This window comes from Magnolia sinica, chromosome 15 (assembly GCF_029962835.1).
Source record: "Magnolia sinica isolate HGM2019 chromosome 15, MsV1, whole genome shotgun sequence".
In the NCBI taxonomy this organism is placed as follows: domain Eukaryota; kingdom Viridiplantae; phylum Streptophyta; class Magnoliopsida; order Magnoliales; family Magnoliaceae; genus Magnolia; species Magnolia sinica.
The window spans coordinates 2409808-2481896 of record NC_080587.1 but is presented as its reverse complement, the minus strand read 5'-3'; the positions used below and the strand labels follow the sequence as shown (position 1 = coordinate 2481896).

At 41.2% G+C, this 72089-nt stretch overlaps 1 protein-coding gene and 1 long non-coding RNA gene across 2 annotated transcripts; both read right to left on the bottom strand.

The window, feature by feature from the left end:
* Positions 1 to 44650: 44650 nt before the first annotated feature.
* Positions 44651 to 50939, bottom strand: LOC131227221 (uncharacterized). Its single transcript, XR_009162115.1, has 2 exons — positions 48912 to 50939; positions 44651 to 45018 (listed from the first exon to the last, which is right to left on the bottom strand). It is a non-coding gene; the product is annotated as an uncharacterized LOC131227221 (long non-coding RNA).
* Positions 50940 to 51454: 515 nt separating this feature from the next.
* Positions 51455 to 54588, bottom strand: LOC131228067 (putative disease resistance protein RGA3). Its single transcript, XM_058223894.1, has 2 exons — positions 54086 to 54588; positions 51455 to 54040 (listed from the first exon to the last, which is right to left on the bottom strand). Exons 1-2 carry the CDS (start codon positions 54527 to 54529, stop codon positions 51455 to 51457), a joined length of 3030 nt encoding a protein of 1009 aa, XP_058079877.1. The 5' UTR covers positions 54530 to 54588.
* Positions 54589 to 72089: the final 17501 nt, after the last annotated feature.

The window sequence follows — 72089 nt, the reverse complement described above, 5'->3', positions numbered from 1 at the left end:
TGGGGTGATGGCTCATCTACCGTTCATGTGGGTACTGATCCAAACAGTCCAAATTATGGACCATCCAATGGAGGTCATGGAATGGAGATGATCAGAGGTACAGATTCAACGATGAATATAAGATGGTTAAGATTCATCCTATCGATGTGATTTCCAGGATATGCTCCACCGACATTAGGACCCACGATTTGGACATCTATAGACACAGATGTATGCCATGTGTATGCCTGATAAGAAGCCACTGTCAATGAAATGGAGTGCCACAGTGCTTACATTGAATTGCATATAAGAAGCACGCTTCGCAAGCCATTGAGCATACATCATCTGAAATGACACACAGCAGAGGTTATCGAATGCCATTTCATCCTCTCCAAGCAGCTCCAGAAGTCGAACACCTGTTAATGAAGTAGTCCTGCCTGCAAGAAAATTCCAACCATATGTTATTTTCTTTTTCAATGGGTCAGGCCAGGTTTGGGTCTCACTTTTTGGATCCAATTAAAAATCGGTCTAGTCAAGTTTTGGGTTGGGTCCAGGCAGTTTTAATAGTAAAACTACGTATTTTTAACATACATTGATTATTCTAGTAAGAAATGAGGTTCCCTGTGCTGCACAAGTGTAAGAGAGACTGTTTATACACATCATTCATCCGCCAAAGCGGCATGCTTGTGTGAGATCTAATCCATCCAGCAGGTAGGCCTAATCATGTAAATGCTCTTAACTGTCCCAAAGCCAACTCCAAATTTAGATCCAAGGACTCAATGGGTATCTAAATCCGATCAGATCCAGGTTTTTAAGAACCACACCCAGACATAAAAGGACCCAAACTTGGCAAGAACAGAGCCTGGTAAGCCCAGGTGCAGGTACTACAAGACCCAACCCTTTGAAAGCCCTACCTGTTTGGGTGCCACTTAAAAATGAGTTCATTGCATTTTACTAAATGGTGATTATGTATTAGAGATCATGATTGCTGGTAATTACGATTACCTTGCTAGAAAAGAAATGGGACGTTCCATAGCATTGACATACATCCAATACCTGTCTCCAAAACAGTCTAGCAATCAATTAGATTTTTTTTAAAAAAAGATTTTCTGGATGTGATCGAGTGAGCTGTGGATGCTATCGACACCTGCTCGATGGAATTGAGTGGACTATTGATGACATTGACAACCCCTATTACAGATAAATTTAAGACATCTGACAACATCACGGAGTGAGCTCAGCTGAAAATGTATTTCTTGCCAAAGCCTGTGGTAGGTTCATGCGCTTGGAAGCTAAGTGAGGCCCATTGTGATGTTTGCGAGAAATCCACCCTGCCAATCCATTTTTCGAACTGATTTTAGGATGGGAGACCAGAAATGAGGAAGATCTGGAACTTAAGGGAGCCACAGGAGAGGAAACAATAGGTAAAGAAATTCCAATCGCTGAAATCTTACAGGGTCCACCTTGATATTTATATACTATCCAAACCGTTCATAAAGTCATACCCATTAGAATGAACTGACAATTCAAAAAAAAAGACAAAAATAAATAAATAAATAAAATCCTAATATGAAACTCTATGACCCCACGAATGTCTCAATTTCCTCTCATGTGGCTCACTTGAGTTCCGGATCCTCCTCATTTTTTGTCTTATTTCTAAAATGAGTTGGAAAATCAGATGGATGGAGTGGATTTTGTTCCTCTAAGTTTGGTCTACTTGATCAACAGATAAATTACAAACAATCAGGTGGGAAGTAGACATTTTGTAAACGGGCTGGGCTGGTGGGGTTGGGTTGGTCTGGGCCTTGGCCTAGCAAACCTTTCGAATTGGGCTTGGCCTCCTGTGCCAGAATGCATGCTTCATTGGACTGGGCCTGGGCTGACCTAGCTCTCTCGAGTTGGACTTCGGCCTCCTGTTCAAGTTGCATGCTTGGCTTGGGCCCGGCGCAGTCCTTGAACCTTAAAGCATCGGATTGAGTGGAGCATCGCTTAACTCGACCCTGACAATGAGGCCCACCGTGATTATATACTTTAATCAATGCCGTTCATCCATTTTGAAAACTCATTTTAGGTCACGATTCCCAAAAAGAAGCAGATCGAAATCTCAGGTGGACCATAATATAGGAAACAGTGGTAATCAACCCTTAAAAACCTCTCGTGGCCACAAAAGTTTTGGATGAATCTAATATTTGTGTAGACTCTTCATCCATGTCCTTGTGACGTTCTCAACAGGTTGGATGACAAATAAACATTCCGGTGGCCCCATGATGTCTTTAATGATGGGAAATTAATGATGAATTTTTTCCGTAGTATGATCCACCTAAGATTTAGATATGCTTCATTTTTTTCATTTTTTGGGAACGTTTTAAAATGAGCTTTCAAGATGGATGGACAACGTGGATGTAAGGGACATACATCACAGCGGGCCCCACAGTTAGGGATCCACCTAGGTCCGTGGATAGGGGGATCATTTGGATGGATGATGGCACAAAAATAGCAGCAACTGAATTATCCAGACTCTTCAATTGGTGGTCATCAACTCTGTGTGTGTGTGTGTGTGTGTGTGTGTGTGTGTGTAAAAGAGAGAGAACCTAATTTGAACCTTGTCCACTTGATGTATCATCTCATCTTTAGCGTCTCATTTGATTATTTTATGGTCAATCCAGATGTTTAGGATGTGTGATGCTTTGCTCCAATACTTCCTTGTGCATTTATCTGCCAGCATTAGATTGCCGGTGATTTTCAAATCTTGGAGACAGGTAAGGCCCCACAACCCTTGAGGCAATGACTGTAACTCCGGGTCGTAGTGGATCCCGGGACTCCTAAGCGACTCGAACTGTCCCAAATCATCAAGAAGAGACTTCAATTTAGAGCAATCGCTGATAAGAAGAGTCTCTAGTGACTCCAATTGTTTCCATCCGTAGGGGAGACACGTGTTTTTTAAATGAGAGATCTGAAACGTCCCGAGGCTTGGGAGGTTTGGTAATGGCCACAAAATCCCACTACTCGAAATCACTTCAAAATAATTAACAATCAGTAGGGAGCACGGCATCCAACTAATTTCATAACAATCCAAGATGTGAAGGGATGTTAAAAGGAAGTGTGTCGGCAGTGCCTTCAATTTTGGGCATTCGCTGAGTATTAATGACCGTAGAGATGGCATTATCTCTTTATCTTCTAATCTCAACTAGCATAATTAATATCGAGCCGGGCAAACATTAAGTTGAGCGGGGGAAATATGAAATTGAGCGGGGGAAACTTGATTTTCAGCGGGGGAACATGAAATTCAGTAGGAAAAATTAAAAATTAAGCGGGGCAAACATGAAATGCAGCGGGGAAAACATAAAATTCAGCGGGGCAAACTAGATAATCAGTAGGGCAAACATAAAATTGAGAGGGGCAAACTAAAAATTTAGCGGAATAAACATGAAATTAAGCGGGACAAAAATGAAATTTATTGGGGCAAACTAAAAATTCAGCGAGGAAACATGAAATTGAGCAAGGCAAACATAAAATTCAATGGGGCAAACATGAAATTCAGTGGAGCAAACATGAAAATTGAGTAGGGCAAACTAGAAATTAAGCGAGGAAATCCGAAAATCAGCGGGGCAAACTAGAAATTGAACGGGGCAAATTGAAAATTAAGCGGGACAAACTATAAATTTAGCTATGCAAGCAAACATTAAATTGAGTGAGCATAGCATGATATTGAGTTGGACAAACAATAAATCGAGCGAGCATATCATGAAATTAAGCTGGACAAACAATATTTCGAGCGAGCATAGCATGATATTGAGCTGGGCAAATATTAAATCGAGTGAGCATTGCATGATATTGAGCGGGGAAAACATTAAATCGAGCGAGCATTGCATGATATTGAGCTGAGCAAACATTAAATCGAGCGAGCATGACATGATATTGAGCGGGCAAATATTAAATCAAGTGAGCCTTGCATGATATTGAGCTGGGCAAACATTAAATCCAGCGAGCATAACATGATATTGAGCTAGGCAAACATTAAATTGATCGAGCCTTGCATAAAATTTATCAAGGCTAACATTAAATTGATCTTATCTACCATGAAATTAAGCTGGACAAACATTAAATTGAGCGATCCTGCATGAAATTTATCGAGGCAAATATTAAATTGACCTTATCTACTATGAACTTAAGCTGGGCAAACATTAAATTAAGCAATCCTAGCATGAAATTGAGCAGGGTAAATATGAAATTCAACGAGCCTAACATGAGATCGAGTGAGCCCTAACATGGAATTGAGTGAACTTCAAATTGAATTGAGCGAGTTTTACATGGATTTGACCGTTCAATGCATAAAATTAGCTAAGCCTAACGCATGAAATTAACTAAGCCTAACAAATGGAATTGACCGAACTTCACATGCAATGCAATTGTATGAGACTAGTGTTTTTTTTTTAAGATCTGTACCTCCAACTGCCGTAGTACCGGTCAAATGCAGGTTGAAGAGAGGTGCTTTGGAGTGAGGGAATATTTTAAACATTTTCAAGGATTGCAGATGCAGCCAGTTCGTGGGATTTCACGTAACCCTAGCTAAGATGAAAAATGGCAAATGTAGAATGATGATATCTAGATGATTCACGGAGATTCCAGTCAGGAAAATGAGAAGAAAAACCTCCATATGTCGGTTTTTCGTTGTAAGGGAATGAAAGATAGTTATTTTGAGAAGGAAGCACCTATTTTTCATTAAGGGAAGCGAAAACAACGCAGAAATGAGGGGTATTTTCGTCCTCAACTTCGATGTCCATACGAGCAGGTCTAAGTTTGTATGTTTAGTTTGTTTTGCTTCATAAAACCAATGGATAAAAGGTGGGGTCCACAGTCGTAAATTTCTCTTAATCTTCCCAACAACTGCGAGTGTACTTCCAACAGAAGCTCCCTCAAATTTCGCCTAACTTTAGGTACGGATTTTCATAAACAAGTGGCCAATATAATTACTTATTCAGCATCGAAACATTCATCTATCTTGTTTATTAAAACAAATTGATACATGTTGCTTGAGAAATTCTTTGCAAATTCGAGCTCTCGCATGCGCACTCAGCACCCGTGTGTAAGATCCTATCCTTTCATCAGGCATGTCCCACCATTCGGACTCATTATCTTGAAAATTTGGGTTGATCCAGTCGGTGGATAGGCCACACATGCAATTTATTTCTATTAACCGTGGAATCTTTTGTACACCTCATGGTGCGGCTGACGATCCGGTCGATTGGAAATTTTTTAGGATAAGGGATTTCCACGGTGGGATCTGCTTGATGAACGGATTGGATTTTGATGCAGGAGCGTGGTGGGTGAGTGAGTTAAAAACGTGCACTCATCATTACTAATGCTGCTTTCTTGTATATTAAGTAAGAATTTCAAGGGCTTTATCTGAGTATGTCTTCTTGTAATCAAGATCAACAGGAATCCCAGATCAAGTGGGCCTCTGTTGGGATTGCCGGCGTCAAGGGGGCCGTGCCACGTGGCGCGCACTGTAAGACTGCAGCGTGCACATGTCGTGACCATCGAGGTCGATGGGGTTATGACACATGTCACTCTCTCTAATTATCAATTTTTTATTATTTATCTATGATTAAAGCATACTTAATTAAGTTCATTACAAGAAAGTAAGTAATGGAGAGTACTGGACTGAGAATGTGTACGGATTTCTCACTTTTTCATTTTATGCAAATGGTTCTATTATTCAATGATCCATACCGTTGATGTGATGAGGCCCATTGTGGATGCCAAACCCAATGAAAATATCCCTGAAAGGAGGATCCTAGCAATCAAATCTTTGAACTTTATCTTTCAGTCCTTGTTCATCATGTGTTATTGCATGCTATTCCAAGAGTCAAGACTTCCAATCGACAGTGGGCCTCATGATATCAACGGTTTGGATCACGAAACTCCAACATAGTGTACACATTCTTGAGTGGACCATTGTTGTGCAATGGTATGTAGAGAAATGTGGGTCTTCCATGATTAGGAAGAAAATCATACATTGAGGAAAGAAATGAAGGCATGTAATGATGGTTATTCCCTTTTCATTGCCCTACATGTCTATGCTTCTGTTGATCTTTTAAAAAAAGTTGTTATTTTTGCAGTTGCGCGGCCAAAAGATGGCTATTTTTTCAGTTGCACAGCCAAATATATGCACTCCACATGTGCTAATGTGGCATACGTGTCTTAGATCCGACACATTGATCTGATCCTTCCCTTGAGAAATATGTCCCAGCCTAAAAATCAGGCTGGTTTACTGATTAAATGGACCACACTTGCAAGTCAAATATGAGCAATCATTTACCGCCTGTGTTTTAGTTCATGTTTGGCCCAGCTTGGAAAATGGGCTGGCCAGATTTTTGTGCTGAGGAATATTAACTATGAGAGATCAACAATGGACGGGTTGGATCTCATATACATGTGCCACATCAGCATGCGTGGGGGCACTTGTATGTGGTGCATGGAGATGCATGGCTACAATTAGAAACCCTGTTGTATGGCAACATTCCCTCCTTCCTAAGCGGGAGAGAATTATATTATTGAGTCTGTATGGAGAATTGTGACATTTGAAACAAAGGCATGAGAAAGTGCAGTAAAAAAATAAAAAGTAAAAAATAATGGAATTTGTATACATGTGATTGCATGTATATATATATATATATATATATATATATATATATATATATATATACAACTTTCCATCTATTCTCAGCTTTCCAATTGAATTTTTTAATTAGGAAATTAGAGAATGAGAGTTGTCATATGGTGTGTTTTTTCAATGGAGAAGTTTCCATTTAATGTCTAATTAATCTGAGTAATCTTTTTATTGAGTTGGACAGTCCATCTAGAACATAATTGTGCACGTGTCACATTTATCCGACATCCAACCGGTCTGAAAGGTTAGCTCCACCATGAAGAATATGAGATGCGAAAATCAGAACGAGCCATTCATCATGTGGCCCACATGTAGAAGGTCATGTGAAGTGATGGGTGTGATTCAAAGCAATTCATGTGGTCCAGATGGTAAGTACTAGAGTGGGTCCAATTTGTGGTAGATTCTTTTTATGGTGGCCAACCTTTTGGACGGGTTGGATGTCATGCAAACATGACACACAGCAGTTATGTGGGTGTTGGACAGTAGCTTAGCTGTCCAACTAATTACATTGCATGATGCTCGATCAAGATAAACTGTCATCAACCCAACAACTCTATAGACCGGACATCTGCACGGTGGGGTTCATCTGATGGACGGCTTGGATCTTGCACGTGGGCTACCTTGTAGAAGGTGTCTCATTATTTCTCTAAAAAATGGCCACATGCTATTTATTTTGGAACCGGAAAGACTATAACACGATGGAGTTTTTTGTATTATAATACGATAGAGCTGTCCTTCCACCATCTCATGTCAGGTAAATGGTGTATCAGGACCGTACATCTAGTCGATCCATTCTCCAGTGGGCCATGCTAAAAAAAATCACTCAAAACAGCGGATCCTATGCATCCAATCAGTGGGCTGCCGATCGGATGGTGAAAGGTGAAGATATTCAGAAGGGGGGAGGGGGATGATGAGAGAATGGTGACAGGTAGGAAAAGGTGGTGTGGTCTTTTATTAATGGGCCCTCAAAGATAAACCCACCTGGATCCGCCACGTGTACAGTGGAAGTTGGAGTACCATCCTATAATAGAGATGACTCTATCCTATCATTTCTCAGACTAAGAAAGGGATATGACCTCAACCAATATATTTTATTTCTGTAGTTGAGATATTGTTTTGATTCCTATGATAAACAAAGATAACTTGAGCTCTATGGGACCCACAATGGTACGCAAGTGCCATCCAACCCGTCCATTAAATGGGTCCCCCGTCGTTAGTTTTCGATTCCAAAATCCAGTCTGATTTATTATTCAAGTGGGCCACAGAAAATGGAAATATTGGATAGGGAAGCCCACCATGGAAATTTTTGATCGAATGTGGGGTCCACCGTGTTGTGTATATGCCATCCAACCCATTGCCCAATCGCAGCCCACCGAGATGAAGGGAAATTTGAAACACAGGCTATTCCAAAAGCTCAGGTGGCCAACAAGAAGTTAATATATAGGATTTAGGCGTGATTGTCCATTGCTGCCTGTGGTGTGGCCGACCTGAGTTTTGGATCGGGATAATTCTTGGAGTGGACGCACCAGATGCACGGTTTAGATTCCACATTCTTATTACCAGTGGGCTCCAAACAGCTCGTCTGGACGTATGTGACATTGAGCTTGTGAGGAGCTTTGCTTAGCCCGCCCACACGCGTGTACAACAAGCCACCCCAAGCTCCAAAGCAGCACACGCGTGAGAGATCCAAGCCATCTATGAAATCGGACCCGCCCAAGGATCTAAGCAATTGTCACCCGTTTGATGAGCAGACTAACCTGATCTTTGGGTGGTGGCATCCATGATATTTTAGGTTTCGGGGACCGAAACCACCACAAATTCACCTGTCCCGTTCATCTCAACCTGTAACTCATTTCATCACCCACTGAAACCAAGTTGTTAGTAAATATCAGGGCCCACCCGATGGAGGGCTTGGATCTCACATAGGTGCCATTTTGTCACATGGGGCAATGTGTAGATGGGCTCTCTTAAACCTAGGACTAAGTAGCATGCATTTTAAAACTTCAAAGCTCCTTGAATGAAAGGGATGTATGTGTGTATGTGTGCATGTGTGATTTATGTTCTTCCACTTTCCATTGATATTGTCTACCCAATGCATAGCATTTTTGAGAAGTACAATGCATAAATACCATTTAACAAAAGAACCCAAAACCCTAGATAGCTAAAGTAATAAAGATTATTAAAGTAGCTAATTAAGCAAAAGATATAGATTTAGCTAACAAAAGTATATTAAAGTAGCTTAATTAAGTAAAATATGGTTGATGAAGGGCATGACTAGAGAGGAAAGGCATGGACAAATGTGTGCACGTGTGGTCCACACTATGGTGTGGTCCATGACTATGTGCGGTCCCGCAAACCGTTAGTGGAAAGACAAATCGCAGATCCGACACATGCAGCGTGGCACAGAAGAGAATGTACGGCGGGCTGGCACATCATGTGGCTGTTAATTGAGTATGGAGGGCGTGGGTGTGGCTGTCACGATCGCTGAGTTTGTAACTATAAGTTGGAGAAGGTAATATTTGGGAACACTTAGAAAATTGGTAAAAAAGTATGAAAACGATAGCTCTAATCGCCACTAAAAAATAGTACACATTCCATTGGTGACAAGATAATTGTATAAAAAAAAATTAATTAGAAAATTAAATTGAAGAAGAAAATAATTAATAAAAACCGTTACGACATCATTGGAAGGATCTAGCCATAGATTGTCATAGAGAGATCTTGATGGATGGCACATGGACTTTACCGAAGAAGGGTCGACATTTCAACATTTGATTGAGGCCACATTGTGGAAATTAAACATCCCTGGAAGCATCAGTGCCGTTGATCGCACAATTGCAACCTGAATCAATGCAAAATGTCCTAAAGATCCAACCGTTTAATCAACAAGCATCACTACTAAACGATACTTTTCTAAAGAACATGTGTCTGATTATTTTTATTAATATAATACTCTATATGTGTATGCACACACACAAGGTTCAGCTAACTTAGAAATTAGGGAGTAATTAATATTAAATTAAAGATTATTTAATGTTAATAAATAATCTATTAACAAGTTCGCATAGACCTAGATTTTACTAGGGCTGTCAATGGGCCGGGCCTAGTGTCGGTCTGGCCAAAATTCTGATTTTACTGACCCGAGCGTGGCCCATCGACACCCCTAGATCTTACCCGAAAAGATGAGAGAGAGAGAGAGAGAGAGAGAGAGAGAGGCTTTGAAACTCTCGGCAGGATGGTGGACGATACTAAAGCATTTAGAAATTACTTGAATATTGTGTATATAATATATTATAGTTCCAATTATTGGACGGCTGAAAATGAAAAATATCATGCCATGTTTCAAGAAACTCAGGTCCATGGACCAGAGGTTACGTGATTGGAGTTCCTCGACTATGCGGCCCACCTCCAAATCAAAGTAAGCAATCATACATTTTATAAGGAAGAAAGATCATCGGCTCACAGCATGTCAATGTGCGTGCAGAAAATGGCTATTCAAAAATCTGCATTTTGAAGTGCCTCTGAGATTCCCGCCAACCATTTAGATGATGGGAGATGTGTGTCCTCAACTTTCTAGGCTTTCCCTGTGCCAGTACTATTCATGATGCCCCACTTTCTAGGGACCCAAGACAAGTAGGCCTTAGATTGCTGAAAAGCAGACCCCACCTGTATCATTTATGGGCCGAACAAAACCTTTCCACCCTCGATCAATCACAACACTTAATTAACAACACACTTTAAGAGTATTTACTCTTCAGACTATTTTTTATACTTGTGAGTTGGATTTCTCAGAAATAGAATTTTGAACACTCGAATTGACATGTTTGGATGGAGAATTTCTATAGCATGCGTATACAGAGAACTACAGAAATCAAGAAGCAAAGAAAATGTAGAAGACCAATGCGGCCCAGCTATTGGTTCAAAAGATTGTAAGCCGGCATATCCGCCCCAAAAGGTATGTGCATGACATCTCACCCATCCAACACATGGAAGCGGATTCGCTGGTGTACCACACACCAGCTATATAACTGGTGTAGATACGTGTCATGTGAAGACGACTGCCGACGCTCCTTGAGCTCTGAGTTGTACGAACGGTTCAAAGGAGATCAAAGTTACACGAGTCCCACAGTGATGTATTTATTATATCCACACCGTTCATCCATTTTTCTATATCATTTTGGAGCATCATCCAAAAAAATGAATCATGTCTAAAATCATCTGGATCACACTAAAAATAACAGTGGGGATAATGATTTTCACCGTTAAAAAATTCTTAGGGCCCACCATAACGTTTATTTTCCATCCAATCTATTCATAAGGTCACAAAGACCTGGATGAAGGGGAAAAACAAATTTCATATTGATCCATTACTTCGGTGACCCCTAAAAGGGTTTCAATGGTCAACGCTCAATCCCCCACCGCCTTTTTCAGTGTGGTCCACTTGATAGTTAGATCTGTCTTATTTTTCGTCTTTGATACGAGCTCTCCAAATGTATAGACAGTTCGGATATAACACATACCTCATGATTAGACCCATAGAACTTGCTTATGTCAATACACCAGCTATGAGGTATTAGACCCATAGAACTTGCTTATGTCAATACACCAGCTATATAGCTGGTGTGTGTTACACCAGCCAATCTGCTTCCCTAACACATGCACCGCACAAGCACTTGAACAGAAGACCTAATTAATCAAATTATCAGATGCACCATACATAAATTTGGACGTTTCTGGACATCTCATGTTATTTTCTGCCGTGTGGCCCACCTTCGGCTTGGATTTGTCAGAATTTCATTCCTTCCATCTCTATGATAGGATTCAATGGGTTAAATGTTATACATGTACGACCCACAATTATCAACTTCAACAAAATTTTAAATAAATAAAAAAAGAAGATAATTTTGTAATTTTAACTTTGAAAAGCCTTATGTGATGAAGTTTAAATATGGAACGTATTTTAGTAATTTTACAAAAAAGTAAGACATATATGTTGGGGAACCGGCAAAGAGAATCCGAACCAAACAATAAGAGGTCAAAGCACATAGAGAACATAAGGTTTTACATTGAAAAATCCTCACGGAAAAAAACCACGATACAAAGTGGCAATGGATCCATTATGACAAACAATATTATAAAAGATGAATGGACTTATTAATCTAAAGAACCTTAAAACCCTTTACAAAATCTTAACTTTTCTTTCCCTTTTGCTCCAAAATAACCCTAGAACGTTCTCAATACCCTAATCCCCAGTTATAAGCCCTTATATAAAGTCATAACCAAATTAGAAAACAAAAACTATAATTATACAAAACTGCTTAAATCGGTCGACAGAACCTTTGATGGGATCGAGTGCCATTGACGCCCCATCGATGGGAGTGAAGATACACTCAAAACTGCTCAGCAAGCAAACTCATAAAATCAGGAATTACTCTATGGGACCGACAGTCACTCGATAGGATCATATGGTTTGTCGATCGAATTGAGCTGTCCTATTCTTGATTGATTTAAGACATCTATCAACAATACATACATTAGGTGTGTCCCTACAAAGTTTACTCAATACACTATATGATGCTAAGTTCATTTTAATTGGTCATTGGTGTCATGCGAAAAGGTATTGCAAGAGGTGTCGTCATACTAGTAATGGATAGAGTTGTACACAAGCTGCGTTGAAAAGAGTTTGACCCAAGTTTGGTTTGGCTTGTTTATGTGACACTCCTTGATCGAGCTTTACACTAGATGAGCTTCGAGCCCATCTCTATTGTTTGAGTTATTTTGTTCAGATTATACAATCATGAGCTGGGTTTAGTTTGGTCAAAATATCAAGTTGAACTAAGCTTTTATCCTCCAACAAATTAGATCATGTGTTATGGTCTACTGGAGGTTTGGATCTTCCTTATTTTTTTTGTCTCATACTATAAAATGAGCTAGAAAATTTGATGGATGGCTGGATATATCACATTTATCATGGTGGGCCCCACAGAGCTTTAACACTAGCTATGTGGCGGGTGTTGAGGTCACCGGCCAATTTGAAAGCCGCTAAGGATACTAAGTAAACGTTAGCCATCTATTTTTACATATCATTTTAGGATATGATCTAAAATTGAGTAGTATCTAAAGCTCAAGTGGACCAAACCAGAGGAAACTGATGGGATTTCCTCCCAGGCTCGACCAGTTGTGAGCCTCACTTGACCGGTCGTGGGTGACGCTCGACCGGTCGAGTGGGGCTCAACTCAGAGTCCAACGATCATTTGATTATTTTCTCTGAGGTGCTCGACCAGTTGAGGGAGGTGCTTAACTGGTCGAGGGAGGTGCTTAATTGGTCGAGTGAGCTGCTTGACCAGTCGAGGTTACGCAGATTCGTTCCGCAATTTTGTGCGGATTGCAGATTTTGGAGGCCCTTTTGCAAGAGGTACGAAAGGGAGTTTCCTAAACTATAAATAAGTGGTACCTAAGGTTTTCTGGTGAATACAATAGGGTTTCCTAAAACTTTACAAGGGTTTGCTAAAGGGTTTAGGGCTATCAAAGGTGTGTGTGTGAGAGAGAGAGAGAAAAAAAAAATAAAGAAAGAGAGAGAGGAAGCTTGTGGAAGAAAGGTTCTTTTTGTAGAGGTGATCTATTGTGCACTTGATATATCAGCACTTCTACGTCCTTGTAATTGGTTAGATCTCTCCATTTTTCTTTTATTCTCTTACTGTTTATCCACTCATGCGTGAGTGAAGAAGGTTGTAACATTCTATTGATGCAAAAATCTGGTCGTCCCTCGGTCTTCCTTCGATACCTGCATAGGAAGAAGACAAAGGAGACCCTGGCTAGAGCAGGAGACCCTCCGATGCCAAAGTCAGGCTGGGAATCTGGGTCTTATATTATTGAGGGAGTTTTGGAGAGAGTGTTTTGCGTACCTTTCATCCTTAGAGTCTCTCCTATTTATAGGAGAAGGGGGATCCCGCCGTATGGGGATTCTTTCCCAATATGTTGGAGATTTGATTTAGATGGTATTTTGTTTATGGATACTTCCCGATCCCGAGATTTTCGGGACTAGGGATCCTTTTACGAGATTCTCGAGACGGTGTTTAAGATTACACCGTCTCTTATTTGCTTGGCTCGACCTCAATAGATTCGTAATCTCGGCTGGCTTACATAGGAGACTTTTTGCCTACTGTCGAACGAAACTAAGTCGGTTCAGGACCGATGTTTTTTTTCTATCCGATAGCCGATACTACAACCAACCATACATAGGTCATTTTCATAATTGGTCAGGTGGCTTTCTGATTTAGAACCTTAACAGGTCTCTTTAGACGTTGCTGCAGCATTAACCGAGTCAACTTGATGTGTCCTTTACTTGCCTAAGGCTCTCGACTCTCCACTTCGGTCGGGATTCATTTTCCACAAATCCGAACAAGTCTCTCCTTTGGCTTTATCTTGTAGGATCCGAACTGTTGGCTCGGATCTTTCGGTCGGTTTTAGTAGAGTTAGTTCACTCCATAACCGAGTCTCCAAACTTATTATAGTTTTCCCCAACAGTAAGCCCCCTACTCCTTGTGTTAGTTACATCGACGCCAAGGAGTATTGTCGTGCAGACTGAGGTTATGGAGTATTAATTGCTTCTTGTGTCGTTCTTGACACGCGACGGATCGTTACTCGAGGTCGCACGAGTGGACAGCCGTCGAGTCGTTTCGTCCGCTTATGAGCGCCAGACGTGTGGCGAAGACGTTACCTGCTTCAGTCGGTGTGCGCCACGTGTCGGGCGAGGGAGTCGAAATAGGCGTCGATTGGACTCCTCCTTAAATGCTGCTGCCACGTGGCTCGGCTATAAAAAGAAGAGCGGGATCGACTTTCGCAATTTCTTCTGCCCAATCCATTTTCCTCTCCTATTCTCCTTTGTTTGCTGTGTTTGTGATTTGCCATTCTTCTTCGTCTTTGCCTCCTTCTCTCCTCAACTGTGTGCTTATCATCCTTCCAGTGAGTCTTATCTTTTCCTCCTTTTTTTGGACGTTTAGTGACTATGCATCCTTCAAATCCCTAGGGGGAGATTTCTGGTGATGAGGATGAAATGGAGCATTTCTGGAATGTTTCGGAATTACCTTCTTTATTGGCGAAGATGGCAATGAGTGCGAATGAAGCTTTTCAGCTCTCCGCCGGGATGTCCAGTAGGATCCCAACGAAATGCCCTGCCCCGGAGGACCCCTCTATCTTGAGACATGCCCCGGGCAGGCCCACCCCCTTTTCCCCAAGGGATGACTTAGAGGAAGAGGAGGAAGAGTTAGGAACCTCTGAATCGGCTCTTCTTAGGAAACCAATGAGGGCCGAGTTTGGGGGAACCACTGAGTCGGTCCCCCTACGGAGATCGGTTCGATTCGCTGAGTCAGTGGCTGAAGAAGGAGAGACTGCTGAGAGTGAGGAGGTCGGAGACGAACAAAGGGGGCCGGTTCCCTAGTTTTGACTGAGATGGACTTAATAGGATCCAAATAGGGTATCATGTCCCTGATTCAGTAATTCTTCAACTTCTGCTTCCGAATGAATTGCCCGACCATCCCCCTCCTGGGATGGTCGCAATTTTTTAAGTCGCCATGCAATGTGGCTTGCGTCTACCCTTACAACCCATTGTTCAGGATTTTCTTTCTCGACTAAGGATTGCTCCAGGGCAGATAGTCCCGAATAGGTGGAGGAACTTGTTTGGATGTGCAGTTTTGTGGGCTGAGACTGAGCAGCCCCCACTGACTGTGGACGAGTTCCTCTATCTATACCAAGTTCGGCCAAATACTTCGCAACCCGACTGGTATTTTTTGAGTGCTTGGCAGAACAAGGGTGGTTCTTTGATAACGGACCCTCCTACCTCTAACAAGCACTGGAGAGAGAGGTGGTTCTGGGCATGCGGTCGCTGGGAAACTACCGAACCTGGGCTGTTCTAATCCCTCGTTCCCCGGGTGTTCTCTAAAGTAGGTGACTTGGCACGCCTTTTTCCTCGTTTTGTTTTCCTAACCTCTTCTTGAGTCTAACTGAACATCTTCTGCAGATATCTCCAAGAGAAAGTCGAAGCTAGCAGCCAATGCTTTAGCTCAGATCAAAGACTTGTGGAAGTTGAGCCCAGAAGATAGGTCTTGGAAGTCCATTTTAGCCGGAGCGTCTTCTTCTCTCGGGCCTAGACTCGTCCGTGACAGGTAACTTTGAATTGTTCAGACACATTCTTCTTGAATTTCTCTGATTCTGTGTTTTGTCTGACACTGAAATGGTCGAAGCTCGACCCCTTCTGAGGCCGTCAAAGTTAAAGGCTCCCCCTAGGTCAGTCCTTCTGTCGGAGCCTCGGCCCCTGAAGAAGGCTAAAATCGCTCCCTCGGCCGCGAAGCCTTCTGTCCCTGTCGCCGCTACCTCGGCCGTCCCGCCCGTCATCAATCTTTCTGACCCCGAAGAGAGGGCGGAGGACATTCCTGCCGAGTCCCGAGCGACTCTCGAGCCAACACAGGTCGTTAAACGAGTCTCGGGGAGTAGAGAGAAGAAGAGAGTGGAGAGTTCAAGGGAGGAGTCGGCTCCGCAGGAGCAATCCTCCTTCCGTCGGGCCGTGGCAGATATGGTGCCTTGAGCTGTTTCTGTCGGGAGCGAAAAGGAATTTGCTTCCATCTTCGAAGCTCCTGGAAGTCATATACTCTCTCATGCTGCAAAGGTCTTGCTCTAGGTGGGGTTTTAAATTTTGTTCTCTAGCTCTTTGTCTCTTTCAGCTTTAATCGGACTTGGTAAAAAAAATTTGTGCAGCTCGCTCCCTGCTTACTGAGAGCCAGCATAGACCTGACCGAGGTTGAGAAGGCTCAGAGAAATGTGGCGAAGTCGAAGCGGCTCAGAGACGGGCAGCAGAGGCAGAAGCCCAACTTAAGATAGCCTCCACTAGGGTCGGTCGTTTGACAGGCGAGTTGAGCTTGGCTCAGAAGGCGACTGAAGACGCTAGAGCCGAATGTGTTCAAATGGCTCAGCTGCTGAAAGGGGCTATTGATGAGAGTTAGTAACTTCGCCTGGCTCGTGATGCCTCCGAGGATAAGCTAACCCGGCTGAAGGCCGATGCAAAAACGGCGCTCGAGGTGGCCAAGAAAGAGGCGGGAGAAAAGGCCGTAAAAGACTTCCTTGAATCTCTGGAGTTCGAGGACGAGAGAAACTGCCTATATGCGAGCGGGTACCGAGCTTGCATTGAAGGGGTGAAGCAATTTTTTTCCGACCTTGACCTCTCGAATTTTGAGGATGGACCTCCCGAGGATCCAGCGGCTGAAGCGGCAGAGCCTGACGACGTTGTTGTTCGTGCCGGGGCCGAGCCTGAATCTACTCAGGCTCCGGAGGTCATTCTGAATGACCCTTGAAAGCCCCGGAGCTCAGTTTTTGGTACCATCATCAGCTCCATTTTTGGCACTAACACCAGCTCCACTGGGAACTTGATTTTTGGTACCATCATCAGCTCCATTTGTGGCACTAACACTGGCTCCGGGCAAGCTCAAGAATAGTATTAACTGAAGAAGACATTCGCACATTATGGCCTACCTTCCCTTTACCCCTTTCTAGTCTAACAATGCATTGTCGAAGTAAGATGTAACTCGTTGTAACATGCTGATAAATGAATATAATTAGTTTCATTTTATTCATTTTGACTCAGTTTACATGCCCTTTTTTTAGTCTTTTTCATTGCTTTGTCATGTGGACTTTAGGGGTAATAGGTTTTCAGATGCTCGGCGTTCCACGGGTGAGACAGTAGTCGTCCGGTTAGGTCTTCGAACTGATATGTCCCTGGTCGAATGGTGGTTGAGACGATATAGGGCCCTTCCCCGTTAGGTCCCAGCGTACCTGAGCCGGCTTCCTTAGTATTGGGGAACGTCTTTCGAAGGACCATGTCTCCCACTCGAAAACGTCTAACCTTGACTCAGGTGTTGTAGAACTGAGTAACCTCCTGTTGCCGAGCTCTCGTAAGTTGCCAAGCTCTTTCTCTTTGTTCGTCCATAAGATCGAGTTCGAGTGTTAGGAGTTGTTCATTATCCTCTTCGTCAAATGAACTGACTCGGGCTAAAGGCAACCCAATTTCGACCGGAGTGACGGCTTCCAAGCCATAAGCAAGGGAGAAAGGAGTTTCGCCCGTATCAGTTCGTGCTGTAGTTTGATATGTCCACAATATTTTCGAAAGTTCTTCAGCTCACATTCCCTTGGCTCAGTCGAGCTTGGTCTGGAGGTGGTGTTTGATGATCTTGTTGATTGCCTTAACTTGCCCGTTCGTCTGAGGATGGTGGGGCGATGAGTATACGTTTCCGATTCCGAGGTTGCCACACATTTCTCGAAAGTTGTTATTGTCGAACTGCTTTCCGTTGTCGGTAACAATGGTTCGGGTATTTCAAACCGACAGAGAATTTTCTTCCACACGAAATCAATGATCTTTTATTCGGTTATTCTCGCCAATGGCTCAGCCTCGGCCCATTTCGTGAAGTAATCTATGGCCACGACAGTGAACTTAGTCTGGCCTCATCCCACTGAGAGTAGCCCTATGATGTTGATTCCCCATTGTGCGAAGGGCCAAGGACCGGTCATAGGTGTTAATGCTTCTGGAGGTCGTCTCGAGAAAACTATGAATCTCTAACATCTGTCGCATTTTTGAACGAGCTTACGAGCGTCGTATTGGATGGTCGACCAGTAGTATCCCTGACGTAATACCTTATGCGCGAGTGATCGTCCTCCCGAATGGTTTCCGCGGATCCCTTCATAGATTTTTTGTAGTACACAGTCCGCTTCGTTGGGGTTTAGACATCGCAGCAGTGGAGTATAATACTCTTTCTTATATAATGCCCCGTTGAATATGGTATAACGGGACGTTCGGACTTTTAATTGTCGGGCCTTGTTGCGGTCTTCAGGCAACTCACCCTTATTGAAATATCGGACGATCGGATCAATCCAAGAAGGTTCCGTGTCGATCTTATGTACGATTGAGCTAACTGGTTCCTTGATACTCGGCTTAGCTACGTACTCGACCGGAATAGACCTGGGTATATCGTCTTTGTTGGAGGAGGCGAGTTTTGCTAATAGGTCAGCTTTGGTATTCTCTATCCGAGGGATTCGAGTAACGATACAACATTGAAAGCCTTTGATCAGTTCTTTGGCTTTCTTTATATATGCTTTTAATTGTTCTTTCCGTGTTTAATATGCACCAGTAACTTGGTTGACGACCAGCTGAGAATCGCTGAAAACATTTAGATGCCTAACACCCAGGCTGGTCGTGAGTCAAAGGCTGAGCAACAACGCTTCATATTCTGTTGTATTGTTTGACGCTTGAAATCCGAGTCTTAAAGCATATTGCATGTAGGTCTGATTTGGAGTTTCCAGAACTACTCCTGCCCCGCTTGCCTTAAAATTGGAGGAACCGTCGAAATACAGCTTCCAGGGTTTCGGGTCAGGCGTCGGTACTGGAGAAGTAGTAGTTGATTCTTCAACGGGCTCGGCAGTATGCCCATTTGTCGGGTTTGCCCGCGGTGTTACTTTAGCAATGAAGTCGGCTACAGCTTGCCCTTTGATTTCTACTCTTGGCTTATATTGAATGTCGAATTCGCTGAGTTCGATCGCCCATTTCATGAGTCGGCCGGATGCATCCGGTTTCTGTAGAATCTGACGCAGTAGGAGATCGATCATTACGACGATGGTATGGGCTTGAAAATACGGTCAAAGTCGGTGCGAGGAGACTACTAGAACTAGGGCTACCTTTTCCAAGAGTAGGTATCTCATCTCCACCGGTAATAATGCTTTACTGACGTAATAAACCGGTAGCTGCCTTCCTTCGTGCTCATGTATCAGGGTTGAGCTAACTGCTACCTCGGACACTGCCAGGTACAGCAGCAGAGCTTCTCTTGACTTGGGTTTCGATAAGATTGGGGGAGATCCGAGCTACAACTTTAACTGCTAAAACGCTGATTTGCACTCTTCCGTCCATTTCAACATTTGTCGTCCCTTCAATTGTCTGAAGAACGGGAGACATTTATCCGTGGCTCTGGACAGGAAGCGATTAAGTGTTGCAACTCACCCAGTCAATCTTTGTATATCTTTAATCATTTTTGGAGACTTCATATTAAGCAGGGCTTTTATCTTTTCTGAGTTAGCTTCTATCCCTCGCTGACTGACCAAGAAACCGAGAAACTTTTTCGAGCTTACACCAAAGGCACACTTTCTCGGGTTCAGCTTCATTCGGAACTTACGTAAGATGAGGAACATTTCTTCTAGGTCGGCTATGTGGTCGGTCGCACGTACACTTTTGACGAGCATGTCGTTAATGTACACTTCCATCGTTCAGCCAATCAGCCGAGCAAAGATTCTATTTACCAATCTCTGATAAGTCACACCGGTATTTTTCAAACCAAATGGCATCACACGGTAACAATAAAGGTCTTTTTTAGTGACAAAGGTTATTTTAGATTTATTGGACTGATGCATTACAATTTGATTATACCCTGAATACGCATCCATAAAGCTAAGAAGTTCATGCCCCGCGGTACTATCCACCAACTGGTCTATCCTTGAAAGAGGAAAGCTATCCTTCAGGCAGGCTTTATTTAGGTCGGTATAGTCGATACAGACTCGTCATTTCCCGTTAGCTTTCTTCACCAATACAATATTTGCTGCCCATTCCGGATAGTATATCTCTTCTATGAATTTTTGCTTGATGAGCTTGCAAACCTCTTCTCCTATGACAGCGTACCTTTCGGGGCTAAGAGATTATCACTTTTTTCGGACTGGTCGGTAGGTCGGATCAACATTGAGTCGGTGGGTGATCACTGACGGGTCGATTCCTTGCATGTCTTCACGGATCCAAGCAAATACGTCAGCATATCGTCGGAACAGGGCTATCAAATTATCCCTTAAGGGTGGTCGCAAAGACGAGCCAACCTGCACCGTTTTCGACTCGTCTGCCTTGACCAAGGACACTGAAACAAGATCTTCAACTGGCTGCCCTCATTCATGCGTCTCGACCCGGGGGTCTAGTGACTTGATAATTGATACTTCTGCTGGAGCTTTCTCGGTGGGTCTCTTTACAGCTGTCATGTAGCAACGCCTCGTGTCCTGCTGATCTCCTTTGATGACTCCTACTCCCGACTCAGTCGAAAATTTCATGGAGAGGTGGTACATAAATACGATGGCCTAGAGGATACTCAGAGAGGGTCGACCAAGTATAGCGTTGTACACGGACGATTGGTCGACTATCAGGAAATCTACCATTGTTGTCGCTTAGTGCGGATGATTTCCAGCTATGAGCGGCAGTGAAATGATCCCTTCTGGGAGTATCTGTCCCCCCGAGAATCCTATCAACGGGGTACGAACCGGTCGCAACGCGGATCGTTCAATACCCATCCTGTCGAATGCCTGAGTGAATAACACGTCAGCTGATGACCTTGTGTCGATGAGAATGCGGAACACTCTTCGGTTAGCAATGGTCAGAGTAACAACCAATGCATCATCATGTGGATGATGTATCCCTCAGGCATCTTCATCAGTGAACGAGATACAGTATTTTTCCTTCTTCTTCTCTTTCGAAGGCCGAGCTATGATCAGAATATCAGACTCACAGCTGAGGCTTCGAGAGTGGTTTTTTCAGGCGTTATTTGGGTCGCCGCTGCACAAGGGTCCTCCGACTATTGTCCAGATTTCTTCTATGGCTCGATTGTCACTCGGTCATTCTTCCGTTGTTCCTGTTCTCTCGACATGTTCTTTGAGCCGGCCTTTTCGGATAAGCCCTTCGATCTCCTCCTTCAAATGATAGCAATCACTTGTACTATGACCGTGATCGCGATGATAGTGATAGTACTTGTCTTTATTTTGTCGATTTGGATTACTCCGAAGCTTATTTAGCCAACTCACGAATTCTTCACTTTTGATTTCCATCAGCACCTGTTCCCGAGGTTTGTTAAGCGGGGTGTATGTAGAAAACATTCGGTCAGGTCGCTTGCCTGACTTGCGTTCGTCGCGCGCTCGATCGTCTTTACGCTTTTTTCCTCTAGCCGAGTCAACCTCATTTTTGGCCAACCCTTTGGTCGTGGTTTTTGCATTCTAAACGCCCTCGCGCAAGTTCCGTGTTTCTTTAGCATCTGCTTATTTGTCTGACCTAGTCATGAACTTCGTCAAAGTTTCGGGTGGATTCTTGTCTAAGGACTCCAAAAATGGTTTGTCCCTTATACCTTGCATGATGGAGTTGAGTGTTGTCTCATTCGAATGTTTCCGAACTTGGAGCGAATGGAAGTTGAATCGTTTGATATAGTCTTTCAGCAATTCTCCCTCCTTCTGGACTATGTTGTTCAAGTGTGCTGGAGGTTTCAGCTTCTTCTTCCCGCCAATAAAATTGGTAAGGAAGGCGTCATTAAGTTCTGTGAAGGATCGGATGGACTTTGGTTTCAGCTGTTTGAACCAAAGTCGAGCTACGTCGGCTAATGTGAGGGAGAAGGCTCGGCACATCATGGCATCTGAGGCGTCGTGTAGTTCCATGTATGTTCGGAAGCATTCGATGTGCTCGGTTGGGTCGGTTTTACCTGTGAAAGGCGTAATTTGTAGAAGACGGAAACGCTCTAGTAATCGGGCCTGCATCACTTCCTCCACGAACGGGGACGCTTTTGTCTCGGGCCGATTCTGACGCGAATCACGACCTTGCTTCACGTCTTCGATCTCCTCCCGTACCTCCCTCCTGAAATCTTGGAGGTCGGCTTTCCAAGGTTCGTTACTTTCGGCCATTCCCTCGATCGGAAGTCGACTTCATCTTCGCCGATCAATTTCATGTCGGAGGTCAGTGAGGGGCAGAACGGCGGTAGCGAAATGAGCGGGGGCCGGCTTAGATGAACCTTGGGGTTGATTTTTCTGAGGGATTGTCGGTTGCGAAGCATCAGGCTCGGGATCAACAACTTGCTGTGGGGCGTTAGCCGCCTGAACACCCGTCGGAACTTGTTGCCGGTGTATTTGTTCCAATAGCTGTTTCATGACGTTGATGTCGAATTTGAGTTCTTGTACCTCTTTATCCAGTTGCCCATTACCTCGGTTCCGCTGAGTGTTCCTCATCCCAGCGGAGGTCGCTGGTCGAGCAGCGGAATTCTGGCCTTGAGTCCTTCGAACAGCATTTGCATCCGACAGCTCAACGGCAGCAGCCTCGTTAGGATCTTCTGGGACCGTTCTTCTAGTAATCACCATTAAAGCACGTTTTTCAACCTCTGGATAGAGTGTAGGAAACGACTTTTTGTATCATTTTCCACAGACAGCGCCAAACTGTTGAAGCAAAAATCTGGTCGTCCATCGGTCTTCCTTCGATACCTGTACAGGAAGAAGACAAAGGAGACCCTGACTAGAGCAGGGGACCCTTCGATGCCAAAGTCAGGCTGAGAATCTGGGTCTTATAATGTTGAGGGGGTTTTGGAGAGTGTTTTGCGTACCTTTCATCCTTGGAGTCTCTCCTATTTATAGGAGAAGGGGGATCCCGCCCTATGGGGATTCTTTCCCGATATGTTAGAGATTTGATTTAGATGGTATTTTGTTTATGGATACTTTTCGATCCCGAGATTTTCGGGACCGGGGATCCTTTTACAAGATTCTCGGGACGGTGTTTAAGATTACACTGTCTCTCCTTTACTTGGCTCGGCCTTAATAGATTCGTAATCTTGGCTGGCTTACACAGGAGACTTTTTGCCTACTGTCGGACGAAACTGATTCGGTTCAGGACTGATGTTTTTCTTCTATCCGATAGCCGATACTATAACCAACTATACATAGGTCGTTTTCATAATCGGTCAGTGGCTTTCTGATTTAGAACCTTAACAGGTCTCTTTAGACGTTGCTGCCTCATTAATCGAGTCAACTTGATGTGTCTTATACTTGCCTAAGGCTCTCAACTCTCCACTTCGGTCGGGATTCATTTTCCACAAATCCAAACAAGTCTCTCCTTTGGCTTTATCTTACAGGATCCGAACTGTTGGCTTGGATCTTTTGGTCAGTTTTAGTAGAGTTAATTCACTTCATAACCGAGTCTCCGGACTTATCATATTTTTCCCCAACACATTCTACTTCTAGTGGATTGTTGATCTGGATGAGGTCCCGTGGTTTTTACCTCTTTGAAGGTTTTCCACATAAAAATCTCGTGTGGTGTGGTTGTGTTTTGATTTATTTCATTTCTTTATTATCACATAATTTTAGTTTGTTCTGGGAGGCTAGATCCTAAGGTTTTGTACAAGGCCCCCAACAAAGTGATATCAGAGCTAAGTTCATTGAACGGTTATGATCGGTTTTAAATTATGGAAGGTGGCTTATCAAGGATAATCAGTTCAATGGTTCTAATTAGACCATATGGAAGGCTAACATGGAGGACTTGCTTTATTACAAGGACTTATATTCTCCAATTTTAGGCATATCAATAAAATCCAAGGATATGTTTGATGATGATTGAAAGAATATGGACCGAAAGGCGGTGGGGTTTATTAGACAATGATTGGACGATTTTATGTTCTACCATGTGTCTATGGAGACCTCAACCGCTAGCCTATGACTGTATGAGAGGAAGACAGCCAGTAATAAAATCTTCCTGATAAGACGACTTGTGAATCTCAAGTTCAAAGATGATGATTCTGTGGCTGAGCACATGAATGAGGTCAGCAATATAGTAAACTAGCTCTCCACTATAAAGATGGTCCTGGATGATGAATTATAAGTTTTGTTATTGCTTAGTTCATTGCCTGACAGTTGGGAGACATTGGTTGTGTCTATAAACAATTATGCGCTAGAAGGAAAGATATCCATGTAATAGGTTACTAGCTGTCTCTTCAATGAGGAGATAATGAGGAAGTTGCAGGGGTCTACTCAGCAAGAGACCCTTGTAACACAAGAATGGGCGAGAGGAAAGAATAGAAATGGCGGGAAGACCCGAGATAAATCAAGAGGCAAGTCGAGTACCAGGAAGGATGTTGAATGTTGAAATTGTGGTAAGAAGGGCCACTATAGACATGAATGTCATAAGAATAAGAACAACAAGAAAGGAAAATGAAATGAGAAGGAAGATGAATTAGATTCCACTGCGGTCGCTTCAGATGACAACGTTGTAGTTATTCTTCAGCAGATCATGATATTTGTCTCACGGCTACGAGTCAGGACATCAACTGGGTGATTGACTCGGGAGCTTCTTTTCATGCAATTCCATGCATGGACTTCTTCACAAGCTACAAGTCAGGTGACTTTGGGACTGTGAAGATAAGAAATTCTGGCGTATCGAAGATCATAGGGGTCAATGATATTTATGTGAAGACCGATGTGGGCTGCATATTTTTTCTCAGGGATGTGAGGTATATCTCAGACCTTCACCTCAACTTGATGTCGACGGAAAGGTTGGATGATGATGGTTATGAAAGTCGGTTTGTTGGTGGGCATTGGAATCTTATCAAGAGTTCATTGACCGGGGCTAGAGGAAAGAAGTGTTGCACCCTTTACAAGGCAAATGTCAGTGTGTGCAAAGGTGGGTTGAATGCGGTGGAAGATTCAGCTATTGACTTATGGCACAGGCGTCTAGGCCACATGAGTGAAAAAGGGCTTCACCTACTAGCGAGGAAGCGGCTCCTTCCAGACGTGATAAGTATACCTCTCAAAACCTGTATTGATTGTCTATTAAGGAAACAACATAGAGTTTCATTTATTAAATCTGTCTCTCATGTTAATAAAGTGCATGCATTGGATTTGGTTTATTCTTATGTTTATGGTCCTATGAGGACAAAAACCTTGGGTGGGGCACTGTATTTTGTCACTGTTATAAATGATGCATCTAGGAGGGTTTGGGTTTATGCTTTGAAATCAAAGGACGAGGTCTTTGGCATGTTTAAATTATTTCATGCTATGGTCGAGAGAGAGAAAGGTAGATCATTAAAGTGCATCCGCACTTACAATAGTGGTGAATACATTGGCGACTTTCATGAATATTGTAAGTTCCTGGTTATACGGCATGAACAGACGGTTCCCAAGACCCCCCAGCATAATGGTGTGGCTGAGCGAATGAATCGCACCATTGTAGAGAGAATCAAATGCATGTTATCCCATACGAAGTTGCCCAAGATGTTCTTGGGAGAAGCAATGCACACGACGGTGTATTTGATAAACAAGTCTCCATCAACCCCATAAAATGGAGAAGTGCCTGAGAAGGTGTGGACTGGACAGGATCCATCATACAGTCATCTGAGGGTGTTTGGATGCAGGGCATCCGTTCACGTACTAAAAGACGAGAGGTCCAAACTCGATATGAAGATCAAGTAGTGTGTGTTCTTGGGGTACGATGATGAAAAGTTCAGTTGCAGATTGTGGGATCTGACTGAGAAGAAGCTCGCTAGGAGAAGAAATGTGGTTTTCTTTGAAGATCAGTGTATAGAAGACATTTGTAAGCTAGAGAAGAACCAGCCTAGTTCAAGTGAGCTAGAAAACATGGATCCAGTTATTCCTCCTATGGTGCCTAATAACAGGGGAGTATAGCAAGGTGCAGAGGACGAAGGAGTTCTTACAAAAGATGGACCAGGAGAGCAGCCCCCACTTGATCCACCTGTTGAGTCACAGGTGAGGAGGTTGTCTAGGGACAGACAGTCATCTAAGAGATACTCACCGCATGAGTATATTATGCTGACTGATGGGGGAGAGCCAGAAGATTATTCTAAGACCCTAACTGACGAGCATAAGGGGGAGTGGTTGAAAGCTATGCAAGAGGAGATAAAATCCTTGCATAAGAACAATACCTATGATATGGTGAAATTGCCTAAGGGCAAGAAAGCTTTGAGCAACAATTGGGTATTCGGAAAGAAGGTTGAGCAGAAGAATTCACAAACGATATTCAAGGCTAGACTTGTGGTGAAAGGGTTTGGTCAGAGGAAAGGCATAAACTTCGAGGAGATATTCTCACCAGTGGTGAAGATGACATCCATACGGGTGTTGCTTGGGTTGGCGGCTAGCATGGATCTGGAGGTAGAGCAGTTACATGTTAAAACTGTCTTCCTCCATGGTGACCTGGAAGAAGAGATCTACATGCATCAGCCAGAGGGGTTCGAAGTCAATAGCAAAGAGCATATGATGTGTAGGCTGAGGAAGAGCTTGTATGGTCTGAAACAAACTCCATAGTAATGGTACAAGAAGTTCAACTCATTCATGTAGAAGTATGGATATGACAGAACGGAGTCGGACCACTGTGTGTTCACGCGCAAGTTCTCAGATGGTGATTTCTTAGTTCTGCTGTTATATATTGATGACATGCTCATCATGAAAAAAGACATCAAGAAGATCGACAGGCTGAAACAGGAGTTAGGCAAGTCGTTTGTAATGAAAGACTTGGGCCTGGCTAAACAGATCCTAGGAATGGAGATAACATGTGACAGAAACAACAGGAAGCTCTGGTTGTCACAAGAGCGGTATATTGAGAAAGTCGTAGAGCGATTCAATATGAATGCAGCAAAGCCGGTTAGTACTCCACTGGATGGTCACTTCAGATTGAGCGACAGGGAGTATTCTAAGACGAAGGCAGATGTGAATGAGATGTAAAAGATACCCTACGCATCAGTAGTAGAAAGTTTGATAAATACTATGGTGTGTACACGCCCAGACATAACATATGTAGTTGGTGTTGTCAGCCGGTATCTTGCCAATCCTGAAAAAGAGCATTGGGTAGCGGTGAAGTGGATACTGCGGCATCTAAGAGGTTCATCCAGGTTGAGCTTATGCTATAGTGACGGAAAACGTATGTTAGAGGACTACACAGATGCAGATATGGCAGATGATATAAACTCCAGAAAGTCTACATCGGGGTTCATGTTCACGTTTGTAGGGGGAACGGTATCTTGGCAGTCGTAGCGTTGTTGACGACAGAGGCTGAATACATTGCAGTCACAGAAGCATGTAAGGAGATACTTTGGATGAAGAGGTTCTTACAGGAACTTAGCCTAAAGCAGGAGCAGCACGTGATTTATTGCGATAGTCAAAGTGCTATACACTTGAGCAAGAATCCAAGTCAGCATTCTAAGTCGAAGCACATAGAGATTCAATATCACTGGATCTAGGATACTTTGGAACAGAAGGTGTTACAGCTTGAGAAGATCCACACGGACGATAATGAGTCAGACATGATGACCAAGGCTTTGCTCAAGGGCAAGTTTGAATTTTGTAGAAATCTGGCTGGCTTGAAGAAGGTGAATCCCTCCTGGGTCAGAAAGGGGGAGTTTTGATGGGATTTCCTCCCAGGCTCGGCCGGTCGTGAGCCTTACTCGACTGGTCGTGAGTGGCGCTTGACCGGTCGAGTGGGGCTCTACTCAAAGTCCAGCGACCATCTGATTATTTTCTCCGAGGTGCTCGACCGGTCGAGTGAGCCCGCTCAACCGGTCGAGGACCCTACTCGACCAGTCGAGGTTACGTAGATTCGTTCCGCGATTTTGTGTGGATTGTGGATTTTTGAGGCCTTTTCGCAAAGGGTACGAAAGAGAGTTTCCTAAACCATAAATAGGTGATACTTAGGGTTTTTTAGTGAATACAAGAGGGTTTTCTAAAGCTTTACAAGGGTTTGCTAAAAGGTTTAGGGCTATCAAAGGTGTGTGTGAGAGAGAGAGAGAGAAAGAGAAAGGAATCTTGTGGAAGGGAGGTTCTGCTCGTAGAGGTGATCTATTGTGCACTTGATATCTCAACACTTCTACGTCCTCATAATCGGTTAGATCTCTCTTTTTTTCTTCTATTCTCTTACTGTTTATCCACTCCTGTGTGAGTGAAAAAGGTTGTAACGTTCTACTTTATAGTGGATTGTTGATCTGGACGAGGTCCCGTGGTTTTTACCTCTTTGAGAGTTTTCCACGTAAAAATCTCTTGTGTGGTGTGGTTTGTGCTTTGATCTATTTCATTACTTTATTATCTCATAATTCTAGTTTGTTCTGAGAGACTAGATCCTAAGGTTTTGTGTAAGGCCCCCAACAGAAACAGTGTACATTCATATATATATGTATTATGTATTATCTACGTTGTTGTGTGTGTGTGTGTGTGTGTGTGTGTGTGTATTATCAATATTGTCCATCCATTTTTACATATCATTTTAGGACATGATTCGAAAGATGAATTATATCCAAGTAGAAAGAATATGAGTACCATCTGTGAGGCAGATTAAAGTAGAAAGAATATGCTACAATTTGGGGCCGACCATACTATCCCCATGCACTGGGTCTAGCTAGAGATGAGAGTCCTGGCAAGAGCACTATTGGGCTAACCTTGATATGTGTTTGGTAGATCTTTTTAGGGCTTGGGTCTAAAAATAAGGCAAATTAAAAATTTAAGTATACTACACCACGGGAAATAGTAGATATTAAATGCCTATCATTAAAAGCCTCTTAGGGCTACAAAAGTTTTGGATTAAGTTGATAAATATCATGTTTTCCCTTCATCCAAGCCTGTGTGACCTTGTGGGTGGCAAATAAACATCATGGTGTGTGGTCCACTGAAGCCTTCATTTTGCCTCCGTTATAAGCTCATGCCCCACCCAAATTGATCTGACAAAATAGACGGATGGCATGGATCATAGACATATATCATGGTGGGCCCTATAGAGCCCCTATCCGGACCATTAAGTCTCGAGCTAGCTAGGCCTTGCTATGGATATAACACTGCACCTGATCCGCTCCCTGCAATGTTGGGGTGTTGCCCCAAAAAGAGGTGGACAAGCACACGAAAAATACACTGAACTGAACTTGAAAACACGTAAACAATTGTGATAAAACACATGCATCAAAGTGGGCACCGTAGAAATTACTCGGTTCAGGAACCCTGCCTCTCCTGAGGTCGGGTCAATCCGTGCCTTTGAAAGGTGCAGCGCGCAGGCACGGATTGGGTACAACCCGTGGGTCCCTACCCAGCACATACGAGGATCTAACGGCTACACTGATGTACGGGTTTTATCCACACCGTCCATCCATTTTTACATATCTATTATAATAAATGAGACTGATCTAAAGCTCAAGTGGGCCATACATTGGGGATTAAACACCTAACGTTGAAAACTTCTTAGGGCCAATGAAGTTTCGTATCAAGCTGATATTTGTGTTTTCCCTTCGTCCGGTTCTATAGGACCCTTTAAATAGGTTAGATAGTGTGGTTTGTTGGCAAATAGACGGTGTGGATGAAACCCATACCTCACTTTGGGCTTATGCCCTAAACTAATATGGAAAGATGAATAGACGGTGCGGATGAAACCCATACACCACTGTGCCGCCTCATAGGCCCAGTCGATGCCGAGCCAGGGACAGGCGGTACCCAATCCGCTACCAGCGGAAGTCCAGCGAGGATGGGACCACTGGGGAACGGATTGGCTACACCCCCTGACACCAGCCAATGGCTGGTGGTCAGTGCTATGTGGGCCACACCATGATGTATATGTTTCATCCATGCCATCCACTTGTTTTTAAAGATCATTTTACCATATAAATATAAAAATGAGGTATATCCAATCTCAAGTGGACCACATTACAGGAAACGGTGTTGAATGAGGGTTGACCATTAAAAACATTTTGGGGGCCATAAAAGTTGTGGATCAAGTTGATATTTGTTTTTTCTCTTCATCCGGGCCTCTATGACCTAATCAATAGATTGGATGTCAAATAAAAAGTATCGTGGACCATAGGAGGATTTTAATGGTTGATATCCAATCACTATTGTTTTCATGTAGTGTGGTCCACCTGAGATTTAATCCCTCTAATTTTTGGGATCAAGCAATAAAATGATTTTTAAAAATGGATAAACGGAATGGATGAAACACATAAATCATGTTGGGGCCCACAGAGAACCGAACATCAACCACAGAGCTGGTGTCAGGGGGAGCAGCCAATCCGTTTCCGAACCACTGAGGATATGAAAAATCTGCCGTACATACGGCACTGGGTGGCTTTGAAAACTTCTGCTATTGTAAATATATACAGTACTATGAGGTCCACCTCATGGGAACTTTCCATGAAGTCGAGCAGTGGGGGCCACGTGATGTGTGTCAAACATCAACACCATCAGTTAGATGTACCATTTCATGATGGCCCACGGAATTAAAAATCAAGACAATCTATGACTTGACTGGGTCACAAAATCAAGACAATCTATGACTTGAGTGGGTCACACCACATACAACATTTGAGAGGATCCAGCCCATCCATTGTATGTATACACTTGGATGAGGGGTCAAAACAAGTTTCAACCGCGTCCAAAACTCACGTGGGCCCTACCAAGTGATTTTATATGTTTAAAACATGTCTACACAAGGTTTTAGATGGTATGGCCCATCTGAGCTCCTCATACGGGCCCGTTTGGCCGGGTGGATTGGAAGGGTTTGAATGGTATTAGGGTGGATGGCATGGATTTCTAGGTAATAATGGTGTTGTCGGTGGATTGTCTGGAGATCCATGGGATTGATATATCCCTGGATTGCTATATCCAGTCTGTTTGGCGCGCCCGGCCAATCCCGGTTTTAAACTTTCTCATCCCTTCTAATCCCTCAAACCAAACACGTCCCAGGCAAAGTTGAAGGATTAGGGTGGATTTGATGGGATTTAAATGTAACGATGGTGATGTCAGCGGATTGTCTTGAGATACCTGGGATTGGGATCAGATCACCGACTCTGTTTGGCACGCAGGCCAATCCCAGGATTTGACTTCCAATCCCTTCCAATACCATGCAATCCCTTCCAATCCGACCGGCCAAACGGGCCCTAAAGCGATTGCCCTGGGGGAACGGATTGGCTACTCCCCCTGACACCAGCCAATGGCTGGTGGTCGGTGCTTTGTGGGCCCCACCATGATGTATGTTTTTAATCCATGCTGTCCATATATCTTTACAGATCATTTTACAGTATGAGACCAAAAATTAGTTATATCCCAATCTCAACTGGACCACATTACAGGAAACAGTGTTGATTGGGTGTTGACCATTAAAAACATTTTTGGGGGCCATAAAAGCTTTGGATTAAGCTGATTTTTGTTTTTCCCCTTCATCCGGGCATTTATGATCTAATAAACAGATTGGATATCAAATAAACAGTACAGGGGGCCTTAGGAGGATTTTAATGGTGGATATCCCATCGATATTGTTTTCATGTGGTGTGGACCACTTTAGATTTATATACCTCTAATTTTTGGGATCAAGCCTTAAAATGATCTTTAAAAATGGATGAACAGAGTGGATGAAACAAATACGTCATGGTAGGGCCCACAAAGCATCCACCATCAGCCCATGGCTGGTGGCAGGGGGAGTAGCCAATCCGTTTCCTTCACCTGGCTGATGGTGATCGACACACAACATGTGGGCCCACACTGCTAGACCTCATGGAAAGTTCCACGAGGTCGACCTCGTGTTACCATTTCCTATCTATATATATATAATGGGTAAATTTGCCATTGGAAAAAAAAAAGAAAAAAAACTTTTTATCCGTCATCGTTGAGATTCTGACCCAAAAACGTACGGCTTGAATTGAACTCCTTGGGTTGATAGTGATATTTATATCCCATCCCTATCATTCGTAACCTCATTTATGAATAAGTTAGTACACTTTTATCATATTGGGTAAACTCAATTGTGCCACCCTGAATGTATGGAGTTTATCTACGCCAGCCATACATTTTTTTTAAGCTCATTCAAGAAGTTAGGACCAAAATTGAAGTATATCCATAGCTCCCTACGGATATTTCAACCATGGACATTTTTTTATTATTTTTTTTCCGGTTAGCTTGCTAGTACACACCCATATCAGTACACACTCTCCACGTTAGCCACCCCCGCTAGGGATGCATACCAAGACCTCAAGTGTTGAAACGCCTAACATTTTCGGCTCGTCTCAGCTCATGTTTGAACTAATGTACTAAATGAGCTCACAAAATGGATGAATGCGGTGGTTTTCTCTCAAACATCACCGTGGCCCCAACTTCCTGCGTAAGGCTTTTCTGTCCATCAGCTGGATATCATCATTTTCAACCCATGTACTGTTGGCTCCGGGTAGGAGCTTTGAGTGGCCACCATGATGTATAGATATTATCCACACTGCCTATAAATTTTCTATGACATTTTATAAGATAGGACTAAAATTTTAACTATACACAAGTCAAGCCCGAATGCAGAGATGGTTCAGCTACTCCCCTACTACCAGCCATTCTAATCCTGCCACCAACCAATGGCTGATGGTCGTGCTCTGTGAACTCTACCATGATATATGTGTTTCAACCATGCTATCAGCCTATCTTTCCATATCATTTTATGGTATGAGACCAAAAAGGTGATATATCCCAATCTAAAGTGGACCACATTATAGGAATTAAAAACCTTCTGGGGTCATAAAAGTTTTGGGTCAAACTGTTTTTTATTTTTTACCCTTCATCGTACCCTAATGACCTAGTAAACATATTGGATGTCAAATTAACAGTACAGTGGGCCTTAGGAGGATTTAATGGTAGATATTTAATCACTATTGTTTTCTTGTGGTGTGGTCCACCTGAGATTTATATCCATTTCATTTTTTGTATTAAGCCCTAAAATGATATGTAAAAATGGATTAATGGAATGTATGAAACGCATCCATCATAGTGGGGCCCACAGAACACTGACCACAGCCATCGGGCTGGTGGCAGGGGGAGTAGCCAATTCGTTTCCCCTGAATGCAAGCTCACACGGGCCATATGGACAGGGACGATGTACAATTACACCCAGCATTGCTAAGTTCACACAGTGTGGTCCATCCGAATTTATTACCTGGGCGGGTTTGGTAAAAGACAAAACACATGATGGTGATAAAAAACCCCCTATTAGCATCTCTTCCTACTTTTCCATTTGGTGGGGCCTACGTTGGCTGTGGGTTACTGACTTTTTATCAACCGAATCAAAATCCGGTATAGAAACTGCCGGTTGGAGAGGATTTTATAATTACGACAGGGTGGCCCCATATAATTTGGTGTTCCACAACACGTGTAAAAAATGTATGATGGAGGGTTCCCGTACCTCCTCCTCCTTTCTCTCTTACCACATATAACCGTCCATTTGACGGCCATAGCAAATCAGATAGGATTATTTAACTGGTGTGATTTTCGTGCCAAATTCCGTCTCCAGTCCGGTCGCACTACTTGTAGGGCATGGGTTGGTTTGGACGCCGTTTGGCAAGTGACCTCAACACAAGCCAGCCAGATAGTGTCAAAACTATATGGACTTCACCATGTATATGTTTTATCCCTGCCGTTCATTTATTTTGCTTGCACGTTTTAGGATATGATCCAAAAATTGAGTAAGATACAAATCACAGGTGGACTACACCATAGGAAAATATTCTTGATTGAACATCCACCGTTAAAACTTCTTAAGGCACACTGTAACACCCGGACCTAGACGAAGGGAGAATACAAACATAAATATTATGTATTATCTAGGTGTCATGTATATGTATTTTCTATGCTGTCGGTACCAAAACTGAATCATATCCAAAGCAATTAGATTACACCATAAGGAAACAACGTGCACACAATTTATGAGTCGAATCAAATTGATATTAGCCAAGCTTCCACAGAGCCGACCTTGTTCTGCCCTAGGCTGAGCTTGGTTTGTTTTTCTAAAATCAGCTTGACTCTAAGGCTTGGTTTGGTATGAATTTCTATTTGAATCAATCCATGCCGGGTGTTTTTAAATCAATTCAAGCTGATCTTTTGAGCTACCTGGTTTGGGTCCAGCTCTAGTAAGGGGGTACTGAGCAAATTCCACACAGCCCATCATGATCAATGTATAATTATCCCTGCTATCCATTTGTTTGTCTAGATCATTTTAGAGAAAGAGGCCAAAATTGAAGCATATCCAAATTTCAAGTGGACCACATCTCAGGAAACAATGGGGATGATGGTGTCCATTGTTGGACCCTTTCAATGGCCCATAGTGATGTTTATTTGTCATCCAAGATTATCATAACGTCACACAAACATGGATGAAAAACACTATCTCCTATGGTGAGGTCTGATTGAGCTTTGAAGAGTAAAAATACCTGGATGAAGAGTAAAAACAAATATTATGTGGATCCAAAACTTTCTTGACACCCAAAAGAGTTTCAATGGTAGATGTTCAATCCCCTCCTTCCTTTTGCATTGTAGTCCAGTTGATCTTTAGATCTATGTTAGTTTTCTGCTAAAGCCTTATGAGTAGCTCGTCAAATGAATGGACGGTTTGGATATAACGCATACCTCTTGATAAGATCCATGGAACTTGCTAACCTCAGTACACCAGCAATCTGTGTAGTACACCAGCCAATCCGCTTCCCTTTGAAAAGGTGCAGCACGGTGACACGGATTGGGTACTAACCCGTCCTTCCCCACCGGGGACATGCGGGGATCTTTGGGCCACCGGTATGCATGGGTTTTAACCGTACCCTCCATTCATTTTTTAAATATGATTTTAAGGTATCATTCATAAAATGAGAGGGATCTAAGGCTCAAGCGGACAACACATTGGGTATTAAACACCTAACGTTGAAAACTTCTTAGGGCCGAGGAGGTTTTGTATGGATGTTTCTGTTTTCCCTTCATCCTGACCCTATGAATAGGTTAGATGGGAAATAAAATTCACAATGAACCCTAGGAAAATAAAAATCATTTTAGGGCTTGATTCCAAAAATGAGAGGGATATAAATCTCAGGTGAACCACACCACTGGAAAATAATATTGATTGGATATCCAATATTAAAATCCTCCAAAAGCTCACTGTACTGTTTATTTGACATCCAATCTGTTGATTAGGTCATAAAGATACAGATGAAGGAAAAAGAATAAAGATGATCTTGATCCAAAACTTTTATGGCCCCAAAAAGTTTTTAATGGTCGACATTCATTCCTGTAATGTGGTCCACTTGAGATTAGGATATATCTAATTTTTGGTCTCATACCATAAAATGATCTAGAAAATTATATAAACGGCATAGATGAAACACATACATCATGGTGGAGCCCATAGACAACCGACCACTAGCCATTGGCTGGTGGCAGGGGAGTTGCCAAGCTGCTTCCTACGGAAGCGGATTGCGTAACGAGTGACTCAGTACACCAAGCGTACTTAGTAAACTCTACGAGGCCTACTGTAAGTCATGTATTTTATCTGTTCGGTCCATCCATTTTATAAGATAATTTTAGATCTTGAATCAAAAAATCAAGCATATTGAAATCTTAATTGAACCATACTTCAGAAAACAATATAAATTAAATATCTATTGTTGAAAATTTATTGGAAGCTACAGAAGTTTTAGATCAAGCCCATATATGTTTTTTTTCCTTCATCCATGACTGTGTGATCTCATGAATATGTTGGATGACAAATAAATATCACTGTTGGCTCCATGAAGGTTTCAGCCGTGGAGATTAATATTCCTACATTTTCTATTGTGTGGACCAATTTAGCTTTGGATAGAGTTAAAATTTGGGCTCAATTGTTAAAATGATCAGAAAAATGGATGGATGGTATAGATAAATCATATACATTCATAGTGGGCCCAACAGAATTTACTCGGTACAATAAGAGCATAATGAGTACCTTAACACGCAGTACTTAGTGGCTATGAAAACTTTTGCTCTTACAGATAAATTTGTTATTAATAAAAATAAATAAATAAATACTTCTTATCTAACATCATTGAGATTATGCCCCAAGAAGAGCGGCTTGGACTAAACTGCATTCCAGGCTCTTCTTTTAATGCACCAACGCTACTTTTGTGCAGTCAGCATCAGAGCATTGTGCATGAACCACCGAAGCTCCGTGGGGTCTACGACATCGTATATGTCCAAAATGAACGCGGTTTTGCTGAAAAAGTTTTTGGCAGGAAGTTCACCTAGTGGGGCCCACTATGATGTTTGTGATAAATTTACTCCGTCTATTTATTTTTTGAGAATGTTTTAATATATGTGAAAAAAAATGAGCCAAACCCACGACTAGGTGTGCTGCACTGCAATAAAGGAAGATGTGGATGGGGAAATTACTACCGTTAAAACCTCCTGGGTCCACAGTGATGTTTTTATGCCATCCATACCGTTCATAACCTCATTTCTAATGGGGTGAGCTGAAAACTTAAATATTATCTTGATTCAAAACTTCTATGGCCCCATGCATATTTCAACTGTGAACGTTCAATTCTCACATTTCAGCTCACTTGAGTCTTGGATCCGGCACATTTTTCGTCTAATGTTTTGAAATCAAAACCGATGGACGAAGTGAATTTTCAACACAGGGATGAACATGATGAGGTCGATCACTCTCTTCTTAGAGGATAACTAATTCAAATCCATATAGCATTTCTAGGCTCTAACTGAGACTTCTCGAATTTACGAATAAAAGGCAGAAAATAAATATAAGATTCTAGGTAATTCGTAACTTCAAAAAGCAAGAAAATAAAAATAATATTCTAAAATATTCATCACTTACTCTCTAAATAATAAATTTACAATTTATAGTGTCCTATTTGCCTTAACTACGTTATTCTCCTAATTTCTCTAAGCTCCTTTCATATTGCACACAATTCCTAAAGATTAAAAGATGAAGAGAAACAAACTAAAACTTACTATAAATAGTAAAAACAGAAATAAAATGGATTTTCGACCGTTAATCTAATGGAATCTTGCAAATTCGGTTGGCTAAAGTAGCTTCTCCTACCCCAAAATCATATATGATATATTAGGTAACCTTTCAGTTTGCGAGATATGCCTATTGTAAGGTTCCAACGGTCCGAATCACCTCCGCCTCCGATCGGCCCTTCTTTGCTCCATCTTGGATGAAGTGTATTTACCACGGAAATCTCTGTGGACACCACGCAGCCCCGTGTCACATATAAACCGCTTTCGGTTCAAAGACATGCAAGCTGTTAATGAACGGAAACGGATTGGCTACTCTTAGGGGTGTACATCGAGTCGAGTTGGCCTTAGCTCGAATCGGCTTGGCCACTGGCTGACCTCAGCTCGAACTCGGCTTGGCTTGGTCCTTGAGCCTGACCAGCCAGCTCGGATCAATTCGGTCAGCAGCTTGGGCCAGCTCGGTCAGCAGCTCAGGCCAGCTCAAGCCAAGTTGGAGCCAAGATCGAGCCGAGTTCGCCATTGAGGCATTTCCACAAACACCTGAACTGCAACTTCAAAATTCCACTGTTTTACAAACAGAGCCAATAGTTTTACAGGTATTTTATCAAACACCTTCTAAGTAACATAAAAAATCAAGAAAAACAAAGGGAAAAAAGGTACTTGTTTCATATACATACCTTCCTTGCCACTAGCCACATTTCGTTGAGTCATTTTATCAAGCAGTTGGTGAGCAACATCAATGGCAAAGTAACCGAGTCATTGAACTGGTTCAATCCAAGTTTGATTCGAGCTGGATTCAATGTGAGTTGAGTCGAGCTGGGGCTTGCTCGAACTCGGCTCAAACTCATTTTCGAGCTCAAAAAATCAACTTGACTCGGCTCGAACTCGGCTTCAAATTGAATCGAATCGAGCTTTTTCGAGTCGAGTCGAGTGAGCTAACCAAGATAGCTCGGTTCGTGTATACCCCTACATCTAACTATCCATTCGATAACTTGACCATCACCAATCAGATAGGATTATTGAACTTGTGTGATTTTCATGACAAATTCCATCTCTAGGTTAGTCCCACTATTTGTATGGCCTGGTTTGGCTAGTGAACTCAACACTAGCCAGCCAGGTACTATTCAAGCTCCGTAGACCCACCATAATGTATATGTTTTATCCACACAGTTCATCCATTTTGCTAACACATTTTAGGTATGATCCAAAAAAATAAGGAAAATCCAAATATCAGGTGGACCACAACACAGGAAAATATATGTGATTGAACGTCCACCCTTAAAACTTCCCACACTGTAACTGTAACATTTATTTGCCATCTAACCTCTTGATAAGGTCACACACATGGATGAAAGGAAAACACAAATACAAATATTAGCTTGATCTAAAACCTCTACAGCCCAGCAAAGTTTACAACAGTCCAATCCCTACGGTTTCCTCTTGTGGGGTCCACTTGATATTTAAATCTGCCTCAGTTTTGAACTCTTGCTCACAACACCCAGATCCATAGCTCAATTGGCAGACTGAGTGGAGATGCCTCATTTCAACACTTGAGGTCTTGGTATCGATCCCTAGCGGGGGTGGCCAACATGGAGTGTGTGTACTAACAGGGGTGTGTACTAACAAGCTAACCGCGTGGAAATAGTAAGCAAAAATGTTCACAAAATTTTGACACGTTACCCAATCCGCGTGGGAATAGTAAGCAAGAATGCTAATAAGTCAACCCTGATAAATGCCTCAGGCCCACCATTCAATCATGCAACACGGCTCAAACAATATCTCCATGTGCTGTTAGACATAATGGCCCACAATAAAGCTGTATTCAAGACATTTGAAATGATGGCAGGCATTATTGGAGAGGAATCGATAAGTGAGACCCTGCTTCACGCAAGACGGTTCGCCCCTCACCCTGTGGCCCACCTTGATCTATATATTCTATATCCACGCCATCTAAACTTTTCTTCCAAATCATCTTAGTACATGATTCCAAAAATGAGAAACAGATCCAATTATTAGGTGGACCATATTATTGAGAATAGTGGTGCTTAACTATCAATGGGCCACAAAAGTTTTGGATCTAGCTAATGTTTGTTTTTATACCTTCATTAAGGCTTATGTGACCATATCAACAGCTTAAATGGCAAATAAATACTACGAAAACATTAAGGTGTATCCTAATAAGTTTTTAATGGTAGGGCGTTCAAGCACCACTGTTTTATCAGAGTCTGGTTGGCCTGAGATTTAAATCTTCTTATTTTTTGAATAATGTACTAAAATGATATGGAAAAACATATGAACGGTGAAGATATAAAATAGATACACAAAGGTGGCCCCACAGTAAGCCGTACAGTCCAATTTAACTCTTTAACTCATGTTGTGAAACCAACTTATAATGCTCCAAATTTTAGGGGTTGAACACGTCCTCAATACCCGCGATTTTGAGAGTCACTTTTGCCTTTGAAGGCATAATTTACCCATATGATTCATACTAACCAAGCAAAGCAAAGAACTAAACAGAACTATGTAAAATAATGAAGTACCAACATGTACAAACCACCAACCAAAAAAAATAATTTGCATCCACATGTCCAAAAATCCCTGGGTTCACTTAGCTAAAGACCCAATAAAATTTAAAATGAATACAAAGTGTATTACCCCTGCCTAAAATAATACTACATTACTTTAGCACCCCGAGAAGATAGCTCTATAATTGAACCACCCGAATATACGAGATCTCCTCAACGAGGTCCGCGTACTCCTCGTATGCTGCTTCCTCTAAGATACCTGCATTGATGAAATCTTCTAATTGGTATTTTAAAACACTGTCCTAAGTAGAAGTAAGTGATCAACTCAATGGTACTATTAATCTAAGTTACGCATGTTATCAATCACATCAGGCTTATATAATAATAGCAATACACTTCAAACAATTCCCTAGGCTAGTTGTTTAATGCATAAATGGCATGAGGTGTAAATGCATGGCCCGAGATCAACCACAACATAATATCCTTCCACCTTCACTACACCACCACCACAACAACAACCAAGTTCGGAGACAATGATTCAAATACAACGCAACTCACAATATATGCCTTGGTATGCATGATTTGCCAGGTACTTATTAGTCCAAATTCAAACAATATTTTAGTGAATATAAGATACCTCTATCGTATCACAGACCTGTATCTGAATCACGTGGTTTAAAGCAGCATAAAGCAATTTCTTACCCATGCCCCTTGATCACGAGGAAAGTTCATTGCTCAATAGTCCCCACATGCATGGTTAATCACAGTCGACTCATAGCCCTTAGATAATCTCTCTCTCTCTCTCTCTCTCTCTCTCTCTCTCTCTCTCTCTCTCTCTCTCTCTCTCTCTCTCTCTCTCACACACACACACACACACACACACACACACACACATATATATATGTATATAGTCGACTCATAGCCCATAGATAATCTCATATATATATATATATATATATATATATATATATATATATATATATATAGAGAGAGAGAGAGAGAGAGAGTGTGTGTGTGTGTGTGTGTGTGTGTGGGTCCCGGACACTTTCATGTCCAAGATGGATCAGAGAAGGCTCAATCAGAGGCAGAAGTCATCAAGACTCTCAGAACCGTAAAATAGGCATATCTCGCAAACCGGAATGAGTTACTCAACGTACCATACATGATTTTGAGGTAGGACGAGCTACTTTAGCCAACCAACCTGATTCTTCTGAGTTTCCCACACCAAATTTGTCAGATTCCATCATAACGAACACCAAACATTGCCCACACTAGGAATGTCCACAACCATCTGTGTGGACTATAAGGTTTACATCCATTGAGTGTATAAAGCCAATGTGGGTAAAACATCTAAGCCAATGAAAAGACAGCCCCGCCATGACGATCATCGAAAGAGAAAGAAAAAAAAATGTTGAAAATTATACAGATTAATGTATTTCTGTATAATGTGGAAACCGAAAATTGCAAAATAATCAGAAATCAGGACAGGCTGATGCACGTCTGAAACACTGTCCTTAAAGCATTATTTGCCCCTACTCAAGTGATTTGAGTATCCTGATAGGTTACAGGCAAACGGCTTCTAGGATAGGACGAGCCTGGTGTGGGTCTACATTTAACAAACACGAAGGCCCACCAAATAGAACTCAATTACACACTTTCTGGCAATATTACAGTATAAAGGAAAAATCCCATGAAAAGAAGAGAAAAATAGTTTTGACTTCTACACAGGTCAGTTCAAATCTTCAGCCACTGGTTCAGTTGAACCGTCCTAGACCACATCGCTGGTCTGTTCTTCAAGATAAGGTTTAAGCCTTACTACGTTGCCGGAAACACTAGAATATATGAGTGGAGAGGGGCTGGCTGTGTCAGTTCGTATAGGTTTGCTGGAACGAGTTGAGATGGCTTGGAAACCTATTCAGGTCCTCCTTTTATAAGCTATGGTGGATAGGGGGTTATGGTCCAGAGACTTAAATTCTATTTAAGTCATTTCTAGCTATTGGAAAACTAGCCGTTTTATGGCCGTTTTCTGACTGTTGTGCATGGGCCATTAAGCCGCTGCATGCTGACTGTTGTGAGACAACAGCTAGCCATTTTCTAGCTGTTGGGCTAGCCATGCAGCTGTTATAACTGGATCCTGCACTAATGGCTCAGCTGTTACAGTTTCTGCTGCAACAACTCTTTTTAGTCCCTCTATTTATACTGAGAGATTTTTCTCCTAGTCATTTAGTCTCTCTGCTAACCAGCCACCGGTCATAGCCACTTAGTCGCACTGCGACTCGCACACGTCCCGCTCCGGTTTGCTCAAGGTCACGAAGGAGCGACACGAAGTGCAAAGTGCGCCACTAGCACCTCTACAACCACACTGCCTCATATGCCCACGCCCTCGCACCGTGCCCGAGTCCGAGTCCGAGACCGAGCCCGAACCCGAGCGCAAGCGCGCCCGCGGGTGTTCCAGTGAACATGCAAGGTCCATAGTTGACGGACTAGGTAGGTAAATATTATAATACTCCACATCCTTCATATAAACCACAGTTTTTTCTCTTCTCTTTTCCATATGATATTCTTCCCAAAAACCCATAGAAAAGTGTTTTTCAAAACAACTTTTTATATTATATATTATTTTATTATTGAAATATATTTTATTAAAATCAATATTTTTTGCAACACTAAATAGTCTTCAAGGTGAGACATACTATTTAATTAATTTGTATGTCTTATATATTTGATTTACATAGCAAAATAAAAATAAAATTAAAATTAAAATTATTTCTAAACATGCATGAATTAATACAATACATATTTAAAAACATACTTTAATTGTAACCTGGCTCTTTCTCTCCTTCTCTTTTGCTAGAGCATGATCGACATCATACATGTGAACATATGCAAGATCCAAGCCATCCATCGAGTTGGTCCCACTGTGAAAATGACATCTACTTGTCAAACCCTCCACAGTTTAGGATCGCAGCTAAAACCTTAGTAAAGTTTTCTACGCCATTTGCCTGTTCTTAAAACTGTGCCCCACCTAAATAATGGAGTTGTGACTTTTGCAGAAGATCTTCCAGAAGGTCAAATCAAATCCATCCAATGGACGGACTGGATCTTTGCATTTTGCCTCTGTATTTACACTGGCAATGTATTGTAACTTAAGGTATGTATCCAATGTTAAACGGCCACAGTTGAAGGTTGCTACCACATGACAATCCCATCATGGTAGGGTTGTCAATGGATACCCAAGGGACCCGACCCGATTTAACGGATCTAGGCCTAATATCTCGGACCCATTTAGAAATATAACAGGTTTGGATCCACCACTTTGCATCCGGTTACAAAATCAGCTCTACTCGGTCTGAGTCGGATCCACCATTTTGGACCCGGTTGAGACCGGGCTTAATTAAGTTTGGTCTGATTAATTTTAATAATATAATATGATAATATAATACTCTATGTGTGTATGCTCACACACAAGGTTCAGCTAACTTAGAAATTAGGGAGTAATTAATATTAAATTAAAGATTATTTAATGTTAATAAATAATTTATTAACACAGTTGCATAGACGTAGATGAAGGAAAAACACAAATAGAAGATTGATTGATCTAATACTTTTGTGGCCCCTAAGAAGTTTTAAATGGTGGAAATTTAATCTTCATCGCATGGTCCACCTAAGATTTGTATCTGCTTTATTTTTGGGCCCGTGCCATAAAATGAACGTGGATATACAACACATACATACAATTCGGCTCCAGAGTGAGAGCCACGCCCACCTAGTGGATCCGCACATATAGGCGTTCATTAACCTCGCCATTAGTCTTCACAAGAGTGCTCAAGGGAGGGTACATTTGTCATAATATTTTAGCTTTTTAACTAGCAAATGGTTGAGATCTTACTAGGGCTGTCAATGGGCCGGGCCTAGTGTTGGTCTGGCCCGAATTTTGAACTGTTTCAGGCACGGATGTCGGGCTGACCCGTTTCAAAATTTTGATTTTACTGACCCGAGCGTGGGCCATTGACACCCCTAGATCTTACCCGAAAAGATAAAGAGAGAGAAAAAAAAAACTCTGTTACTCTCGGCAGGATGGTGCAAGATACTCAAGCATTTAGAAATTATAACTTGAATATTGTGTATAAAATAGGTAATAGTTCTAATTAAACTGTCTAGATTATGTATATTAGCGTAATCTTATTATTATCTAAAAATTACTCTTATTTGGTTATCTGGCTATCAGACTAATGGACAGTTATTGGACGGCTAAAAATGAAAAATATCATGCCTTGTTTCAAGAAACTAGGGTCCATGAACCAGAGGTTACGTGATTGGGATTCCTCGGCTATGCGGCCCACCTCCAAATCAAAGTAAGCAATCATACATTTTCTAAGGAAGAAAGATAATCGTTCGGTTACCTCGTATGTAATGTTAAGATGATCTGGACCATTCATCTGCTGTACCACACTTTGATTAACCTAGCTAAAACGTTTGACCAATCCATGGTGGTTCGTATTTTGTGAATTTTCAGATTATATTGTGGTCTAGGGTTGGGTCCAAGTACTTGGTTTGACAACAGGATGGGCTAGACAATAGTGGTTCAAATTCTGGCCTGATTCAGGTGGGCCTAGTTTTCTATAGAGGCCCCTAATTTTGAAGCCTGGCTTTGTAATAGAAGCCTTGGGTCGAGCATAGGCCTGGATGTTCTTAAAAATTGCAAGCCTTTGTAGTATCATCGATGGGAGATACTACAAAATATCACACCCTCTTGACTGTCAGAATGAGCCTGTTATGTACACAATTGGCAAGCCAGCAGTCGGATCGGCTACTATCATCTAACAGGTGTGATATTAGATCATGAGACATCTTATAATATAAGGACCCAAGACATGTACGCCGTAGATTGCTGAAAAGCAGACCCCGCCTGTATCTTTTCTGGGCTGAACAAAACCTTTCCACTCTCGATCAATCACAACATTTAATTAACAACACACTTTAATAGTATTTACTCTTCAGACTATTTCTTATACCTGTGAATTGGATTTCTCAGAAATAGAATTTTGAGCACTTGAATTTACATGTTTGGATGGAGAATTTCTATACTGTACGTATACAGAGAACTACAGAAATCAAGAAGCTAAGAAAATGCATAAGACCAATGCAGCCCAGCTATTGGTTCAAAAGATTGCAAGCCGGCAAATCCTTAATGCTGGAGACGTCTTCCCATGCTAGCTCATGCTCCAGCTGCGTTCGAGTTGATTTCAAAACCTCCTAGAAAGATGAGGAAGACGGACGATCAAAGATTAAAAAACAAAAAAATAATAAAATCAGGTAAACAGATTTTCAAGGGAACCCAATTCCTCTAAAATCAAGAAAATTCATAAAAGGATTGATTCCTGAATAAACAAGTTTGCACCCCTTTAAATAGGGATACTAAGGCCCTGTTTGTTAATCTGAAGTCTAAAGCCTGAATCTGAAATCTAAAGCTGAATCTGAAATCTGAAGTCAAAAAACTTGTTTGGTAATTATGGCTGAAGTCTGAAAATTAAGTACTGAATTTGAAACAATCTGTTTGTTAACAAATATTTGAAATGTCTGAAATATGTTAATTTGACACATTTGCCCCTATTTTTTGTTTGGAAATATTTTACATTATAAAGAAATTATTTTTTATTAAATGAAAATAAAATTATTTTATTTAATTCAAATAAACTACGGTATGGTGCCATAAATCCTCTTGTGTGAGTGTAAACAGCAACAACCGGATAATATTTATCTACATAAAAACAAATGACATTTTAGCAAAATTTCAAGTTATAATTTTACCAAGATATATATATATATATATATATATATATATATATATATATATATATATATATATATATTACCAAAAGGAGGGAATATAAATTTCTTTGTTGGATCAAGCTCAGCATCCATAAGGACCCTTGAATCATGTGTCACCCCTTCCCATCCAGCTATGATATATGTAAAAATCATATTAAAGTTATATATAGCCATAACATTCTAAGCACATTCACCCCTTCCTCTTCCTCTATAAGGTATTTATTTATCTGTCGGGATACATGCAGAAAACAATGTTGAATGAGCTTTATCCATTGAAAACATTTTGGGGGCCATAAAGTTTTGAATGAAGTAGATTTTTGTTTTTTCACTTCATCTGGGCACATGTATGACCTAATCTACATATTGGATGTCAAATAAACAGTACAATAGGCCCTAGGAGGATTTTAACGGTGGATATCCAATCACTATTATTTTCCTGTGGTGGGGTCCACCTGAGATTTATACCCATCTTATTTTTGAGATAGAGAAAAAAAATGATCTGTAAAAATGGATGAAATACATCCATCATGGGGCCACATAGCACTGACCATCACCCACCAGGCTGGGGGGTAGCCAATTCATTTCCGTGTCACACACCAGCTATATCGCTAGTGTAGGTACGTGTCGTGCGCAAGACGCTCCTCGAGGTCTCAGTTTTAGGAATCAAAGGAGATCAAAGTTACATGGGCCCATAATAATGTATTTATATCTACACTGTTTATAAATTTTTCGAGATTATTTTAGAGCATTTTCCAAAAAAATGAATCATATCCAAAACTCAAATGGGCCACACCTAAAACGGCAGCGGGTAATGATTTTCACCGTTAAAAAATTTGCAAGCCCATTGTAACATTTATTTTGCACCTAATTTATTCATAAGGTCAAAAATATCTGAATAAAGAGGAAGAACAAATTTTATATTGATCCGAAACTTTTGTGACCCCAAAAGGGTTTCAATGGTAGACATTCAATCCCCTACTACTTTTTGCAGTGTGGTCCAATTTATCTTTAGATCTATTTTATTTTTTGGCTCAAGTCTTACGACAAGCTCGCAAGATGAATGGACAGTTTGGATATAACAAATACATCATGATGCCACCCATGTAACTTGCTGACGTCAATACACCAGCCAATTCACTTCCAATCCCGTCCCTGACTTGGAGACGGATTGGCTACTCCACCCGACACCAGCCGACTGGTGGGTGGTGCTCTGTGGGCCCCACTATGATATATGTGTTTCATCCATTCCGCTCATCCATTTTTACAGATAATTTTAGGGCTTGTTACAAAAAATGATAGGGATATAAATCTTAGGTGGGCTACACCACAGGAAAAAAAAATGAATGGATATCCACCATTAAAATCCTTCTAAGGCCCACTGTACTGTTTATTTGACATCCAATCTGTTGATTAGTTCATAAAGACCCAGATGAAGGGAAACAATAAATATCAATCTTATCCAAAACTTTTATGGCCCCTAAAACGTTTTTAATGGTCAATGTTCATTCAACACTATTTCTTGTAATGTGGTCCACCTGAGATTGATATATAGTTCATTTTTTCTTTAATACCATAACATGATATATAAAAATAAATGGACGGCATGGATGAAACACATACATCATGGTGGGGCCCACATAGCACCGATTAGCAGCCATTGGCCGGTGGCAGTGGGAGTAACCAACCCGTTCCCGTCTTTTGTCCAGGACGCGGATTGCGTACTGCCCCCACCCGTACCTAGCTCCGAATGGGCAGCTCTGTGGGTGGGCCCACCGTGATGTATCTGTACATCCAAACCATCAATCCATTTTCTCATATTATTTTAAAGCATGAACACAAAAATGATGCAGATCGAATGCTCAAATGGACCACACCAAAAATAGCAGCGGGATAATGATTTTCACCATTAAAAATTTCTTGTATACATCCATTGTTGAAACCTTTCTAAGGGCCACTGAGATGTTTTTTTTACCATCCAACCTATTCATTAGGTCATGTATACATGGATGAAGTGAAAACACAAATATCGGCTTGATCTGAAACTTCTCCAGCTCTCAAGAAATTTTTAACGGTGGACGTTCAATCCCGACCTTATGGTTCAATTAATCATTGGACGTGCTTCTTTTATTAGATCACACCTTAAATTATCTGAAAAAGTTGATGGACGGTGTAGATCAAACACATAAATCATGGTGGGGCATAAAGAAGTTTCACAGGTTAAATGTTGATTTTGTATTGCGCAAACAATTTAAAAGAAAAAATTTTCGCTGTAACTTGAAAAGGGGTACTTTTGGAAGTAAAAAATTTTTGTTCAATGAAAAATCACGAAGCATATTCTGCGTTCACCATTAAGCTAGACGCCTATCACGGAAAGAATTCAGTAAAAAACCACTTAGCGCTTTCCGTCTTCCACGTTAATAATGCGTTAACAAATACCACTAAACACGAAAAATTTTCCCCATTCCATGTTAAGTACAAAAATTCAGCGTTAACAAACACAGCCTAAGCCATGGAATAAGTTTCTGAATTAAACTATGACTAAAACTCCTACAAATTGTGACCTGCTATAAATATATAAATAGTAAACTTACAATTTATAGGCGGTCATGATTCCTACCAGTGCACATGATTTTCAGCTAAAAATAGTAAGCGTTCTATTTGGCTGAACATGATGTTCCCCTAACTATTCTAACCACTTTTCATGTTTGGCGCAACTCCTAAAGCCCAACAATGAAGAATTGTACTGAAACTAAAACTTACTATAAATAGTAAAAATGAAATTAAAACAGAACTTCGACCGTTGATCTGATGCTATTCAGCGTGGGCAAATTAAGTAGCTAGTCCTACCCCAAAGTCATATATGGTATTTCACAGATTCAGGATGGGAATTCCGCCGTTTGCGAGATACGTCATCTAGGCTAGGTTACTCAGGTACATTTTCCGATAGGGCCTTTTCTGATCCATCTTGGCCATGAAACTGTCCATGACCAGCTCTACATCATCTAGGCTAGGTTACTAAAGTACATTTTCTGCCATCTCTTAAATGGGGTCATGGCTCATCTACCGCTCATGTGAGTACAGATCCAAACAGTCCAAATTGTGGACCATCCAATGGAGGTCATGGAATGGAGATGATCAGAGGTACAGATTCAACGATCGATATAAGATGGTTAAGATTCATCCTATCGTTGTGATTTCCAGGATATGCTCCATCTACAATAGGACCCATGATTTGGACATCTATAGACACAGATGTATGCCATTTGTATGCCTGATAAGAAGCCACTGTCAACGAAATGGAGTGTCACAGTGCTTACATTTAATTCCATATAAGAAGCACGCTTCGCAAGCCATCGAGCATCCATCATCTGAAATGCCACACAGTAGAGGTTATCGAATGCCATTTCATCCTCTCCAATCAGCTCCAGAAAGCGAACCCCTGACAATGAAATTGCCTGAAAGAAAGTTCCAACCATACGTTATTTTCGTTTTCAATGAACACAGTCACAAGAAGACATTTTAAATGTGGGTACCCAATCAACCCGGCCCGATTTTAATGGGTCAGGCCGGGTTTGGGTCTCACTTTTTGGATCCGATTAAAAATCGGTCTAGTCAGGTTTTGGGTTGGGTGCAGGCAGTTTTAATGATAAAACTACTTAATTTTAACATGTATTGATTATTCTAGTAAAAAATGAGGTTCCCTATGCCGCACACACGTGTAAGAGAGACTGTTTACACATCATGCATCCACCAAAGCGGCATGCTTGTGTGAGATCTAATCCATCCAGCAAGTAGGCCCAATCATGTAAATGCTCTTAATTGTCCCATAGCCAACTCCAAATTTAGATCCAAAAACTCAATGGGTACCCGAATCCGATCAGATCCAGGTTTTTAAGAACCACACCAGACATAAAAGGACCCAAACCTGGCAAGAACCTAGACTGGTAAGCCCAGGTGCAGGTACTACAAGACCCAACCCTTAGACAGCCCTACCTGTTTGGGTGCCACTTAAAACTGAGTTCATTGCATTTTACTAAATAGTAATTATGTATTAGAGATCATGATTGCTGGTTATTAAGATTACCTTGCTAGAAAAGAAAAGGGACGTTCCATAGCATTGACGTACATCCAATACCCGTGGATGACATTGAGTGCCATCTCCAAAACTGTCTAGCAATCAACTAGAATTTTTTCAAATTTTTTCGATGTGATCGAGTGAGCTGTCGATGCTATCGACAGCTGCTTGATGCAATTGAGTGGACTGTCGATAACATCGACAAACCCTATTATAGATGAATTTAAGATATCTGACAACATAGAGTGAGCTCGGCTGAAAATATATTTCTTACCAAAGCCTGTGGTAGGTTTATGTGCTCAGAAGCTAGGTGAGGCCCATTGTGATGTTTGTTAGAAATCCACCCTGTCCATCCATCTTTTGAGCTCATTTTAGGACAGGAGACCAAAAATGAGAAGGATCTAGAACTCAAGGGAGCCACACGAGAGGAAACAATAGGTAAAGAAATTCCAATGCTGAAATCTTACAAGGTCCACCTTGATATTTATATACTATCCAAACCATTCATAAAGTCATGCCCATTGGAATGAACTGAAAACACAAAAAACAAATTCCTAATATGAAACTCTTATGACCCTACGAATGTCTCAAGTTTCTCTCATGTGGCTAACTTGAGTTCCGGATCCTCCTATTTTTTGTCTTATGTTCTAAAGATGGATGGAGTGGATTTTGTTCCTCTAAGTGTGGTCTACTTGATCAACATCTAAATTACAAACAATCAGGTGGGAAGTAGGCATTTTGTCAATCGGGCTAGGCTAGTGGGGTTGGGTTGGTCTGGACCTCGGCCAAGCATACTTCTCGAGTTGGGCTTGGGCATTTTGTGCCAAAATGCATGCTTGATTGGACTGGGCCTGGGCCGACCTAACTCTCTCGAGTTGGACTTGGGCCTCCTTTGCAAGATGCATGCTTGGCTTGGGCCGGCTCAATCCTTGAACCTTAAAGTGTCAGATTCAGTGGAGCATAGCTTGACTCGACCCTGACTATGAGGCCCACCGTGATTATGTACTTTCATAAACGCCGTTCATACATTTTGAAAACTCATTTTAGGTGATGATTTCAAAAATGAATTAAGCAGATCCAAATATCAGGTGGACCATAATATAGGAAACAGTGGTAATCGACCATTAAAAACCTCTTGTGGCAACAAAAGTTTTGGATGAATCTAATATTTGTGTAGTCTCTTCATCCATGTCCTTGTGACCTTCTGAACAGGTTGGATGACAAATAAACATTCCGGTGGCCCCATGATGTCTTTAATGATTGGAATTCAATGACGACTTTTATATATATATATATATATATAAATATATATATATATATATATATATATATATATATATATATATATATATATATATATCCACCTAACTAAGATTCCTCACCGTACAATAATTTAAAGTGACCCCAATTGCTATCAATTTGAATCAAGATGTATGAACGGTGTGGATGTAAGGGACATACATCACAGTAGGCCCCACGGTTAGGGATCCACCTACATTCGTGGATCGGGGGATCATCTGGATGGATGATAGCACGAAAATAGCAGCAACTGAATCATCCAAACTCTTCAATTGGTGGTCATGAAATGTAGAGAGAGAGAGAGAGAGAGAGAGAGAGAGAGAGAGTACCTAGTTGGAACTTGTCCACTTGATGGATCATCTCATCTTCAGTGCCTCATTCAATTCTGAGGTAGTCAATCCAGATGTTTGGGATGTGTGACGCTTTGCTCCGATACTTCCTTGTGCATTTATCCGCCAGCATTGGATTGCCAGAGATGCTTAAATCTTAGAGACAGGTAAGGCCGCACAACCCTTGAGGCAATGACCGCAACTCGGGGCAGTCGAAGATCTGGAGACTCCTAAGAGACTTGAGCTGTCCCAAATCATCAGGAAGAGACCTCAATTTAGAGCATAAACTGATAATAAGAGTCTCTAGTGACTCCAATTGTTTCCATCCACAGGGGAGGTACGTCGTGTTCTCTAAACTATAGATCTCAAACGTCTTGAGGCTTGGGAGGTTCGGTAATGGCCACAAAATCTCGCCACATCCCGAGATGTTGAGGGACGTTAGACTATTAGGGAGGTGTGTCAGTAGTGCCTTCAATTTTGGGCATTTGCTGAGTCTTACTGACTGTAGAGACGGCATTATCTCTCTGTCTTCTAATCTCAACTCCCACTCCTCCAGTTCATACATGTAATTGAACTCGAGCTCTTCCAGCTTCGGGAATGCCACCCCGTTTATGTCCCCACCACTGCTCTTCCCGTAAAACTCACTTCCCACCCGTTTTACAAGACCTGCCTTTATTTCAAGGTATTTAAGCGAAGGTAGTCTCCCTAGCCCAGGCAACTGTGTACACTTATTGCAATCTATTAATCTCAAGCTGACTAAATTTGAGAAAGATGAATCTCCTATCCAGGTTGGAAACTTGGAACCAATGTATCCCCTAATTTCCAGCTCTTCTAGGTTTGCAAGGGATGGCCGGAGGGCTTCAACTACACTCTCCACCTCTCCATTTCCTGACATTTCAAGAGCATCATCTGGTGACATATTTAGAGACAATAAGCGAAGTTGTGACTTGTTCTCCAGTTGTGCTTCCTTAGCCTCATCCACGCTCCCTACTCTCTCCAAGTGATCTATTTGTAGCTTTCCTTGGAGAGAGTCAAGTCGCTTCAGCTCTCCAATCTTACATCCTCCATGGCCTCCCACGATAAACCTACTCAATGTTCGAAGGGAACTTATTCTCCCCAACCCTTCTGGTAAGTACTTCAGTGCCCGTGTGCCTTCAATTTCCAGATGCCTTAAGTGGACCATTGCACTCATCCCACTTGGCAGTCTTTCGAGGCAGTTACACCAATTCAACTTCAAGGTCTGCAAATTGCGGAGACTACTCACTGATTCCGGCAACTCAACTATCTCTGAATCAGACAAGTCAAGATATCGTAAATGCTTCAGCAACCCAATTGAGCTTGGCAATTCTTTAATACGGAAATCAAATGCCCTAAGGGACCTGGCGCATTGGAATAAATGATCAGGGATGGTATCAATTTCTGAATGTCCAGGCTGGAGGAGTGTTCGCAATTTTTTTGCATGACATAGAGGGGCAGGAATGTGTGACGTTTCCCTGGTGGCAATAAATGATGAATGACGGACTGTAACAGAGCTGGTGTCCATCTTTCCATTCTCAAAGATGCAACATTCATTCTTTGTAATGAATTGGATGAGATCGTGAAGCAGATCATGTATTGTGCATCTGACTGCATAGCTATATCCCACTTCTTGAAACAAAGACTGCGCCAGTAGTTCGTCAAAGTACTCTCCTCCAATTGCTTCCATCTCTCTTTTTCCATCGGGCTTGATGAAACCCTGAGCTAACCACAACTTGACCAATGTATCCTTCTCCATCAGATGATCCTTAGGATATACTGAGCAATATGCAAAACACTGCTTCAAATGGACAGGCAAATTATAATAGCTCAGCAACAAAGCCGGTAAGATACCTTTCGCGATGTCTCGTATTTCCCATGTTTGGCTTTCTAAGATGTCCTTCCAATCTTGTTTGGTCATCTTGGAACGCATGACGCTTCCAATTACCTTTAACGAAAGAGGCACTCCTTTACAGTTCTTCACTATCTCTCTTCCGATCTTTTCCAACGCCCGGCAATCTTCCACTTTCCTCCCAGCGAAAGCTCTGGTTCTGAACAGTAACCAGCTATCATCATAGGATAAACCTTTCAATTCATGCATGTAGGCAGACGGCATGCATGTATTTGCAACCTTCTCGCTGCGAGTGGTGACCAAAATTTTACTTCCAGGAGCACCTCTTTGCAAGGAAAGCATTAATTTCTCCCACCTGTCACTATCATCGTTCCACACATCATCAAGCACAATCAAGAATAGCTTGCCCTGTAATGTTTGGATAAGCTGCTTTTGCAATGAGTCTAGCTGAGAATCCGGTGGACTTGTCCCTCCAGCTGCTTTTATAATTTCTTTTGTAAGATTTATGACATTAAAATCATCAGAAACACAAACCCATAGTACCTTATGGAAATGGCTCTTCACCCTTTCATCATTACAGATCAATTGAGCAAGAGTCGTCTTGCCCAACCCGCCAACGCCTACGATCGAAATGCCATGAATCCGTCCCTCCTCACAACTGCTACCGCTCATCAACTTGCTTATTATGGTACCTCTGTCTTCGTCCCTCCCGTGAATCTGTGATTCATCTACGAGCGAACTCGTTTGAAACTCGGCCTTGTCAGGATGACTACCTCCACGGAAACTGTGAATCTCCGTAAAACTGAACTTACTTTTGTCAGCTGCAATCTGATCCAGCTTCGCACTTACTTCTTTTATCCGTTGCGCAAAATTTCGCTGTGATGCAACTTTGTTGAAAATTGTGGGAAAAAAGGTCCGAACCTTATCTCCAATGCTGCGATTATCAGCATCATCACCGTCAGTCCATGATTCATGGGCCAACCTTATCCAATCTTCTAGACCGCAACATGTAAAGAGTGAAAATAACCACCTCCATGCCTGGTTTTCCATGCGCTGCCGATCGTCACCATCGTCTGTACTTGATTCAGGTTCTGGCCATGGAATCATCTCTTCTAGTAAATCCTCCACATCGTAAGCCACTTCTTTGAGCTTTTTTAACCAAAGTTGCATGCTTTCGTTGTGAAATTGGATAATTTCAGCAACATTAAGAAGTGCTTGAATGGATTCGAACGTAGAAGATATCTTTTCAAGTTCTGCTTGGGCACCGCCAATCGAATAAACCTCTTCTCCGAGTTTATTCATAACCTTTGAAACAAGTGCATCTTGAAGTTTCTTCATAACCATCGAAACAAGCGCATGTGCCATTGTTCCAGAACAGAGAGAGAGAGAGAGAGAGAGAGAGAGAGAGAGCTTTGAAACCCCTGCTAGAGCAGAGACAGAGAACTTTGAAACCCCAGATGAAGCAGAGAGAGAGAGAGCTTTGAAACCACAGATAAAGCAGAGACAGAGAGAAAGCTTTGAAACCCCACAGAGAGAGAGAGAGAGAGAGAGAGAGAGAGAGAGAGAAATGCAGGAAATTGAGAGTAAGAGAGCGATCAGATCTCAGGAAATTGAGAGGGAGAGTGCAATGATGATCGAAGAAATGGTGAGAAATAGAGATGAGAGAGAGAAGATTGCAGGAAATTTAGAGGGAGAGCGATCAGATAGCAGGAAATCGAGAGGGAGAGTGATGATCGAAGAAATGAGAGACAGATGAGAGATGAGATGGCAGGAAATTTAGAGAACGAGATATAAGAAATGAGATGCCAGGAAAATTGAGTGAGAGGGAGAGAGACAGAGAGATTGCAGGAAACTGAGAGGGAGAGAGGGATCAGATCGCAGGAAACGATGATCGTCGAAGAAACGAGAAGAGAGGTGAGAGACAGAGAGTTGTAAGTCAAAGATTCTTTGAATGCTTAAGAGAGTCTTGATGCATCAATCTACACCTTCCAACAAAGCCCTGAGGGACCCGCACAAATCCACGTCATGTTACAATTGTAGCACAAAAATCCACTCTGTCCATCAGTTTCTCCACGTCATGTTACAATTGTAGCACAAAAATCAACCAAATCCAAGATTTAAGTGAGCCGCAACATAAGAAACAGTAGTGGTTGTGCTGCCATCGTTGGAACCTTATATAGTGGGGCCCACATAAGATTTTGAACAGTCTGATCTTTGTGCTGTCCCTTCTTTCTAGTGGGAGTCACCTTTTGAACGGGTTGGATTGTACATAAACATCATAGTGAGCCCATGAAAATTCAATGGTGGACGTTGCCTTTTGAACGGGTTGGATTGTACATAAACATCATAGTGAGCCCATGAAAATTCAACGGTGGACGTTGCTATCCCCACTGTTTCCTGTGATCTGATCCCTCTCTCCCTCTCAGTTTCTTGGGTCCGGGATCTGCCTCATTTCTGGGCTCTCAGCAAATGTAATGAAACTGATTGAGAGAGTAGAGTTTACACGGACATTGATGTGACGTGGACCCATCATGATGTTTTTGTTTCATCCATGCCGTCCATCTAGTTTTCCAGATCATTTTATGGTATTAGACCAAAAATGAGCTATATCCCAATATCAAGTGGACCACATTACAGGAAACAGTGTTGAATGAATTTCGACCATTAAAATTTTGTTGGGGCCATAAAAGTTTTGGATCAAGCTGATATTTGTTTTTACCCTTCATCTGGTTCTGTATGACCTAATCAACGTATTAGATGTCCAATAAACAGTAAATTGGGGCTTCAGAGGATTTTAATGGTGGATATCCAATCAATATTGTTTTTCTGTGGTGTGGTCCACCTGAGATTTATATTCCTCTCATTTTTGTGATCAAGCCTAAAATGATTTTTAAAAATTGATGAACGGAATGGAGAAAGCACATACATCATGGTGGGGCCACAGAGCACCGACCATCAGCCACGGAGCTGGCGGCAGGGGAGTAGCCAATCCGTTCCCTTCGAGCTTCGAGTTGTACGAACATTTTAGAGGAGATCAAAGTTACATGGGCCCCATAGTGATGTATTTATTATATCCACACCATTCATCCATTTTTCTAGATCATTTTATAGCATTATCCAAAAAATGAATCATATATAAAGATCAAATGGACCACACCAAAAATAGCAGCAGGATAATGATTTTCATTGTCAAAAAATTGTTAGGACCCACCATGACGTTTATTTTCCATCCAATCTGTTCATAAGGTCACAAAGACCTGGATGAAGAGCAAAAACAAATTTCATATTGATCCAATACTTCTGTGACCCCTAAAAGGGTTTCAATGGTAGACGTTCAATCCCCCATTGCCTTTTTCAGTGTGGTCCACTTGATAGTTTGATCTGTCTTATTTTTCATCTCAAACCTTGAGAAGAGCTCTCCAAATGGATGGACGGTTTGGATATAACACATACCTCATGATTTAGACTCATGGAACTTGCTTACATAAATACCTCAAATATATAGGTACACCGGCCAATCTGCTTTCCCAACACATGCACCCTACGAGCACTTGAATAAAAGACCTGATTAATCAAATTATCAGATGCACTATACATAAATTTGAACGTTTCTGAACATGTCATGTTATTTTTTGCAGTGTGGCCTACTTTCGGGTTGGATTTGTCAGAATTGCATTCATGATAGGATTCAACAGGTTGGATGTTATACATGTACAACTTGACCTACAATTATCAACTTCATCAAAATTTTAAATAAATAAATAAATAAAAGATAATTTTGTACTTTTAACCTTGAAAAGCATTATTTGATAAAGTTTAAATATGGAAGGTATTTTAGTAATTTTACGAAAAAGTAAGACATATATGTTGGGGGACGGGCGGAAGCGAATCCGAATCAAACAATAGGTGTGTCCCTACAAAGTTTACTCAATACACTATATCATACTAAGTTCCTTGTAATTGGTCATTGGTGTCATGCGAAAAGGTATTGCAAGAGGTGTCGTCATACTGAGTAATGGATAGAGTTGTACATAAGCCACGTTGAAAAGAGTTTGACCCAAGTTTGGTTTGGCTTGTTTATGTGACACTCTTTGATTGAGCTTTACATGAGCTAAGCTTCGAGCCCATCTCTACTGTTTGAGTTAGTTTGGTCCAAATTATACGATCATGAGCTTGGTTTAGTTTGGTCTAAATATCAAGTTGAACCAAGCTTCTGGAGGTTTGGATTTTCCTTATTTTATTTTATTTTTTTGTCTCATACTATAAAATGAGCTAGAAAATTTGATGGATGGATGGATAAATCATATTTATCATGGTGGGCCCCACGAAGCTTTAACACTAGCTATGTGGTGGGTGTTGAGGTCACTGGCCAATTCGAAAGCCGCTTTAGGATACTAAGTAAACGCTAGCCATCTATTTTTACATATCATTTTAGGATATGATCTAAAATTGAATCGTATCCAAAGCTCAAGTGGACCAAACCAGAGGAAACAGTGCACATTCATGTATATGTATTATGTATTATCTACGTCGTCATGTATTGTCCATATCATTTTAAGACATGATTCGAAAGCAGAATTATATCTAAGTAGAAACAATGTGCGTACGTTCCATGAGCCGAATCAAATTGAGCTTAATTAAGCTGAGCTTTGATCTAAAGCCAAACCTGTACTACCCTAGTTTAAGCTTGGTTTGTTTTTTAAAATGAGCTTAACTCTGAGGCTTAGTTTGGTTTGAATTTCTATTTGAATCAATCCATGCTGAGCGTTTTCAAACCAATCCAAGTCGAGCTTTCGAGCTGTCTTGGTTTGTGTCCGGCTCTAGTAATAGGATATTGAGCAAATTTTGTGTATCCCACCATAATGTATGTATAATTATCCATGCCAACCATTTGTTTTTCTAACTCATTTTAAGGCAAGAGCTCAAAATTGAAGCATATCCATATCTCAAGTGGACCACATCACAGGAAACAATGGGGATGATGGTGTCCACTGTTGGAGCCTTCTAATGGCACATAGTGATATTTATTTGTCATCCAAGATCTTCATAAGGTCACGCAGACATGGATGAAGGGAAACGTAATTACCAACTTAATCCAAAACTTCCATCTATTTAAGTTTTAACTTGTGTTTAGTCTCGACTCTCCAGTGGTATGGTTTGATTGAGCTTTGAATAATGAATATGCTACAATTTGGGGCGGACCGTACTATCCCCATGCACCGGGGCTAGCTAGAGATGAGAGTCCTGGCAGGAGCACTATTGGGCTAACCTTGATATGTGTTATATTGACATTATCCATCTATTTTGGTAGATCCTTTTAGGGCTTGGGTCTTAAATTGATGCGGATCAGAAGCTACACAGGAAATAGTAGATATTGAATGCCTATCATTAAAAGCCCTCTTAAGGCCACAAAAGTTTTGGATTAAGTTGATAAATATTATGTTTTCCCTTAATCCAAGCCTCTGTGACCTCATGAACAGGTTTGGTGGCAACTAAACATCATGGTAGGCCTCCACACCATTACCAATGCTTCATGTGGTGTGGTCCACTCAAACCTTCATTCTTGCCTCCTTTATGAGCTCATGCCCCACCTAAAATGATCAGAGAAAATAGATGGATGGCATGGATCAGATACATGTATCATGGTGGGCCCCATAAAGGCCCTGTCAGGAAAATTAAGTCTCCAGCTAGCTATGCCTTGCTATGGATGTAACACTGCACTTGATCCGCACCTTACAATTTTGAGGTGTTACCCTAAAATGAGGTGGAGAAGCACACGAACAATGCACTAAATTGAGCAGGAAAACAACTAAACAATGGTAATAAAACACATACATCACATTGTGCACTGCAGAATTTACTAAATTCAGAAACCTGCCTGTGTCAATAAGCACCTTTGAAAAGTGCAGTCGCCGACATGGATTGGGTACAACCCGTCCATCCCCACCCGCCTCATATTACAGTGATGTACGGGTTTTATCCACACTCTCCATCCATTTTTACATATCTATCGTAATAAATGAGACTGAACCAAAGCTCGAGTGGGCCATACATTGGGGATTAAACACCTCACGTTGAAAACTTCTCTGGGCTAACGAAGTTTCGTATCAAGCTGATTTTTGTGTTTTCCCTTCATCCGGTTCTATATGAACCTTTAAATAAGTTACATGGTGTGGTGTGGCCAACTTGATTGTTAGATCTACCTCATTTTGAGTTTGTACTCTTAAACTAATATGGAAACACGAGTAGACGGTGTGGATGAAACCTATACATCACTGTACCCCCTCATAACCCCAGTCGGTGCCGAGCTAGGAACAGGTGGCACCATTACGCCTGCCAGCGGAAGTCCAGCGAGAATGGGACCACTGACGATATGAAAAATCTGTAGTACATACGGCACTGAGTGGCTTTGAAAACTTACGCTCTTTGCAAATATATACAGCATGCGAGGTCTACCTCATGCTAACTTCCCATGAGGTCGAGCAGTGTGGGCCACGTAATTTGTGTTGAAAATCAACACCATCGGTAAGATGTATACCATTCCATGGTGGTCCACAGGCTTAAAAATAAGATAATCTATGAATTAGGTAAGACACACAACATACAACAGTTGAGAGGGGTCATTTCCTATTAAAAATTTCATAATCATTTATTAAGCTCAATTAGATGTATTTTACAAATCCAGCCCATCCATTGTATATATCACACTTGGATGAGGGGTTAAAAAAAGTTTTAACCACATCCAAAACTCATGTGAGCCCCACCAAGTGATTTTATATATTCAAAGCATGTCTTGACAATGTTTTAGGTTGTATTGTCCATTTGAGCTACTTGTACTGTTTATTTTTGGGATGTCCCAAAACCCAGAGGGATCCATCTGGCTGATGGTGTTGATGTTTGACACACATCATGGTGGGGCCCACACTGCTCGACCTCATGCAAAGTTCGGTAAGGTCGACCTTGTAATACCATTTCCCCGTGTGTGTGTATATATATATATATATATGGAAAAGGTATATGCGTTTGAGCTGACCGTTCCATGAGGTTGAGCTGTGTGGGCCCTACCGTGATGTGTTTCAAAAATCTAACCCATCAGTCAGATGAACCATTTCATCATGGCCCTAGGTATCAAAAATCAAGTCAATCCGTGACTTTTGTGGGCCACACCACATACAGAAGTGAGGAGGGGCCGTGCACCATTAAAACATTCATAATCATTTTTGGGCCCACCAAGATGTGGTTTGCAAATCCAGTCCATCCATTATGTGTGTCCCACTTGGATGAGGGTTTAGACTAAGTTTCAACAGCACTCAAAACTTAGGTGGGCCCCACCAAGTGTTTTTATATGTTTTAACGATGTCTTCACATGATTTTAGATGGTATGGCCCACCTAAGTTTCGTATACGGTTGATTTTTGGGATATCCCATAATTCAGAGGGAACCCATCAAATGCACGATGTTGATGGTTGACACGCATCATGGTGGGGCCCACACAGCTTGACCTCACGAGAGCTTATCACGAGGTGAGGTGAAGACGCATAGTACCTTTTCCATATATATATATAATGAATAAAGTTGTCATTCCGTCTGAAAAACGGACGGCTTGGATTGAACTGCATTTCAGGCGATTCTTTTAATGCAGCAACCCTACTTTTACGTAGTCAGCGTCAAAGCATTGCACGTGAATCACCCAAGTTCCGTGGGGTCCACCACGTTGTATATGTCCAAAAGGGACGCGGTATTTCTGCCAAAGCCTTCGCCAAGAGGTTCACATAGGTGGGTCCCACCGTGATGTCGGTGATAAATTCACCCATTCATCTATTTTCTAAGGTTATGATCGGATATGCGGATAAAAATGAGCCATTCCAAGATCCAGGTGGGCTGCACGATGGAGAAGGTGGACAGGGAAATTACTACCATTGAAATCTCCTTGGGTCACAGTGATATTTATACGCCATCACTATCATTCGTAACCTCATTTATGAATGAGTTACTTAGTACGCTTTTATCACGATGAGTAAACCCAGTTGGGCCACCGTGAATGCACGGAGTTTATCCAGGCTGTCCATACATTGTTTTCAAGCTCATTTAAGGAGTTAGGATCAAAATTGAAGCATATCCATGGCTCCAACGAATATTTCAACTGTGGACATTCAGTCCTTACATTTTCAGCTCACTAGATTCTGAGATTCGGCTCATTTTTAGACTCATGGACTAAATGAGCTCCCAAAACAGATGAACGGAGTAGATTTCTCACAAACATCAGTGTGGCCCCAACTTCATGCCATAGGCTGCATATCATCATTTCCCCGGCTGTCTAATGCTGGGAACAGGCAGGAGCTTTGAGTGGCCACCATGATGTATCGATATCATCTACACCATATATCTATTTTCTGTGGCATTTTATAAGATAGGACTAAAATTTTAACCATATACAAGACAAGTCCGAATGCGGCAACGGATCAGCTACTCCCAAGCCACCCACCAATGGCTGATGGTCGGTGCTCTGTGATCCCTACCATAGTATATGTGTTTCAACCATGCCACCAATCTATTTTTCTGGATTATTTTATGTTATGAGACCAGAAGGGAGGTATATCCCAATCTAAAGTGAACCACGTTATAAGGAGTTAAAAACTTTTTGGGGGCATAAAAGTAGTGGATCAAGCTGATTTTTGGTTTTTCCGTCATTGTGCCTGTATGACTTAATAAACATATTAGATGTCAAATAAATAGTTGAGTAGGCCTTAGGAGGATTTTAATGATCCATATCCAATTACTATTGTTTTCCTGTGGTGTGGTCCACCTGAGATTTATATCCCTCTCATTTTTTGTATCAAGCCCTAAAATGATCTGTAAAAATGGATTAACGGAATGGATGAAACACATACATCATGGTGGGGCCCACAGAACACTGACCACATCCACCATCCTGGTGGCAGGGGGAGTAGCCAATCCGTTTTCCCCTAATGCAAGCTCACATGGGCCATATGGACAGGGACGATGTACAATTGCACCCAGCATTGCTAAGTTCACATGGTGTGGTCTATCCGAGTTTATTACCTGGCTAGGTTTGGTGAAAGACAAAACACATGATGGTGACACAAAAACCAACTATTAGCATCTCTTCCTACTTTTCCATTTGGTGAGGCCTACGTTGGCTGTGGATCACTGACTTTTTATCAACCGAATTAAAATCCGGTATAAAACCCACGGGTTGGAGAGGATTTTATAATTACAACATGGTGGCCCCATATAATTTGGTGCTTCACGCCACGTGTAAAAAACATGTGATGGAGGGTCCTTGTACCTCTCCTCCTCCTACTCTCTCTCTCTCTCTCTCTCTCTCTCTCTCTCTCTCTCTCTCTCTCATCTAACCTTCATTGGATGGCCATTGCCAATCAAACAGGGTTATTTAACTGGTGTGATTTTTGTTGAAAAATTTGTTGAATTACATAGACTATTAAAATCGAGAATCAAAAAAGGAAAATAAAATTTTGAGAAAAAAGAACTTATTGAATTGAGTCGAGGCGTGACTGAGTCACTCGGCTTGAAATCGAATTTGCTCCCCTTGGATAGCGTCCCAAGTGTAACAGGTTTCCAGAGCAATCGACCTCCAGGATACAATGACTATGACCCAGTCCCAGCGGTGCACTCTGTGTACACGGGCTCGAACCACTTGTAGTTTAATCCGAAAGTACTGAGTTGACTCAGCAATGAACTCAGTCAATTTCTTAAAATCGTATCAGAGATAGTTTTATAAGAAAGATAATAATTTCGTATATCAAAACTGGAATCGGAAGTCTTTATATAAACTCCGAAGTGGTGCATAAGCACCTTTTACAAAAGGTTAGGTTCGTTGGGTTTAAACCCAACAGGGGCGACCAACCGAAAGGGATGCATCTCTTTTGTTTAAAACGAAAAGGCGCAAGTGCGAGTATATTCTCGCAAATAAAGTCTCGCGAGTACCTATACACACACCCACGCGAGTACACCCACACCACACCCGCACCCGCACCCGCACTCGCGCCCACGCCCAGCCCAGCCCAGCCCGTCTCGTCCCGTCCCGCATGCGCACGCGCACATGCACACGGACATGGACACGGACTCAGCTCGGCTTGGCACGGCACGTCTTGGCTCGGCGCACGCGCGCGCGTGTGGTCAATTGCATAAATTAGAGTTATTAGCATAGCCCCCCACAGGACCAAATTCACATGCCCTCTGAAAGGGGCTTAAGCCCTAGGCAAAAAGACTATCTTATATACAAGATAGTTTACTTTGTCAAATCCGATGTGGGACAAAACCCACAACAAAAAAGTACCATAACTTTTCAAATATGGAGGAAAATTTTCAAAAATTTGAAAATTCAAATTTTTAATATTATTTTAAAACAAAATATAACAATCCCCCACATGTTTTACATGTTTTAAAATAAAACTTTTTCAGATTAAAGCGTAATAGTTGTGCAATGGTGTCGGTGTCACCATAGACTTGAACCGACATTAGAGTAAGCAAGACAGGTCTATAGGAATTAGGTGACACCATAGTCTTGAACCTGAATCCTTTTAATGTAGATCGCAAGTACATGCCACTCACACAACTCTTCCTCTGCAAGTGATTTTGTGATTCGGTGCGTTTCGACCATACATCATTACCTGAATTTCATGAGTGCTCTAGAAAATTGGCCTAGATTCTCATAGGAAGCGGCCTCCACCTCCACACCCATATAGGTGAATTTCATCAAGTGTATGCAGCAACTGTATACACCACCAAATATATGACTATGAATCCATTAAGAGTTCTAAAAACTCATCCTTCTGTGTTGTTGCTCGCACTGTACACCATAGAAGGGGCTCATATAACTCAGTACAATCGTCTACCTCATGTCATGTTGTTTACCCATTGAACTTATCTCATGGGATCTCCACTTGTATAGGTTGGGTTGCCGATACTGGCAACTCATATATTAGGCTCAGCCTCATTCCCTTCGATGTATCATTGACTAACCTTTTAGATAGTCCTTTGGTTAGAGGATCTGCTAGATTCTTTTCTGACCTCACAAAGTCAATAGATATGAATCTATCATGCAACATATGTTTCACTATATTATGTCTGAGTCTAATATACTTGTTTTTTTCATTATATATTTTACTCTTGGCTTTTACTATAGCTACTTGACAGTCACAATGAATAGACACGGCCGATACAGGCTTTGGCCACAATGGTATATCAGTTAAGAGATTTCTAAGTCACTCGGCTTCTGATCCAGCATTTTCTAAGGCAATAAACTCGGATTTCATAGTTGACCGAGCGATACATGTTTGCTTGGTAGACTTCTAGGAGACTACTCCTCCACCCAAAGTGAAGACATATCCACTTGTAAATTTTGTCTCATCTGAATCACTGATCCAGTTAGCATCATTATATCCTTTTAATACAGCAGAATAACCGGTATAATGTAAACCATAGGTCATACTGCCTTTTAGGTATCTCAAAATCCTAGACAAGGCATTCCAATGCTCTTTTCAAGGGTTATGTGTACATCTACTTAGCCTTCCTACTGCAAAAACTATGTCTGGTCTAGTGCAGTTTGTTAGATACATAAGGCTACCAATTATTCTGGAATATTTCAATTGAGACACACTATTTTCTATATTCTTCATGAGAGTCACACTATAATCATAAGGAGTACTGACAGATAAACAATCAAAATGGTTAAACTTTCTCAATATCTTCTCAATGTAATGAGATTATGATAATATAATAACAACATTTTTCCTGGTTACTTCAATACCTAAGATTACACTAGCCTCTCCTAAGTCTTTCATTTCAAACTTAGATAACAAGAATTTCTTAGTTGTATTAACTAATTTAATATTAGTTCTAAAAATAAGCATTTCATCAATATAAAGGCATATAATAACATAATCATTTCTAGAAATTTTACTATATACACATCTATCTACATCATTTATATGATAACCATTTGATTTTAAAACACCATCAAAATTTTTATGCCATTGTTTAGGAGCCTGTTTTAAACCATATAGTGATTTAATAGTTTACATACTTTATTTTCTTTACCTGATATTTTATAACCCTCAGGTTGCTCCATATATTATTTCTTCTTCTAAGTCTCCATTTAAGAAAGTCGTCTTAACGTCTATCTGGTGTACCACCAGTTTATATATGGAGGTTATCACTATTAAGACTCCAACAGTTGTAATCCTAGTTACAGGGGAATATGTATCAAAGTAATCTATTCCTTCCTTTTGTTTAAAGCCTTTCGCTACCAACCTAGTTTTAAACTTATCAATAGTTCCATCTAGTTTTAGTTTCTTTCTGAACACTCATTTACAGCTTATTGGTTTGTTTCCAAGTGGTAGGTCTACAAGTTCCCAAGTGTTATTAGATATAATAGATTCTAACTCATCATTTATTGCTTCCTTCCAAAAGGTTGCATCTGGAGAGTTAATTACTTCAATATACGTTGTAGGATCATCTTCTACTAAGAAGGTGAAAAAACCATCTCCTAAGTTAGTTTCTCTTCTAATCCTAGTACTTTTTCTTGGTTGTATTTCTTTTACTACTTTCTCGTAAGCATTTTTACTAGTAGACGCAATATCTGATTCATTGACTTCCTTTATTCCTATAGATTTAAATTTCATAGGGAATACGTTCTCAAAGAATTCTGCATCCCTAGCTTCTATAATTGTATTAGGATTTAGAATATTATCCTTAGTTTTTAAAATTAGAAACTTATAGGCCGCACTATTTTGCGCGTAACCTACAAATACACAGTCGGTCGTTTTAGGACCTAATTTTCTTTTCTTAGTTTCAGGTAATCCTACTTTAGCAAGACACCCCCACACTTTAATATATTTGTAATTAGGAACATGATTCTTCCAAAGTTCATATGGTGTTTGTTCAGAAGATTTAGAAGGAATCCTATTTTGAATATAATAAGCAGATAAAATTGCTTCTCCCCACATATTTGAGGGTAAGCCTGAACTATTTAACATGGTATTCATCATCTCTTTTAGAGTTCTATTCTTACGCTCTATTATTCCATTCTGTTTTGGTGTATAAGGAGCTGTAGTTTCGTGAACTATTCCATTCTTTTCACATAATTCTCTAAATTGAGAAGATTCATATTCACCTCCTCTATCTGTTCTAAGTCTTTTAATTTTTATATTTAACTGATTTTCAACTTCAATTTTGTATTTAGAAAAAGCATTTAAAGCTTCATCTTTGTTTCTTAACAAATATACTCTAGTGAACCTAGAGTAGTCATCTACAAAAGTTATATAATATATTTTTCCACCTCTAGACATGTGATTTCTAAAATCACCTAAGTTACTGTGTATTAACTCTAATAGAATAGATGATCTTTCTATTTATTTAAAAGGTTTTCTAATGAATTTTGATTCGACACATGTTTCACATTTGTCGAATTCTTCATTAGATATACTAGGTAATAAACCTAATCTTTTTATTTTTTTTAAAGATGCTATATTCACATGACCTAATATATTATGTTATAGATAAAAAGGTTCAACGATATAAACAGAACTGAATGTCTTCTTATTATTATCATTGGATACATTTATAATGAATAAACCATCGCTACTGTACCCCTTACCAACAAAGGTTCCATTTTTAGTCACTACAAGCTTATCTGAATCAAATACTAACTTAACACCAGCCTTATTGAGGAGTGAACCAGAGACTTAATATCAGGCACATATAGGATAGGACATCATTCAACATTAGAATCTTTCAAGAAGTGAGTTTCAGAAGTACTTTCTCTTTCCATACAACTGGAGACGTTTTAGCATTACCCATGAACACCTGTTCATCATCTCTTGATTCTTAGTAGGAGGTAAACATGCTACGATCCTTGCATACGTGCTTAGTTACACCAGTATCTAGCACCCACTCCAAGTTGTTTATAAGGAAGACTTCTGACACCACAGCTACTACCATATCAGACTCATTGCCTGTTTCTATAAGATTAGTCTGCGGCTTATCTTTGTTTTTCTTAAGCCTGCAGGTTTTAACATGATGCCCAGGCTTTCCACAGTTGTAGCAGTTTCCCTTTTTCTTGAATTAATTGTTTGCATTCTTCTTTTTGAGCCTGCATTCATTTGCATAATGTCCAGGTTTGCCACAGTTATGATAGTTGCCCTTTTTCTTATTATTTGTCCGACTTGATTCCAAAAGATTCGCTTTTGAATCTATCTCATTTTTATTTTCTTTTTGGTCCATGATTCTATTAGCCTCCTCTATTCGTATGTGTACGATAGTGGTTTCCAAAGAAACACCGTTCTTTTTATGCTTCATTCTATTCTTATATTCTTTCTAGGAGGGCGGTAACTTTTCTGTTAGTGCTCCTAATAGAAACACTTCATCCAACTTAATTCCTTCTGTCGATAGTTCGTGAACTAGACTTTGAAAATCGTGAATCTGATTTGTGACAGGTATATCATCTGTCATTTCATAGTGAAGGAAATTAGCAATTGCATGTTTCTTAATGCTTGCATCTTCTAATATGTATTTCTTTTCCAAAGCAGTCCATATGTCTTTAGCAGACACGTAAGAAGCATACACATCATATAGTTCGTTGGATAAAGAGTTTAGAATATAGTTTTTACAATTATTTTCATTTGTTACTTCAGTTTGATTTGCTGGATCTATAGTAAATGATTCAGATAAAATGTATGAAACTTTCAGGGTGGTTAGAACGAACATCAATTTTTGTTTCCACCGTTTAAATGATTGTCGAGCGAACGGTTTGATTTTGGCTAACTCAGCAGAAGCATTTACTGTTACTGTAGCAATAGTCTATGTAATTCAACAAAATTCGATTTTAAGATTGTTAGAAAATTTGTTGAATTAAATAGACTATTAAAATCAAGAACCAAAAAAGAAAAATAAAATTTTGAGAAAGAAGAACTTATTGAATTGAGTCGAGGTGTGACTAAGTCACTCGGCTTGAAATCGAATTTGCTCCCCTTGGACAGCGTCCCAAGTGCAACAGGTTTCCAGAGCAATCGATCTCCAGGATACAACAATTATGACCCGGTCCCAGCAGTGCACTCACTGTACACGGGCTCGAACCACTTGCAGTTTAATCCGAAAGTGCTGAGTTGACTCAGCAATGAACTCAGTAAAATTCTTAAAATCGTATCAGATATAGTTTTATAAGAGAGATAATAATTTCGTATATCGAAACTGGAATCGGAAGTCTTTATATAGACTTTAAAATGAAAAGGCATAAGTACAAGTACATTTTCGTAAATAAAGTCCCGCGAGTACTCATACACACACACCCACGCGAGTACACTCACACCGCACCCGCGCCCACGCCCATGCCCAGCCCAACCCGTCTTGTCCCGTCTCGTCCCGTTGCGCACGCGCACGTGCACGCTGACATGGACACGGACACGGACTCGAACTCGACTCGGCTCGGCATAGCACGACACGACACGACACGGCTCGGCTCAGCTCGGCGCATGTGCGCGTGTGTGGTCAATGACATAAATTAGAGCTATTGGCATAGCCCCCCACAGGACCAAATTCACATGCCCCCTAAAAGGGGCTCAAGCCCTAGGTAAAAAGACTATCTTATATACAAAATAGTTTACTTTGTCAAATCCAATGTGAGACAAAACCCACAACAAAAAAGTACCATAACTTTTCAAATATGGAGGGAAATTGCCCAAATTTTGAAAATTAAAAATTTTAATATTATTTTAAAACAAAATATAACAATTTTCGTGCCAAATTCCATCTCCAGTTCGATCGCACCATTTATAGGGTTAGGACGCCATTTGGCTAGTGACCTCAACACGAGCCAGCCAGGTAGTGTCAAAGCTCTATGTACTCCACTATGATATATATGTTTTATCCATGCCGTTCATTCATTTTGCTTGCACATTTTAGGATATGATCCAAAAACTGAAGAAGATCCAAATCTAAGGTGGATCACACCATAGGAAAATATTCTTAATTGAACATCCATCATTAAAACTTCTTAAGGCACACGGTGACACATGGACCCGGATGAAGGGAAAATACAAACACAAATATTATGTATTATCTACCTTGTCTTGTATATGTATTTTCCATGCTACCCATTTGTTTTTACCTATCATTTTAGGACATGATCCCAAAACTGAATCATGTCCAAAGCTCAATTGGATTACCCCATTAGGAAATAATGCGCACACAATCTACTAGTCCAAAAAAATCAATCTTAATCAAGCCAAGCTTCTAGCAAAGCTGACCTTGTACTACCCTAGTATGAGCTTGGTTTGTTTTTTAAACCAACTTGACTTTTGAGGCTTGGTTTAGTTTGAATTTCTATTTGATTCAATCTAAGCCCAGTGTTTTTAAATTAATTCAAAGTGAGCTTTTCAACTATCTTGGTTTGGGTCCAAACTCTAGTAATGGGGTACTGAGCAAATTCTGCGCGGCCCATCATGATCAATATATAATTATCCATGCCATCTATTTTGTTGTCCAGATTATTTTAGGGAAAGAGCCCAAAATTAAAGCATATCCGAATCTCAAATGGACCACAGCACAGGAAACAACGGGGATGATGGTGTCCATTGTTGGAGCCTTCCAATGGCCCATAGTGATGTTTATTTATCATCCAAGATGATCACAAGGTTATGGGAATATGGATGAAGGGAAAATAAATATCAACTTAATCCAAAACTTCGGTAGATGCAAAACACTATCTCCTATGGTGTGGTTTTATTGAGCTTCGAATAATGATTATGCTACAATTTTGGGCCGATCCGTACTATCCTCATGCATCAGGGCTAGCTAGAGATGGTGAGTGCTGGCAGGAGCTCTGTTGGGCTAACCTTGATATGTGTTATATTACATTAAAATAGATCATTTTAGGGCATGGTCTTAAAAATGAAGCAGATCGAAGGCTTAAGTATACAATGGGAAAAAAACATAGTAGAGATTGAACAATTATCATTAAAAACCTCTCAAGGCTACAAAAGTTTTAGATTAAGCTGATATTTATGTTTTCCCTTCATCCAAGTCCACGTGACCTTATGAACAGGTTTTATGGCAAATAAACATCATGGTAGGCCTTTGGAAAGGTTTCAAGGGTGGATGTTACTATTACCAATGCTTCTTGTGGTGTGGTCCACTGAAGCCTTAAGTCTGCCTCCTTTATGAGCTCATGCCCCAAAATGATATGTCAAAATAGATGAACAAAGTGGATCAGACACATATAACACCGTGGGCCCATGGAGCCCCTTTCAGGACCATTAGTCTCTAGCTAGGCCTGTACCCAATCGATGCCTTACATTTTTAGGGTGTTGCCCTGAAAAGAGCTAGACAAGCACATGAAGAATTGCCTAAAATGAGCCGGAAAAACACATAAACAAGGGTGATAAAATATATACATTAGTGTGCCCCACAGAATTTACTCAGTTAACAAACCCTCCCTCGATCACAAGAGAACATTAAGGCATCATGTAATCGTAATGGATGTGCAGGCCCGTCATTCATCACAGGGGAGAGGAGCCTGGCAGATATAAGCCATTGATTTTTCGTGTGCTACATCAACGTCACTGAGACAATCGTACATACAGCTGCAAATAGTCTTTTCCTGGTGGGGAAAAGCATCTGTCCCTGCAACCACAGGCTTTCAAAGGGAAGGCGTATCGGTTACCTGCTCGGCTGTACCAGGCTTGAAACAAGTCGGTGCTACGAGGAGCCCACTGTTATGTATTGGTTTATCTATACTGTCCATTTATTTTTTTCATGTTCTTTTAGTGTATAAGCCTAAAAATGAGGCAGATCCAACTCTTATATGGACCACACAGTGGGAATTAATCTATCACCGCTAAAAATTTCTCGCGATCTGGATCAAGCTGATATTTGTATGTCGCCTATGTGCCTTGTTGACAAGTTGGATGGAAAATACACATGAAGATGGACTTTAGGAAGGTTTCAACGGTGGATGTTATTATCACCATTGCTTTGTCCGCGTGGTTCAATTTGAACCTTTGATCTGCTTTATTTTAGATCATGATTTAAAAGTTGAATCATATTTAAAAATCTAATGGACCACACCAGAAATAGCAGATAATGATTTTCACTGTTAAAACATTAGTAGGGACCAATGTAATATTTATTTTTCACCCAATCTATTCATAAGATTAAAAAGACCTGGATGAAGAGCGGAAACAAATACCATATTGATTCAAAACTTCCGTGACACCCATAAGGGTTTAGATGAATCCCTCATACCTCATGATGAGATCCACAGATCTTGCTTATGTCGATACAGGAGCTAGATAGTGTGTGGTGAACCAGCCAATCCGCTTCCCTTTGAAAAACTGCAGCATGGTGACACGGATGGGATACTAACCGTCCTTCCCCACGGACTCCCGCCCGACACGTGCGGGGATATGAGGGCCACCGTCATGCATGGGTTTTAACCACACCGTCCATTCATTTTAAATATCATTTTAGACTTTTAGGGTATCATTTATAAAATAATACGGATCCAAGGCTCAAGTGGACCACACATTGACACATTGGGTACTTAACACCAACCGTTGAAAACTTTAGTACGGATGTTTCTGTTTTCCCTTCATCCGGGCCTTTATGATCCTATGGAAAGAATAGATGGCAAATAACATTTACGTGAGCTCTAGGATAATTTCATCAATGGACATAATTATCCCACAGCTTCCTGTGATGTGGTCCAGTTGATTTTTCAATCTATCTCATTTTTGAGCTTATATTATAAACTGATACGTTAAGATGAATAGACGGTGGAGATGAAATCCATACATTACCGTGCCCCTTCAGAGGCGCCAAGCTAGGGAGAGACCGTACCCAATCTGCATCCCGGTGGAACTCCAGCGAGGATGGGCCTACCGAG

Excerpts from the sequence above, each read along its gene's own strand:
- LOC131228067 (XM_058223894.1), bottom strand. The coding sequence starts at position 54,529 with ATGGCACATGCGCTTGTTTCGATGGTTATGAAGAAACTTCAAGATGCA. Across the intron at positions 54,041-54,085 it reads ATCGCAGCATTGGAGATAAG|CGAAATTTTGCGCAACGGAT; the intron begins GTTCGGACCTTT and ends GTTGCATCACAG.